Raw genomic sequence first — 72,089 nt, forward strand, 5'->3', positions numbered from 1 at the left:
TCACAGCAGTAATAGGAAATGAATATGTCTGATACTGGAGGTGGGAGAAGATATAGGAATACAAATAGTAAATTTTGGGGAAGGGTGGTCAGGGATTTCTGTCACGTATACCCAGTGGCCTCAATTCTTTGCTGGGTTAGGAAGCCAAGTTATATGCTAGGCTGGTGAGGACTGGATAGGGAAGTTGAAGAGAAAGGTCTTGGAAGTAAATGGCAGAGGCTGCTGAACTAGCCAAAGAGGAATTGCCTAGTGCCCTTGATTCTCAGAAAGTTTCAGGTGTTGATGGCAATACCTTTGAAGTCCAGTGGTGGAGTGGTGGTGTTGCTTCACAGCTCGGCGATTTTCTCTGACTGTGATCGGTCACCCCAGTAGAGGAGCCACTTAATTCAATCGAGAAAGCGACTGTGAGTTTGACTCGGGTTTGGGGTTTTGCCAGGTTGTGGGAATGTGTGGGAATGGGGCGGTGGGAAGACAGGGGTTCCTGGCGACCCTCCTGATTCTGAGTGGGGGGGAGGGGAGGCAGCTGCCGAAAGTACTTACGGGTCAGGTTTAAATTAAGGAGGCAGAGAAGGAAGAGTGAGCGTCCAGTGGAAAGGTTAAAGGGAAATACGGTGCCAGGGCAACAGTGGAAACGTGTGAGGGAGAACAGAGTAGTGGGTGGAGGGACAGAGACTCCCACGGCGCAAACCAGTGGGGCTGAGAAAACAGAAGATACCACTGATAGGGCTTGTGCCTGGCGAGGTGAACAGACCACCTCGGGGGAAAGAGGCGGCTCGGATTCGCAGCTTGTCCTGAGGCTCCAGGTGGTAATGCGTGGTCAGGCATCGGGACAGGCATGGTGGAAATCTCTCACAGCAAGTCTGTCGTGGTGAATCGGGGACCACGGAGGTGAAGTGATGATAAAGGCATGTCTAGTGGGAGGGTTCTGACTGTGGGATTTCCAGCCCCACTGTGCCTGCTTTTATAGGGTTCCAGGCTGGCTCAAAGCCCACTCTGCACTGGGTGAAGCTCAGAGCAGACCCTGGCCCCCTGTGTCCCATGGCCAAATGCTTCAGGGTGCCTAGGTCCCACTGTGCCCAATGTCCTTTCCTCCTGAACAATTACAGACCCTCACCCATCGCTCCAGGCAGTGTTATGTCTCTATGCCTTTGCCTGTGCTATTTGTTCCTGTCAGAGTTGCCTTTGCCTACCATGTCTGCCTGGTCAATTCAAAACCTAGCTCCACTGCCGTCTCCTCCAGGAAGGCTTCCCTGATGTTCTCCACCCCCGGCTTCCGCGCCCCTCCCGAGAGGAGCTCACTCCCTCCTCTGCCAACCTATGCTTTGCAATTACTCAACCTATTACATGGAACTGCGGTCTTCCCTCTGTCTGCATTTTTTCCCTCCTTCACTAGACCTTAAGTTCATTGCGTCTTGCAATGCATTCTGCGTTCCCACTACTCAGGAGAGAAGATTCACAAACAAACTGAAAGAGACATAAAGGGTTGCTTAAGTGAAGGAGGCCTTCTGGTCAGAGTGGTAATCGGGGATATGAGTTGATGGCCATGGAAGCCTCAAGCCTATTTTAGTCCTTTCGGTTGAGTTACCTCCTTTCTCCAAAACCAGTTGCTTAAAAAACTCATCGTCCAAAGTAAAAAGCAGATTTGCTCCACCAAAGACCAGCCCTAACTGATTGCGAGGAAATGCCAAGTTTTGAGTGGACTCACTTCCGTGTCCTCACCCTCCAGCAATGCCCAAGCCAATCGCTGATTGGCTTCTTTACTTGCACCTCTGTCATTGGACCGCCGGCCTCGCTCCTTCACATCCCTCGTCTCTCCGAGGTCCTGCCACCCGTCTTCCTAGGCGTGAAAAAACTACAGTCTGGAGAGAGGCCTAAACGCTCTGTGAACCTCACGTCAAATCACATAGTTTCAGAAAACCCAGATGCAGTTTGAAATTACAGTTAAGAGCCCATGGAAAATAAATGACACGAACAGCTGAAAACCCCGCCCCCGCCCCCTTCAACTCCCCTCCCCCTGTTTTTTATGTCCCTCTCCTCCTCCCCCCACCTTCAGCTCTTCAGAACAAAATTTGTTCACTGGGGACACGAAACCCGAGCCTTGCACAAGAGTGCACACCACAGAGCGGGGCGTTGATTTGGTCCACCCAGGGACGGCAGCTGCTGGAGGGGGCGGGTGGGAGGAGTGAGAGGCGCTTGAAGAGCCTTCGGGCGTCCTCAGGAGAGTTGTTGTTGGAGGGTCCTTGGGGGCCGCCCGCTCCTGTTTTGCGCAATCTATCTTTAGAGAACTGCAAGTTCATTTCTCAGAAGGGCCCCAGAGCTGGAGAGGACTTCTAAACGGACAAACCACTTCCTGCAATCTTTAACTGAATTGGGGCTGGGGGGCTGTGTGTGTGTGCGTGTGACCACCGGAGGGGGGGGTCCATTCAGACTCGTCCACCCTCATGTCTTTCCACAGCCCATCCCTGGCTCTGGGCCGAGAGAGATGGAGCAAAGAGGGGGCCCTAGGGCATGGATCAGATGTCATAGTCAAAAGTGCAGCCTTGCTTTCACTGGTCACGTAGGGGACTTTGAAAGGGGGACAGGTCCCCGTCTGGATACCCCATTTCAGGTTGAATCCTCCTGTGCTTTATCTCTGAGGCCTTACTTTCTGCTCCCATGCACTTTCCCTTGGACTGGGTTCAGAAGGCTGTTCCAGAAAGGAATGGCTTGAAGCCTGGTGGGTGTCAGCCCTGATCTGTAGGCAAAGACCCCAAAGGATGCTTCCCAGCATCTTGGTGCAGTGGAGAAAGAGCGGCTTTAAGCGTAAGCAGACCTGGCTTCAAATCTTGTCTCCACTGCTTAGCACCTGTGGGCCTTGGGCAGGTGTCAGCTTTTTGAACTTGGTACATTGCGATTAATACCAGTAACTACCCTGGGTTATTGTTGAGGTTTGCATGAGATAATATATGTGTATAATTCTCGTGTCAGAGCTGGACGTATGCAATATGTTCAATACATACCACTCCTAACTCCCTTAAAAATAGGAATAATAACTAAGGCGACTTTGGGGAGTTTGCTAAGTGCCAGGCCTTAGCGCTAAACATACATTGTCTCACTTGATTTCTGTGATGACTCTAGAAGGTTGTTCTATTATTATTGCAGCTTTACGAGTCTCTAGATGGGCAGGAGCGGTGTCTCCATGGGACTCTGGATCTAACGACAAAGCCCTGTTCTTTCCCTCTCTCTGTACTGGTGCTCATCACGCCTTTCCGGATTCCTCTTCTTCAGGTGCCTGGAGCAACTCTCCTGTGGTCGAAAGCTCCCCACTTCAGGTCACAGTGTTCTTCCTTCCCAGTCCCCAACGCTTTCATAAAAGGCACCACATCAGCCAGGTGACTGTGGACTGATGAGTTAGATCCGTGTTGGAGTCTGGGGAGTGAGGCTGCCAAATTCATTAAAAAAATACAGGACACCCAGTTAGATTCAAATTCCAGATAAATGAATACTGTTGTTAGTAGATGTATGTCCTAAATACTGCATGGGACATACTTATGCTAAAAAATTATTGTTGTTTATTTGAAATTCAAATTTCACTGGGGAACCCTCTCTGGGAGGAGATATTTGCTGGTGGAAGCAACACTGGTTTTGGGGCAGAAGACCCCTGTGTGGTCAGGCCATTCAAGGTGGCTGTTCTCTTGCTCTCTCTGCATCCCCAGCTCCACCAGGCCCTGCTTCACTCACATGACTATCCAATCCTCTTAATTATAGGGGTTAATCAGTAACTGCCTACGTGCTTGCCCCCTACCCCCAGCTGCTGGTTTCCCTGGTAACTGATGAGCCAACCTGACGTCAAGACCCCCCCCCCCATAAATGGTAGCTTCCTTCTCCCCTGAGTAGTGAAAGCTGCTGTCGTGTCCTGCCTGCCGTCTGCTGTGCATGGTGGGGTGTCGCTCCAGGATCTTTTGCTTCAGACTTGTAAGATCCTCCTGTCCAAAAAACTGTTGATGTCTCCGTCACTATCTCTGGGCTCTTTCTTCGGTCTCGTGGCCGGGCAACTACTAGGCTTGCAGACCTGCGGGGTGCAGCCCGACAACACCAGGTCCGGTCTGGGCTCTTCCACCAGCTCTCTGTTCTTAGGAGAGTCACCCTCTCTGCCTGAGCCTCAATGTTATCATTTTTAAAAAGGTGCATAAGTCTCTTTCCTTGCACTACGATTTAGTGCAGTGTTCAGCGACTGAACGGTCATCTAATGTTGATTATTAAAATGTCAAGTCAGTGATTTCAATAAGCATTTTTAATTGAATGATCTGTGCCAAGTGGCGGAGACAGAAGGATTCATGAGACATCATGACCCTGGCCTTTGGGTCATGATCTGGTCGGAGGTTGTAGACAGATGGTTGCAGATGAGTTTGCTCCGTGTGGTAATGAAGTGCTGGGAGGGGCTCAGGGCAGGCCTGCTCAGCTATGCCTGAAGGGACTCAGGGAAAGTATCCCAAGAAGAAGATGCTGAATCTGGGTCTTGAATGAGGAGTATAATTTCATGGCCACCTGTTTTCTGTGAAACTCACTGTCTCCTTTTACATAGTCAAAAACTATACTTTTATTTGTTAACGATTTTGCAGCTTAGTGAACCCTTCCAGTTGATTTGCATTCTGTGCTTCACATGTGCTACTCATTTAAGCCTCTAAGTATCACTGTTCCCATCTTACAGATGAGAAAGTGGAGGTTCACAGGGGTCAAGGAACTTGCCCAGATCACACAGGTGGTCAGCAGTGGAGTAAGAACCAGACCTGCAGTGGTTGAGAATCTGCCTGCCAATGCAGGGGACACAGGTTCGAGCCCTGGTCCAGGAAGATCCCACATGCCCCAGAGCAACTAAGTCTGTGTGCCACAACTACTGAGCCAGGGCTCTAGAGCCCGCGAGCCACAACTACTGAAGCCCGCGCGCCTACAGCCCGTGCTACCTAGGAGTTCACTAAACTTTCCAGGCCAGCCTCAAAACCAGAGCCAAGAAGAAATAGCAGAAAACATAAAACACACGTGGGAAAAGCAGCTGGGTGTTGTCTTGGAGGCCAAGCTGCATTTCAGAGCCAGCCTTAGAAATCCAGCATTCCCCAGACCCCCTTCCTCCAGTGTGGCAAGGTGGAGGCAGGCACCGGTGGCCTTTCTTGTGTAATGAAAGGTTATATGATGACACTGGTTACTTGATCACAAAGCTCCTCGATGGTTCCCACTGAGCCAGAGCTTTGGCAATGCAGAGAATGGATCCAGTTTCAAACCTGACCTTTTCTGAGTACCAAATGCTGATGGAGAAAGGAGCTAGAATTGCTCCTCAAAGACAATCCTCTCTGCAATTCAAAATAAGGGCTGTCAGCTGAGGTGTGGAGGGAGGCTAATACCCAGGGAGCTTCCAGGGTTTCCAAAGACAGGTACTTGGTATCCATCTTATACCAAGGGGGCTGCTACATAATGGTGATTGCTTTTGTCTTTGTCTTTTCTCACGTCATTCCCTCTCTTTTGGACACACACATATATGACAGAGGCACACACACACACACACACACACACACACACACACATACACATACATTAATATTTGAAACACCCACATCAAATCAGGAGAAATGTTTTTGACTTTATGGGCATGAAACAGTCATATCTCCCATGTTACGCATGTAACCGTTCAACAGTATTTGCAAACGAATCGACACTTTCTTAGCTCACTCATTCATTGAACTTGGGTTGGTTCATTCAACAAATATGTATCCTAAGCACGTATATGTGCTATAATATGGTGGGTGCTGGAAGATGGGACTAGTCGTGGATGGAATTCAGATAATCAGTATCCAACCCCAGGCAACAGTAGGGGCAGGTGGCACAGAAGATACTGACACATTGCAGCCACATATCCTGGGACTGAAACTGGACTCTGCCACTCCCCAGCCGTGTGTCCCTGGGTAATCCATTTAACCCTTTGACTCTCAGTTTCTTCATGTGTAACCTGGGGCTAATGAGAACTATTTTATTAGTTTTGTATGACAACATTTTGACTAATGACATGTTATCACTATACCCATTTTATAGATGACAAATATGGCTCAGAGAGGACTACTGTTAGGTTCACATTTGCACGCTCATGAGTAATAGAGCTGTGTTGAACCCTGGTCTTCAATTTCCAAGTGTAGTATTTTTTTTCCATTTCTCTTCATTTTTTTAGCCCAAGTAATTAATCACTCCCTCTAAGCTATTCAGCAAAACATTTCTTTATTCTGGTATCATTATCAGCTATGAACAGACCCTCCTGGGTCGGCTTATGCTAAACTTTTCAAGAGGACAAATGCCACCACAACAAACTTCACTGTTTTTCAAGGTGAACACAGCCATTGCAGAGCATTAACTCTGTGCCGACCTCCGCCTGTGACTGATAAGAGCAATTTGATACCAAACAGTCTCTGGACTTGAGGGAGGGTCGGCCGGCTCCCACCCTCTCCCTATCATAGAGTGCCAGCTCCTAGAGTGTCCCAGTTTGGTCCTGCAGGTTTTTCTGTTTATGCAATACACCTCGTGAAGCCATAAGCTCTTGGCTTTTTGCCGAAAGAACGATTCTAGCCGCCTTCAGCTCTGTGTAGGTAATCCCAGATAGCTGGACCACTGCACCTGAAGATGGGAGAAAGCAGCCAGCACTCACTGAGGTCCCACTCTGCTTGTCTAGTCAGGCATGAAAGACCATTTTCTAACCTGGCAACACAAACATTTGTTAATATGCTTTCACCTTAGGTTCTGACCCCTTCCTCTCCCCACCCCCAGGCTGGAAGCCTTGACCAGAGAATGTGAGAACGTGCCTCCATTTGGAGCCGATTTGTTTCACTGTACCTAGTTGGGAGCGGGAGAGAGCGTGTGTGTGTGTGCGCGTGTGCATTATGGGGGTGAGCATATGGGGTGGCAGTTAAGGGTGGACGTCTCTCCTGCCCAGTTTAAACCAGGCCTTCACATTGCACAGTGCACTGGTACATACTTAGCACACTTAGTTAAATCTTTGGAGTCCAAGAGACTTCAGAGTCGTTTTCTGGTCCAACACTGTGACTGATATTTGGGTCCCTCTTCCTAAAGTCCTACCAACTGATTGAGCTGCAAAGGGTCCCATTTGGGTAGGTTTTAACAGTGGCTGTGGTTAGTCTGGGAAAAACAAAAGCTGTCCCCATGACCCAGTTGACATTTAGGTGTCCAGTAGAAATGTCTTGAATTTTAAGAAAAATTAATGTTCACTTTCATATCTAACATAAATACATTCTTATATGGTAATATGGTAAAATATTACAGGTAAGACTGAAGTTCCCTTTGGGCTGTCTTCTCCCACTCCTGAACTTTTCTTAGAGGAAACCGTTATTAATATTTTGGTGCACATCCTTCTAGACCTTTATCTATGTCTTTGTAGACAAGTTTGAGCACCTTGGTATGTACCTGACCTGGACCGATGCTCTGCATAGCTCAGGTCTAGTGAATTTTCTCTTCAGACTTGATAGATATTTCCATTCTGGCAGCTATCATGGAGGGGGGGCGGAGAGGAAGAGTGGGCTCATGGGGAACCAAGAAGACAACCCTAGGCAGGTCACATCCCAATAGGAAAGTTTACAGAGTTTGTATTTTTGGTTTATAAGGACGTAAGTCATTGTGGATCATCCTAATGGCAGTTTCACCCTCTTCCCAAAGTCTTTGTTGCATCAAGGATGACCCAGAATCCCAGAATCTCATCTGTATTATTGGGGTTGCAGGAGAGTTTAGAAGCCATTCATCACAGCCACTGAAATTTCAGAGATGGAGACACAGAAGAGAGTCTTTCTGAGCTAGGATAAGTAACTTTATCGTCTGTTTCAAACCATTTGTTAGGGGCGGTAATGGTCGCGGCTCTGCTTGCCTCTTGAGGTCATGGAAGGGTAACATGAAATAATAAAGGTGAAATCTCAGAGTGGGTATGTGCTGATTTAAGCGACAACTGTAGCATAGTGTTTAAAGACGTGAGCTCTGGAATCATATTTTTATCTGGAAGGCATGATTTTAAGTCCTCTTGAGACGGAAATGTGTGAAGGGCCAATGACAGTGATTCCAGCTCTGGACAGAAGGGGGCACTCTTGTACTTTCTCTAGACTGTCTTAACTAAGCGTCGGGAGGGGTCAAAGTCTTATTGTCCTGTTTAATTTTTGTCACTGTGGGGGGGTGGTGGGTTACATTGTGCCCATTCTCAGGGACTGGTCACTTCATGACTCCCCAAAATGCAAAGGGTCCAGGCTTGGGTTGATTTTTACCAGTGGTTTTTCCAGGACGGATAGGAGCTGACCATCTGGCCCAAGTGGCATGTGAAGAATCCAGCACAGCAAACAGGTGGTGAGAATAGCACCAGGGGATCAAATTGCCACCTGATTTCTGCATGATCTATGTGTGCCGGCATGTTGCACTGCAGTAGCGATATACTTCTGCCTTCCATCAGGAATGGAAGAGGTGGTGTTGGACTATGTGTTCCAGGAGATAAATTTTTAAGACCCCAGCTGGCTTGGCAATGATAGCTAGTCCTAAGGATGCCACTCTGGTGTGTGGGTGGGTCGTTATAGGAAACCATCACTGAAGGAGTGGTCCCATTTAACATCATCTCCCATCTTGTCATGAATATCAGAAGCCCTGACAACAGGGATGAAAAATGGGTGAAACATTTGGCATCTGGGGTTTCCAGAAAGTGCAGCCAGAACTCTCTGTAGAATAGTACAAGGAATTCCCCAGTGTTAATAATTCTACCAACTTTGGTTAATTTCTCTCTCTCTCTCTCTCCCCCTTGTTCTCTCTCTCTCTCTACAACTGTTATATACATATATAATTATATATACAATTATATATAATTGTTTTCCTGAATTATTTGAGAGTAAGTTTTATACATGATGACCTTAACCCCTAAATACCTCTGTGTATATTTTCTAAAAACAAACACATTCTTTCATATAACCATAGCATAATCATCAAAACTAGGAAATTAACATTAACACAGAACTATTACCTAACCTATAGACCTTATCCAGATTCACCAATTATCCCAGTGACATGTTATATAGCAAAATACTGCATCGTGCTTTGAATTTGTGCCTGTTGAGCCTCCTCAGTCTTTGTCTTTTATGACAATGGCAATTTAGAAAAGTGCAGGTCAGATATTTTGTAGAATGTTCCTCGATTTGGGTTTCTCTAATGTCTTCTCATGATGAGATTCAGGTTATGCATTTTCAGCTGAGCTGTCATAGAAGTGATGCTTTTTTCCATGCATTATACAAGGAGGCATGCAGTGTCAATTTCTCCCATTACTGGTGGTGTTGACTTTGATTAAGGTTGTGTCTGCCAGGTTTCTCTACCATCTTTCTCATTAATTAGTAAGTATCTTGTCAGAAGATACCTGATTATGTAAACATTCTCTTACTCTTCATGCTTTAAGCCACTAGTTTTATCGTGCATTGATGATTCTTGCCTGACTTGATTATTATTATAATTGTTGCCAAATGGTGGTTTTCTAGTTCCATGATTCTTTCTACATTTGTTAGCTTTCGATGGTAAGGAAGAGACTTACCTTCTGTATTTATTTACTTCAAAGACTGGTCCACAGTGGTTCAAATCCTTGAACACAAGTACTATGAGATGGTAATCAGGTGCTGAAGTTGTGCTTGGTGGTTTGTAAAGAATGTTAACATCCATTTGTCCCATTTGTTCTTAAAAGCTCATCAGTGTAGGAGTTAATGGCGTCCTTCTATTACAAACGAGGAAACTGAGACTCCAGAGAGGCCCCTCAATCATCATATGTGTTGATGTGATGTCAGGATTGTGAGGTCAGGATTTGGTTTTGTGAGCTCCCTGAGGACAGGGCAGGTATGTTAGTGACATTGAGATCTTCTAAACACTCAGAACAGAAGGTACTCAATACTGGTTGCTTATATGAGTAAGTGAGTGAATGAATGAATAACAAAGCATTCTGCTTGCCCAAATCCCTCTGCTACCTTCTTGTGATTCGTAGAGGTCTTTTCCTCCCCTGTTACAGCAACGTCTAAGGCTGGAACTTCCCTGGGAAAGGCAGCCAGCTATTCTGCACAGTGCTAGATCTTTGCTGAAGACTGTGAGAATGGGCAAGAAATGGAACAGCCTGGGCCTTTACAAGCCCCAAAGGGGGGATGGAGACATGGACCAAACGGAAAGAGCTCAGAGAACAATGCTGCCAGGTCCCAAACACAGGTTTTTCTAATATCATTCGCCATTGGCTACAGGCCAGGCCAGGCCACAATCCCAGTGAGGGAGAGGGGCAGGCACGCTCATCATTTTGACTCCAGTCCAAAGTCTAAACACCACGAACCAAGCAGGACAAGAGGTTTCCACCAGCTTCCAATGAAACCTGGCGGTTTTACGGTTTCCATCAGCTTCCAGTGAAACCTGGTGGTTTTATGGTTTCCACCTGAACTCTGGCAAAGCCTGGCGTCCCAAACCCTGTATGCTTGTTCAAGCCTTTGACCACAAATGCAGCTCGGTGTGGGTATCAAGTGAAACCGAATCAAAGCCAAATTAAAAATAATTCTGAAATGTAACCAAGAACTTGACCCCAGAGTATCATGGAGGCTTTGCCACTAGGTTGCATTAGGAGGAAGGACGGGCCTTTGGAAAATTAATTCCCTGAGGTTTTTATTTTTAGCCTGTGCATTTATGGGGGTGGCTGGAAGGCACAGATTCTGATTTTATGACTGGAGACTCTACTGTCTCCCTCATTCTAGGCCTCAATTTTCTATATTGTATAGAAAAAGGATTAGATCAGATGAGGGCTTGACAATGAGTGAAATGAGCCAGAAATAAGTAACAGTAAGTGATGGGACCTGGGGTGAACTGGGGACCATCTACCTGATTCGTGCAGAGAGCCACTATTAAGCTTCAGCTGCCTTGGAATACATACTTGGTGTTGTCACATAGACTCAGTGTGGACAGATATTCATATTTTTAAAGAGAAGCAAGAAATATAAAATTTTTTTTGTGTGTGATATATCCTGCAACTACAGTAATTAAAAAAAGCCGTATAGTTCAAACGAAACACGTGTCAGTTGGATTTCAACCTGTGTGCTACAGGTTAACATCAGGATTGGCCATTCTCTAAATGATTTTCTTGATCCCAAATTCAACAGTCAACGATTCTTATCTGGCTCATCTCCACACATTACCTCTAACCTCACCTTCTTGCTATTATTTGTTGGGATTTTGTGGTCAGCGTGGCTCGGCCACGGTGCGTTTTTCCCTGAGTGAGTTCAGTATATATTTCTCCTTCTGGTTTCATACCTTCAGAGAAACAAACAGTAGTTCCTTCTGTCAGAGGCTGGTGGCCCTGCTCAGAATGAACAGACTGATAGCCTTGAAAGAGTCCCCCCGGTCTAGCACGTCACTGAAATAATAGTGTGCTATGTCATGATTAAAAAAAAAGGTTGCATTCCATAAAGCATGATGGGCGGCCAGCTCAGAGAGTTAGAGCATCTATTAATGGCACCTGGGGACACAGTAGCCATTTAGCTTTCTGTGTTCTGAGCGTATCGATTGCACCCAGCTAGCAGTCCTTGGAATCTGTCTCTGTGGTCACAAGGAATTTTGAAGAAAGGAAAGGGGACGGGCTCAAAATAAGGCCATTCCTTCTGCAGGAAAATAAACTAAAGATTGTCTTCTTAACTCTTGATGGGCCCCTTGAATGATTTAGACCATATTGTTAAGCACATAGGCTGTTGGGCTCCCTTCCCTCCCCCACCCCCTCCCAGGCCAAGATGGGGTGGGTCTGTAGGTCATCTGACTTGACCCAGAAGCTTGTAGGGGTCTCCAATGGAGGAGGACATAACAATATCCGGAGAACCTTCCTGTGCTGTTCTCACTCCAGAGTGAGCACAGTGGTGAATGGTCTGATTCTGCCACTGCTTTGCTCACAAGAGCAATGGCTACCGTTTCATTTATTCTAAAAGCCCCAATCCTTACAATCACCTGCAAAACCCTACCTGCGCTGGCCTGTATCTCTCGGACCTCACCTCCCCTTCTTCTCTCCCTTGCTCACTCTGCTTCTTCCACCCTGACCACTTTTGTGCTCCCTTGAAAACACTGGGAACACCCAGACCTTAGACCTTTACTTTTCCTCCAGAAGGTCATGTAACTGACACCCTTTATCTTCTTCAAGGCTCTGCTCAGATGTCATCTTTTCATGCCCCGAACCCTGTTTAAAATTGCAACTCCCACTTCTGCTCCCCCAGCACTCTGTACTTGCTCTGCTTTTGTTGATTTCACTTATCACCTTCCAACACACTTTTAATTTATTTACTATTGTTCATTCTGTTTCCCTTCACTGGAAGACGAGTCCACCGGGGCAGAGTTCTCTGTTTTGTTTTACTGACATATCCCAAGTACCTAGAATGGTGGGCACTCAATTAGTACTTGTTGAATGAATGAACGGACTTGGTTGTCCTGCCGGACTGGTCCACTGGGGTGTTGAGATGAGGCTGGCAACAATACTGAAACACAACCAAGAGATTCCCGCCCTGCTTCTCGGGGCCGGGGTGGGGTCATCGCAATTCTCAAGGGTGAGCAGCCCATTTAACTTTTGATGAGAACCACCCCCCTCCCCACCGAAGGAAGGAGGTTATGTAACCCTGAAGCTTTTCCTAATCAGTTGTACCCTAGAAGGGTGAGGAAACCCGGCTGGTCAGAAGAGTGTTTCCCACCTAAATTTCTCCAGCTTCCTGTTCTAGGAATGATTAGCCACAGAAGTCAGAGAGAAACCAACGGAAAAACAAGTTTCCTCCAATCTCCCTCTGCACCTTGAGCATTGAGGTTTATGAAGATTACGGTAAAGCTTATCCAAGAGAACGGTGACCGCTGCCCCGGCTCCTTCCCCTAGTTGGTGGTGATGCAAGGGCTAGGGCTGAAACGAGGGCACTGGGGTATCCGGAGTGGGGGACCTCAAAGAAAATGCATCTTGAAAAAATGTGAGCTGCTCTGAAAGATCCAGCCTAGCAGCTTCCTGAAAACGAACCACATTTTGTTGGTTTCCCATCCCCTAACTCCTTCTCCTTTCCAGCTCTCTTCCTTTACTCTCCGCAGCCCCTACTAGAAAAGATAACTGTCTTGTTTCCAGATGAGGTTCTGTTGCAGGGAGATAGTCTGGGGACTAGGATCCGAAGGCAGACATACATTTGGAATGATCTCCCTGCTGAGGTTCCTGTGTTCCACATCTGCTTGGGACATCAAACAGCTGTGCTGAGGGCTGCCCATTGGGGAAGAGGTTGTGGAAGGATTTCAGATGGAAGGAAAATTTAGTGCTCATGCCGTGGCTTAGGTGCAGACAGTAGCTAATGCTTTCACATGCTTGCTAGTTGGCTAATGTGTAGCACCTGTTCAGGAACTGAGCGGTTTGCAACTGAGGACTCACCAGTTTATGAGCAGAAGAGAGGATTTTGCCACTTGACTGGGTTATTTTCTTCCAAAATTTTTAGCTAGGTCTGGTGTTGAATCCGGAGTGTTGAATCTGAAGGTCCCTGGCATACAGTTCAGGGAAAAATTTCAAAAATTTCTGTGTGTTTTTCTTAATTTCCTAATTTTTTCTTATAGGTTGCAATTCTTTTATTGTCTCAATTTTTTAAAAGTCTGGCTCTCCATGTTATATATTTGAAGTGTATATGGTATTTGAGATACTCATTTTCATTTATTCTAGGTGGATACATTTCTATTCTTTGAAAAAAAAAAAAAAAGACAACTTTCTCTTGCCCAATAGCACAAGACCATTTTAGGAATTTAGTTAGGGGGAGTATCTTGGATAAGCAATGTTTAAAAATGGGGTGCAATATAATTGAATCACTTTGCTGTACACCTGAAACTAACACAACATTGTTAATCAACTATACTCCAATATAAAATTAAAATTAAAAAAAAGAAAGCAAATACATATATGTTTGGTCATTCAGATGGCCAAAATATATTTCTTATATATATTTGGGCTTCATCCACAGTTTCTGGCTCTCATAACCCTTGGAAGTTCCTGGGCGATAAGTGAAATGGGAATATCTCTTGTTATAGTATTTGGTGTCTGGTCTTTGGTTGCTTGAAAGCTTCAGAGCCGTAAGGGTTGAACAGGTGTCTTGATATCCGTAACAATCCCTTCTCCATCACAACTGGGTTTGTGTTTATAGGTGACTTTTGGAAAGCACTTAAGGATGGGAGCTGGTTGCCAGACGAACCAGCTATGAATGCGGGTGTGCGGTCAGGCCACTCAACATGGCTGTTCTTTTGCTCTCTGTGCATCTCCTGCTCGACCAATCTCTGCTTCACCTGCACGCTACTCACATGACTATCCAATCCTCTTCATCGTAGGGCTTAATCAGGAACTACCTACGTGCTTGCCCCCTACCCCAGCCACTGGTTTCCCTCGTAAATGATGAGCCAACTTGACGTCAATCCCCTTGTAAACGGTAGCCTCCTTCTCTCTGGAGTAGTGAAGTTTCCTACCATGTCCTGCCTGTTGTCTGCTATACACAGTGGAGTGTCACTCCAGGACTTTGCTTCAGACTTGTAAGATTCCCCTGTTCAATACACCACTGATGTCTCTGTCACTGTATCAGGGCTCTTTCTTTGGTCTCACGGTTGGGCAACTACAAGGCTTGCAGGCCTGTGGAGTGCAGCCCAACAAGGGGGCTGGAACTTTCTGTCCCATCCCCTGATTTTGGGGGAAGGGTAGTTTGAATCAATCACCAATGGCCAATGAGTTAATCAATTATGCCTGTGTAATGAAGCCTCCATAAAACCCCCAAAGGACTGGGTTCAGAGAGCTTCCAGTTTGGTGAATTTGTGGAGTGGTGTACCTGGAGAGGCATGGAAGCTCCATGCCCTGTCCCCACACCTTGCCCTATGCATCTCTTCCATCTGGCTGTTCCTGAATTATATCTTTTAATAATAAACCGGTAATCTAGTGAATAAAATGTTTCTCTGAGTTCTGTGGGCCACTCTAGCAAATTAACTGAGCCCAAGGAGGAGGTGTGGAAACCTCTGATTTATAGCCAGTTGGTCAGAAGCCCAGGTGATAACCTGGGCTTGCAACTGGTGTCTGAAGTGGGTGGGTAGCAGCTTTGTAGGATTGAACCCTTAACCTATGGAATCTGATGCTGTCTCTGGGTAGATAGTATCAGAATTGAGTTGAATTGTAGTACACCCAGCTGGTGTCCTGAGAATTGTTGGTGTGGGGAACCCCCTCCCACAAACACACGTATTGCAACACACATCTTTTGGTCCAGAAACCCAAAAGATGGGGTGAAGGGACTCTTCCAGGGACTGGAGAGTAGGTTTGGTAAGATTTTGGACTGCCACACAAATTTCTTATCAGTAAACCTCTTACTGAACAAACCTTTCATAAATAACATCAGAAAAGGGCACAAATCATAAAAGTACAGCTTGATGAATTGTCAAAAATAAACACTCCTGGGACTTCCCTGGTGGTGCAGTGGTTAAGAGTACACCTGCCAATGCAGGGGACACGGGTTCAATCCCTGGTCCGGGAAGATCCCACATGCTGCGGAGCAACTAAGCCCATGCACCACAACTACTGAGCCTGTGGTCTAGAGCCTTCGGGAGATAACCACCAAGTGGTTTTCTAAAGTGGTACCAACCTGTAGTCTTGCCAGCAGAGCAGGAATGTTCTGATGGCTTCACATCTTCATTAATGCTGTGTAATATTGGTGGTGTTTTTTATTTAAGGCGTGCTGGTGGGCATGTAATGGTATCACATTGTAGTTTTGATTTACATTGTCCTGATGACTAGTGATTTTGATCACCTTCTCATATATTTATTAGCCACTTGGGTATCCTTTTTAGTGACATGCCTGTTTAATATTTTACTCATTTTTCAAATTCTGTAACTTTGCTTTTACTTATTGCTCGGAGTCCTTTATAAAATCCAGCATGGAGTCTTTTGTCAGGCACATGAATTTCAAATATCTTCTCCTACACTGTGGCTTGCCTCCTCATACTCTGGTTTCTTTGGATGAAAAGATTTAAAATTTTAATTTGTCAAACTTTTCCGAAGCGGTTAGTTGTGTGTGTGTAAGTCCTGTATAAGAAATTTTTGTCTATTGAAAATATCATGATATTCCTCTAGGGTACTTTGTAGAAGCTCTATTTTTTTTTTAGCATTTTCATGTAGGTCTATAATCCATCTGGCCTTTCGTGTCTATTGTAAAAAGGGAGTCATGATTACTATAGCAACATTTATTAAAGAGACCATTCTTTCTCTGCTTAACTGCAGTATCTCCTTTGTTATGAATGACTACATGCATGATTTTTTGTTTCATTGGTCTGTTTGTCTATCTTTGCACTGCCCTAATTACCTATAACTCCATAATAAATCTTGATATCTGGTAATGTAAGTCCTCTAACTGTTCTTCTTCAAGATTGTCTTGACTTTTTCTGACCCTTTTCATTTCCTATAAATTTTAGAATCAGCTGGTTAATATTCATGTCAAAAACTTCTGGGGTCTTGATAGGGATTGCAAAGAATATATAAGTCAATTTGGAAGAAATCGATATCTTTACATATTGAGTGTTCTGATCCATAATCATGGTCTATCCCTCTGTTTGCTTAGGTCTTTTAAAATTTCTCTAAATAATATCTTGTAGTTTTCAGTTTAGAAGTCTTCCATATCTTTAGTCAGTTTTAATGCCAAATATATGATGTTGTTTGATTTTTTAATAAATGGTATTTTAAAGTTTTAAATCATTTAACAAAATCATTTATTTCAATAGGTTATAGAATCTTATGGATTCTCAAAGTACACAATCACATTGTCAATGAATGATCATATTTTTATTTCTACCTTATCAATCTTATGTCATCCATTTCATTTTCTTGCTTTATTACACTGGCTAGGGCTTCCAGTACAATGTTAAATAGGAGTATTGATAGTGGATATCTTTGTCTCATTTTCAATATCTGGGCGATATATTTCGATATCCCACCATTAATACGATGTTTGTTGTAGGTTTTTTTTTCAGACCATAAACACAGGCATATTTATAGATTTTTAAAATAAATACTCATCAGATTAAGAAAGATTTTTTGTATTCCTAGTTTACTAAGTTTTTTTTTATTACTTTATCATATCTATAAATATGCTTACATGATTTTTCTCATTTTTTCAAGATAGTAAATATTATTGGTTAACTACATCAGCTTCATTTCTGGAATAAGTAAATTTTGTTGTAACATATTATGATTTTCATTATCTCTGGATTTGAAATAATTATTTACTATTTTTTCTTCTGTATTTTTGAGAGGTAATTATCCATAATATTTTGTTTTAATATTCTTGTTAGGTTTGAAAATCAAGTCATGCTGGTCTTATAAAATAAGTTTGGAATTGTTTTCTCATTTTTTCTGGAAGAATCTGTGTAATATTGGTGTTATTTCTTCTTTAAGTATATAAAAAAGAATTCAGAAGTGCTCATCAGGGCCTATAGATTTCTTTGTGAAAATATTTTTAATTGCATGTTTAATTTATTTAATATAGTATTACATTTTCTGTTTCATTATGTGTCTGTTTTGGTAATTTGTATTCTTTAGAAATTGGTTGATTGTCTAAATTTTAAAATTATTAACACAAAATTATTGTATTATAATACCTAGATATAAAGTTATGTCTATATTCTCATTCTTTATTTTGGTTATTTTTTCTTTCTGTCTCTTGCTATAGATTCCTCAATTTATTAGTTTTTTCAAAGAATCAACTTTTGAATTTCTTGATTTCTCTATTCCATGTTTGTTTTTATTTCATTTTAATTCTTCCTTCATTTCAAATTAATTCTTCCTTCTGTTTTCTTTGGGTTTAATTTGTTGTTCTTTTCAAAATTTAAACTTCTTCAGGTGAAGAGACTGCTGATTTTCAGCTTTTCTTCTTTTCTAACATATGCCTTAGCTAAATGCCACAAGTTTTAAAATATCAAATTTTTAATATCACTCAGCATATTTTCTAATATCCAGTCTGATTTAACATTGAATGTGTTATTTAGCAGTCTTGTCTGATTTTCAAACATTTGAGAATTTTCTAGTTGTCTAATATGGAATTTTATATCCAGTGCCATCATAAAATATATTTTAAATGATTTAAATCCTTTGAATTGTATTGGCACTTGCTTTATAGCATAATATCAATATATGGTCAGTTTTGGTAAATGTTCCACATACACCTGAAAATTGCATAATTGTCAGCAATACTTTTTTCTTCCTTTTGTGGAATTTCAGTTACATTTATGCCCTTTTCACTTATTGTCATCTATATTTTCTTTTGGTGTTTTAAACAATTTTTTGTCCTTCTGTACTTCAATCTGGATAATTTCTATTGATACTTCTTCTAGTTCACTCATCCTTTTATGAGCTATATGTGACCCAATGTATCCATTTATTGAACTGCAATTTTAGTTGTATTTTTTACTTGTAGAATTTCCATTTGATTCTTTCTTAAAGATTCCAGTTATCTGATAGTGCTCTAAATCCTGTCATCTATGTTCTTCAAAACATTAACAGTTTTTTAAAAGTCCACGTCTATGTATTTCTTTCTATTTTCAGTTTCTTTTTTCCTCAGTCCTGTTTCTTATTCTTCTTAGTAATTATTGAGTGAATGCTGGACATTGTGTATAAAAAAAAGTAGAGGCTCTGACTGTATCACCATATTGAATGTGGCTTTTCCTTCTTGAGCTCTTGGCAAAATTAATAATGGGCTTAGGAATGTCACCTCATGGCAGGACGATGACATTTCAGTCACTACTGGAGATACATGGAGATACATTCATGTTATATTCACACGTTTCACTTTCTTTCCATCTCCATTGCTGCAACCCTGGACTGGACCTTAATTAATTGTATCTCATCTAGAGCTCTGACCAATTTTTTCCATTTTTATTCTCTCAGTTCATTGCAATTTGGCCATAGTCATTAGATTAAGATTTACAAAATTCCTCTGGTTACATCCCTACTTTTATACAAAGCCTTCAATAACTGATTTCAGAGAACTGAAATCCAGCAAGAAAAGACCACCATGTTTTCCCCTATAATGGATTCCCAGTGTGAGAGATGGCAAAGAAAAGGACAAAGTTGGAAGCTGGTCAAATGTCCTAACATCTCAGTCTTATGTTTCTAGTATGATTGTAAGTGGAATGCCACCCTTATTTAATAATGACTGTTCTTCCAATAAGAGAATATTCTTATCATGAATTCTCTTTCGAGGTAAAATTTCACTTCTTAAATTTGTTACGATGAGAATGATTTGTTAATTATAACAAAATAAAAGATTTCTATTACAATGTAGAAATCAGTCTTTCCTAATTGTACAAATTGTCTAGGGTTTAGCATTATTCATTGTTTGCATATAATATCTCAATTTAAGTACACTTCCCACCAAGTAAAAGGAAGAGTCATACCCCAGGAAGAAAATGTAATTCACGGTAGCTTTTTTCTTTCAATAAAAACGTGCTCCTCTCTTCATGTCTGTGAGTATAGATTTGATACTATATGTAAATGTGCCTTGTAAACTCTAAAGTGCTATAAAAATGAAAGCTATTTTACTTAATAATTAACATTAATGCTAATAAAATATTGTCCTCTATTAAAATGCAAAAGCTCTTGGGAGATGAAGGCATTAAACCAATTATGCATGACTTGGTGTGAAATATTTCATCAGCATCTTTCCCGAGCAATAAATGAAGTGGTGTAGAGTAGAGGAGAGAGAGAGATGGGATACATGAGAGAGAGAGAGGAAGAGGAAATGTGAAAGCAACAGGGAGAGAAAACATACAATTATGTATATCTGGAGCATACAATAGTAAAGGAAGGACTAGTAGAAAGTAAGAGGCAGGACAAGTAAGCAGGAATGAAATAATCATGTTGGACTCTTTGGCCATTGTGAGGAGTTTGGTTTATAGTATAAAAGCAATGGCTAATGATGGGCTTTAAGTAGAGGCATTTCAGGAGAAATGAAAGGGAATCAGAGTGACCCCAATGGGGATCTTTTGCATCTTCTTATTGGGATAAAATTGTCGCTGTTTTGATCAAAGTTAAAATTTCTTTCTTTCAAAATTAAGTCTTAGATGGGGGTCTAAGTTTCAAATGCAATAATGTATATAAAGCTTCCAGCCTGGAGCCTGTTTATATAAAAGGCTTTCAGCAAAAGGCAGCTATGAGGCTGGCCGCAATGAAGCAACTTGGGCTACTTTGACCTCCAAGGTCATTCTTGCCAACACGTGACATCTCACCTCTCACCCCTCAGGAATACAGGGCAAACTAGATTTTAGAGACTGCTCTCTTCTCTTTTGCTTTCCAATATTTTAAATCCACACACTTGTCTTCCTACCCCCTTTCTCTATTCCCTCCAGCTGAAGACTTAATATGAATTTCAGGTAAATCCTGAGTTTCACTTCCAAGTTTTCTGTGGAAGATCCTTCCATCGGTACATTATTTAGCTCTCCAGGAATACCTGGATGGGGGAATTGGAGAAGATAGCATACAGGTCTTCAGCATTATTTCCCTGGAGAGTCTGCGTGTTGGAGAACGGCTAAGTCTGGGAACTTCTAGGAAAGTTATTGGTTCATACATCTGTCTTAAGCACATGGGAACCTGCCAGTAGAATTCTGGAGAAAAGACTGTGTAAAGAGCCTAAAGAAGGTTGATAGATGATTTGAGAAATGTCAAAGGGAAGTGATATTTCTGATGCAAATTTATATGGGTTTTAACTGTTTTCAGCTTTACTTGCTGCTCTCTGTAGTGTTTATTTACCTTGTGGGTTTTAATTGACTGATCAATGAGAACTTTATTTGGACTTGCGGTCACAGATTATTTTGAGTGTTGGTGACTCATTGGGGAGGGTTGCATTTGAAAGATAGACACAACATTCAAATCCTTAGGTCTTGCGTGTAGTAGAGAGGAAGGTAGGAGGCAAGGAGAAGGGAAAGGAAATAACATATACCTACTGTGACACATGTTTAGGCACCTACATATATTAACTCATTTAATCATCACAGCAAATGGGAACACAGATATTTTAATCCATTCATTGCAGATGAAAAAATGGAGGCTCAGATAGGTTAAGAGACAGCCAACATTTACAGAGATAGAAAGAAATAGGGCTGGAATATGATCTGATGGAGTAGAAATCCATGTTCTTTCCATTATCAGTTTGGGAAGATCCATTTGGATACTAGAAAAGATTTCTGTACTAAATAATGGGATTTGACTATAGTTATTCACATTCTGGGGCAGGGTGGGGGGAGTTAATATCCTATCATTATTTTTTCATTCTTCCTTTTGAATTTGACTAAGTCACTGGGACTCTCTGTGCCTCAGTTTTCTGACCCCTGAAAAGACATGATGGGATGAAACTAGTATTAGAACACCAGGTCACCTTCCCAGGAGCTCAGAGGCTGATAGAGAAATAAGTGTGCATGCAGGGGAGGTCATGGGAGGAAGCTGAGTGGCTCCTACATCAGCAAGAGCTTATCTTCTTTTATCTCCTTTGCATATTAGACTTCTGGATGCTTTTGAAGAAAGGATTTCATGGCTATTGAAAAAAAAATAAAAGACAGGGGGACAACTAGTCTATACTGCCTGGTTTGCACTCTTCAACTTTGTTTTGCTCCATAGTCAGGTCATCAAATCTGAGTTGACAAGCTTGAGGTCTCAAAGGCTCAAAGTTCCTTAGAGGCTCAAGCAATGAAAACATGTGACTGTCAATGGACTCATTTATGTGAACAAAGAATGAAGCTGTGAGGAGGCATAGAATACAGGAGAATTGAGTCGTTCACTGGCTCTCAGTCAATTTGCTGAAAATCCATTTGCCAAAAGGTGATTCACCAAAACACCAATTCCCTGTAAACCTATTCGGTGAAAATAAATTCGCCGAAAGATCAACCTGCCTAATTCCCTGGAAACTGTCAAACAAATATTTTAGGCCAGATCTAAGACAGTTTGTTGCAACTATTTCCTAGCAAGAGCAGATGATTTTGCTTAAGGACTATAGCAGAGGCAGGACTTCAGGAGGGGAGGTAATGGGGAACGACATAAGGCTGCAAAAATAGCAAAGTTTGTAAAATTAAAGTCTCATCTTTAGAATACAAAATGTTGACTATTTGAAGTGTTTGGAGACAAATGTAAAATGCTAGAGAAGCTGACATTCAAATTAGCTGGATTAGCAAATCCATATAAAAAGTGTGCAGTGACATTTGGATTTTTTTCACTTCTTGCCTATTATGGATAATGCTGCTATAAACATTCATGTACAAGGTTTTTTGTTTTTTGGTTTTTTTCAGACATGTGCTTTCATTCGTCTAACACATTACCCAGGAGTAGAATTGCTGGTCATATATGTAAGTGTATTTCAACTTTTTAAGAAACCGTCAAACTGCTTTCCAATGTGTATGTGCCGTTTTATATTCACCAGCAATATATGAGGATTCCAGTTTTTCCACATCCTTGTCAGCACTTGTTATTATTTGACTTTTAGATTCTAACCATCCTCCTGGGTGTGAGATGGTATCTTGTTGTTTTGACTTGTATTTCCTAATGAGTAATGATGTTGAGCATTTTTTTCATGTGCTTATTGGCCATTCATTTATCTTCTTTGGAGGAATGTCTATTCAAATACTTGGTCCATTTTTAAATTGGGTTGTTTGTCTATGTATTACTGAGTTGTAAAAATTTTATACGTTCTAGATAGAAGAGCCTTATCAGATATATGATTTGCAAATATTTTCTCCCATTATGTGTATGTCTTCTCACTTTCTTGATGTTGTCTTTTGAACCACAAAAGTTTTAAATTTATGTCCATTTTATCACTTTTTTTTCCCATTGCTTGTGGTTTTGAGTTGTATCTAGAAATCGTTGCCTTGCCCAAGATCATGAGGATTTTTCTTTTCTAAAAGTTTTATAGTTTTAGATCTTATGCTTTGATCTTTGATCAATTCTGAGTTAGTATTTGTGTATGGTGTGAGGTAGGTGTCCAAATTAATCTTTCTGCTGGTGAATATTCAGTTGTACCAATATCATTTGTTGAGAAAATTTTCTTTCCTATTGAATTTTCTTAGCATTTTTTGTTGAAAATCAGTTGACTGCAAATGTATGAGTTTATTTTTGGGCCCTCAATTCCATTGATTTATTTATATGTCTATTCTTATGCCAGTGCCTCGCTGTCTTGATTAGTGTAGCTTTATAGTAAATTTTCAAGTTGGGAAGTCTAAGTCTTCCAACTTTATTCTTATTTTTCAATATTGTTTGGCCATTTCATTTTCTGCAAAAAGACAGCTAGGAATTTGATGGGGGTTGCATTGAACCTATAGATCAATTTGGGTAGAATTTCCATTGTAACAATATTGAGTCTTCCAATACAGGAACATGTATTGTCTTAATTTTAGATCTTTAATTTATTTAGACAATGTTTTCTAATTTTAAGTGTACAATCTTGAACATCTATGATTGACATTTTCCCTAAGTATTTATTTCTTTTGATACTGTTGTGAATTGAATTGTTTTCTTAATTTCACTTTCAGATTATTCAAAGCTTCTGTAAAATACAAATGATTTTTGTGTATCACTATAATTGATCTTTTGTCATGTGACCTAGCTAAACTTTTTTATTATTTCTAATATTTTTTATGGACTTCTTAGGATTTTCTACATATAGGATCATGTCAGATGTATATGAAGATTGTTTTACTTCTTCCTTTTCAATCTGGATGACTTTTATTTCATCTTCTTGTTTGATTGCACTGGCTAGAACTTCTAGTATAATGCTAAACAGAAGTGCCAAGAGCAGATATCTTTTCTTTATTCTGGATCTTACAGGGAAACCTAGTCTTTTACCATTAAATATGATGTTAGCTGTAATTTTTTTTGTAGATTCTCTTTATCACGGTGAAAAAGTTTCCTTCTATTTCAACTTTTGAGAGAGTTTTGTCATGAATGTGTGTTGGATTTTGTCAAATACATATGTTCTGTCTATTGAGATGATCATGTGGTTTTTTGATTTTCTATGCTAAAACAGCCTTGTATTCCTTTGACAAATCCCACTTGGTCAAGGTGTTTAATTCTTCTGTGAATCTGTATGATTTGCTAATATTTTACTGAGAATTTCTTCATTGTTTCTTGGCTTGTCTTTTTCACTGAACTATTTTCTCTCTGCTTTTAATACTATTCTCATGAAGAAGTAGCTGAAAAACAAATAGTTAAGATTCACTGGATATGACCATGTTGGAAGAAACTTTTCTATAATACCCATGAGCTTTGGAACAAGATGGAGGTGAGACTGAATTGTAATTTTTCATAATCCACCTCTCTCAACCACTGTGGAGTCCTGGGCTTCTAGCAATATCCTACAGTGTGTAAATGAAGAGTGGTTAAGGAAATATTTAGGTGGCCTTTGCCTAAAAATGAGTAAATGAAATTAAGTAGAGGATTTTTCTTTTTCACAAAACTTTGTTTCTCTTTCTTCCTCAGCATTACTTGCTATGGGCTAGTGCTGCTAAGTGCTTTACATGTGTTATCCAATAGAAAACTTACATTCATCTTTCTTTTTATAAATTTATTTATTTTATTTATTTATTTTTGGCTGCATTGAGTCTTCATTGCTGCGTGCGGGCTTTCTATAGTTGTGGTGAGTGGGGCTACGCTTCATTGCAGTGCGTGGGCTTCTCATTGCGGTGGCTTCTCTTGTTGTGGAGCACGGGCTCTAGGCACGCGGACTTCAGTAGTTGCGGCATGCAGGCTCAGTAGTTGTGGCTCACAGGCTCTAGAGGGCAGGCTCAGCAGTTGTGGCGCACGGGCTTAGTTGCTCCACAGCATGTGGGATCTTCCCAGACCAGGGATTGAACCCATGTCCCCTGTAATGGCAGGTGGATTCTCAACCACTGCACCACCAGGGAAACCCCTTATATTCATCTTGAAACACAGGGAGGCTAAATAATTCGTTGAAGATTACCCAACCTGCAAGTAGCAGGGCAAAGATTCCAGGCTGCCTGACTCTAAAACTTACACTCTTACCTATACTGTCAAGGGTCTCTTCCTTCTTCTTCCCTTCTTTCCTTCTATCCTTTCCTCTGTATTTCTCCCTCTTGCTTATTCAATTCACATTTGTTGAGCCTTTTATAATAATAAAATTGATATTATTAGGTAATATTTATTAAGTACTCATTATGGACCAGAACATATACTTTTTCCTTAACAATTATTAACTTATTTAATTCTTATAAATACCCACGAAATGTATGATTTCCTTGGTCTCATTTTACAGTTGGGAAAAATTGATGTACAAAGTTTACATAATCTGTCCAAGGTCACAGAGCCAGTAAATGATGGAATCCAAGTAGTCCCTTTAATGACACACGCTATGGTTATAAAGAAAACGTGACAAATACGCTAGACTGATACTGGGTAAGTGTGTTTAAATGATATTTCAAAGACTGATGACGATGATCTGAGTATGCACAAGCTGCCTGGAACAACTAACTCTGCTTAGAGAAGCAGTGGAAGGCTTTACTAAGAGGATGATATTTGTTCATGATATTAAGGAAGAGCAGGAGTTTGCCAGTACCTGGCAGGAGCAAGGAGAGGTCCAGCATCTCACGTGAGAGGAGTTGCTTGGACAAAGGGCAAAGCGATGTGGAAATAGCCATCACCTTCAAAGACCAGTGAGACATTCAGAGCAAGGCAATGCAGGGTTAAATGTGGGGAGCAGCGAGCAGCTTTGCTCTAGAGGCTGGGTGATTAAGCCAGGTTCTGAAGGGCCCAAACCAAGGTTTCAGAGTCAGAGCACCGTTTTTGAGCACAGGAATGACATGATCAGTTTTGGTTTACAGAATCATCCCAAGGCAGTGGCCAGGAGACTGAGGGAACAGAGTCTGGCAACAGCAGGGAAGGAGGAAGGAGACTGGTGCAGAGTGAATCTAATTTGTTACTTTGACTACAGGTGAATCTGGGGCAATAAAATGATTCTATTTTGGGGTGCATGATGAAGCAAATTGTGTACAGGACTTAGAGGTGGGCCCAATTGGCTCCCATTCATAATTTAGCTTAGCACTGGATGTGTGTCTCTGGGCTAATTGCATTCTCTCTCTGAAGATGGTTTTCTGGAACAGAGATAAAAGTACCTGGCTCTTAAGGAGACGCTCAGTATAAGGTAGCTACATGACATTACCTTCAAATACTTCCTGTTTACCTGGATTAAAAATATGTGAAGTGTGTGTGTGTGTTTGTTTTTTAACATCTTTATTGGAGTATAGTTGCTTTACAATGGTGTGTTAGTTTCTGCTGTATAACAAAGTGAATCAGTTATATGTATACATATATCCCCATATCCCCTCCCTCTTGCGTCTCCCTCCCACTCTCCCTATCCCACCCCTCTAGGGGGACACAAAGCAAAGAGCTGATCTCCCTGTGCTATGCAGCTATTTCCCACTAGGTATTTATTTTGCATTTGGTAGTGTATATATGTCCCTGCTACTCTCTCACTTTGTCCCAGCTTACCCTTCCCCCTCCCTGTGTCCTCAAGTCCATTCTCTATGTCTGCGTCTTTATTCCTGTCCTGCCCCTAGGTTCTTCAGAACCATTTTTTTTTTTTTTTTTTTTAGATTCCATATATATGTGTTGGCATACGGCATTTGTTTTTCTTTCTGACTTACTTCACTCTGTATGACAGTCTCTAGGTCCATCCACCTCACTACAAATAACTCAATTTCATTTCTTTTCATGGCTGAGTAATATTCCATTGTATATATGTGCCACATCTTCTTTTCCATTCATCTGTCGATGGACACTTAGGTTGCTTCCATGTCCTGGCTATTGTAAGTAGTGCTGCAATGAACATTGTGGTACATGTCTCTTTTTGAATTATGGTTTTCTCAGGGTATATGCCCAGTAGTGGGATTGCTGGGTTGTATGGTAGTTCTATTTTTAGTTTTCTGAGGAACCGCCATGCTGTTCTCCATACTGGCTGTATCAATTTACATTCCCACCAACAGTACAAGAGGGTTCCCTTTTCTCCACACCCTCTGCAGCATTTATTTGTGTGTTTGTTTTAATAGCTTTATTGGACTATAATTTCCACATCATAAAATTCACCCATTATAAGTGTTCAATTTAATTATTTTAGGACATTTATACAGTTGGGCCATCATCACCACAGTCCAGTTGTAGAACATTTCCATCACCCCGAGAAGTTCCCTTGTGTCTGTTTGCAGTTCATGGCTGCTTCCACTCCTAGCCATAAGCAACCATGATCTGTTTTCTGTCTGTACAAATTTGCCTTTCATAGACATTTGTTACTGATGCAATATGTAGTCATTCTAGACCTTTCATGTAAATGATATATACAGTCTTTTGCACCTGGCTTCTTAAACTTAGGTTAATATTTTTGAGGTTCATTCATGTTGTGGAATTATCATAGTTTGTTGCTTTTAATTAATTTTAATTCCATCACATGGATATACTACATTTTGTCAATGCATTCACCAGTTGATGGGCTTTTGCGTTAAAGTGTTTATTGCACAACATTGAGTGCTACTCAATCAAAACCCGTCAGAATTTTCAGATTAACTGAGATTTATTTTCCTTTGATTAAGTATTTTGAAGAAAGCAAATAACCATGCAGCAAAGACCATATCAGAGATGTAAAAAGGGAGTTTGTTGTATATTATATCTAGCAATCTCTTTATTCATCTATCAGTCATTGATGTATCTATCAATCATCACTGTTTATTTTAGCATTTAAGAGCAAAGGAGTTCGTATGGACACCAAGGGGGGGAAAGTGGGGAGGGGGGCGGCGGTGGTGGTGGGATGAATTGGGAGATTGGGATTGACATGTATACACTGATGTGTATAAAATGGATGACTAATAAGAACCTGCTGTATAAAAAAATAAATAAAATAAAATTCAGAAATTGAAAAAAAGAAAAACAAAAAACAAACAGAAAACAAACAAACAAATTAAAAAAAGAGCAAGGGAGTAAAGCATGCATTCCCACCTCTAGGTCTTAAATTCCTGAAACAAAATTCTTTTAGTTATATAACTATCAGTGAATAATTAATTTCATTCATTTTACTATAGCTACTAACCATCATAGTGGTCTTGTTCACCTTAGGCATATTTTTAACAATGAGGCTGGAAGCCAAAAACATATTTGGTGGATGCTGAGGCAAGCTGGAAATTAAATGCACCAGAATTCTTCCATTTTTCATGCTTTGGGCTGATGACATTCTGACTGTAATAAGAATCCTGTTCCCACCCAGTTACCTTCAGATGTGGCTTCCAAGGGTCACTGAAGTCAGTAGCCTTGGCTTGGTGAAAGATCTATCCCTCTGTACTCACCCCCATCAGAGCACCCATCACTTTGTTGAACTTCCTGTTCACATGTCTGTCTCATTTATCAAGGGGTCTAATTTCTAATTTTTGTAAATCTAACCTATGGTGCAGTCCCTTAGGTAGTAGATGCTCAATAAAATTTGCTGGATAAATGAATATGTGCTAAGTAAACTGTTTAGAATTTTGAGATTTTTTTTTTGCAAGTGACAGCTATTTTGAATGTATTCTAGGTGGGTTGAAGTGAAAAGGACCACTTCCTGGCCCCATTTATAATTTCCATCACTGGTCAGTTATTGTGAAGAAGCACCCTGTGGTTCCCTTCATTTGCCCAGGGGAGTTCAGTGGGAACCAGCCACTTCTCACCCGCTGGCTTTCTGTGGTTGAAAAATCTAGATCCCTAAATAGCCCCTCTTTTGTGCCCTGGGGTTCTAAAGCTGGCATCCACTTTTCCCTTCAGATCTAAAACGTTGTATTAATATCCAATTCATATGATGCTTGGCGTCTTGAGGAGGACCCGAAGGAGAAGCCAGATTTAAGCACAATGATGGCAACATCCTCCTTACGTGTCTGCATTCTTTTTTTAAAATTAATTTTTATTGGAGTAGAGTTGATTTACAATGTTGTGTTAGTTTTTGCTGTACAGCAAAGTGAATCAGTTATACATATATCCGCTCTTTTTTGGAGTCTTTTCCCATGTAGGTCATTACAGAGTATTGAGGAGAGTTCCTTGTGCTCTACACTAGGTTCTTATTTCTTACCCTCACCCAATTCCCCATGACCTCACGCCCTTCTTTACAGTGAAACCAGAGCAATCTTTTCAAAGCACAGATCTCGCGGTGCCACACCCCACCTGGAATTCTCTCCAGGAGCTTTCCCCCACTCCAAAGTCTCACACTGCCTGGTTCCAGCACAGCCCCTTCCTACTGTGACCCCTGCCTCCTTCTCTAGTGCCACCTCTGGTCCCTCACCCCTTCTTGTGTACCTTTGCACTATGAATACTTAGCATCAGGGGCTGGCTACGTGGATGTTTTCAATTACAAGTGAGAGGGGATGGGGATAACACTGAACAAGATGAACAGTGTGAATAGTGGGGAGATAGTCTACCGAATGTGCCATACATCCCCTAGAAAGCCAAAGATGGGAGACTGGACTCTTGTTTTCTCCCTCAGTTGGCTACAGTTCCCATGTATCTCTCAGAGCATGCTATCTTTGCTGTCGGTTGCTAACCACCTCATATTCCTCAAATAGTGCTGTGATCCCAGCTCTGGGGAAACAGGCTGCGATGGTCTCCCTGAAAGACGGCATATTGGGTCAACACAAAGCTTCTTCCGAAGGGATTTTCTAAAGAAAAATTTGGCTCTGCAATTTTCAGGTTTTGTGCTGACTCTGGATCTCTTGAATGGCCAAGAGTCCCCTTGGATCAGTACAGATCCACAGGCTTTTCCAGGCTCCCCTGCATATCCCTCCATCTGACAAGTCCTCCTCCTGCCTTCTTGTTCTTGGCTCACATTCAAGCCTCCGCCCACATTGACTCCCTGGAAGCTTCTCTGATCCTCTAAAGACTGCACTTAATTACCTACCCTTCTGTGCTAACAGAGCAGCCTTCCATGCCTGAGGATCTGTTAGGAGTGGTGAAGTGTTGACTTTTTAATTCTAACATTCCTTCTACAGTACATTTATTGCTTGACCTGCTTCCACGAAATAGATCTGGCATAAATGGGTCTATTTGCCCTGAAATACAGTTTTTACAGACAAGGTAGGATGAATACTTAATTACTTCTCTTTAATTACCAATTTGCAAAAGAATATGTTGCTTTAATAACCACTTCAAATGGTGACAAATACATTTTTGTTCCTAGTTTTTTCTTTTCTGAGTATCATTATGGACTCATGGCTTTCATAATTCCCATGTATTTCAATCTGCTATGACCACTGTTTCTTTTAGGGCTCCAATCATCACACTTTTGGGCAGCATGAACTCCTTCCAGCTGGTTCTTGTGTCCGTTTGACATACGCAATTACTATTTGAAAGCTTCTTTGCTTTTGAACATGACAACGTGTTCCAGGCTCAACTTGTACTTTCCCTAATCCAGTCCTAAAAGCAGCCAGTTCTCTAAGAAATCCTAACTTTACAGAGTGCTAGGTGTGATTATACCTACTTTAGTGACATTGTTGCTAGGCCATTTCAATGGACTAAGATAGATAATATACTATTAATAAAACCATTCATTAATTTAACTATTTCCACTTCAATTTCAATGTTAGTTTTATAGTTAATTTTTGATCTTATAATTGAATCTTTTATTCTCTTTGACCATCATTAATAATTCCTCATTTGTTTTACTGTGTGACATAAAGAAAATAGTTTCAAAGTAACAATATGAACTTTATCACTAACATACGATAGTCAGATTTAGTTTAAATTACTTTGTAGTCTTTTTTGTCCATGGAACATATCTCACAAAGGATGTTCAATCAAAGTACTGTGGTCAAAGCATCTTAGGGGAAAAAATGATCGTTTCTCTGTGTGGTTACGTTACTAAATTGATAGATGGTTAGGTTTATTTGTCTTGGTTTATTTTCAATTTTTAGAAAGGCTTTTAAAAATTAGCTTTACTTTTAATAGGTATGAACTTACATTAGTCAAAGGGCATAACGGCATAGAACGGCAAACACAGGAAGTTTTGTGTCCATCTCTTTCCCTTCCACACATTCCCCAATACATTTCCTAGGAAGTGACCATTTTTGTTAGTTTCTTGTTTATATTTCCTGTGTTCTTTTGTTGTTTTTGCAAATGTAGGAAACATATTTTTATTTTCTTCTCTTAGGCAAAAGGAAACATCATAATTGGTCTCTGTTTAGTCCTGTTTTCACTCAGCAGTACACCCTGGTGAACTCTCCATATTACAGCATCGAGATTGTCCTCATTCTTTAAGTCTGCATGGTCCTCCATCGTGTGGATGTACCATGGCTTATCTAACCACACCTGATGGCTGGACACTTTGGTTGTTTTTGATGTTTTGACTTATAAATAATACTACAATTAATGACCTTCCCCATATGTCGTTTCATGCTTTATCAGGTGTTTCTGTAGGATAGATGTCTAGAAGTAGAATTAATGCATCAAAGAGTAAATGAATTATAACTCTGGTAGGTACTGCCGAAGCCCATGGGGTTTTATCTCTTCGCAATGTTGGCCCCCTAAACTGATTCAAAGTGCAAAGAATAAATGAATTTACTTTATAAAAGATATTTTAAAAACAGGCATTTCAATATTTTTAAATACCAGGTTGCTTTAAAAGATTTAATCTACTGCTATTCCTCCTCCAAAAAATAAAACAAAAAAGTAAACTCTGATATACTAAAATACCTCACACTCCTTTGTAATTACTGAAGTAATGAAACACAATATTAATGAGTGGCAACTGTGTTCCAGTGCTGTATTAGGTGCTAGGGATACAGGTGTGAGTTTGTCCTCATGGAGCTTAGAGTTCAGTTGAGTTGCTGAGATAGACATTATACACCCAGTGGCCCAATTACTAGTTTAATTGTAGTTGTGATAAGGCTTGTAAGAAGCAATGACGGGTGAGATAAACACATATAACAGGAGGACACGTCCTTGCCTTGGGAGTGGGGAAAAGATTTTCTGGGTGATGTTTGCGCTGAGACCTGAAAGCTAAGTGGTGATAAGTGAGAGAAGTCGTGAGGGGTGGAGGGAAGAGGCAAGAGAGTCATTCAGAAAGAGGAAACCAAATGCGTAGATTCTGAGGTCAGGAAGGAGATTGTTGCAAGTAGCAAGAAGAAGGTCGATGTAGCTGGAGCACAGAGAACCCGGGTGAGGGGTATGTGTTACTGCCCCAGATACAGGCAAGATGTAGTTTTTAAAGCAGTACCAGGGAGGCACCACATTTTCTGAATCTTTTCTTTTCCCCACAGTGCCTAGAACACAGCTGGGTACCGAGTTGAAAAGTACTAAGGCATTTTTGAGTTAACTGGGGTGTGGATCATTTGAGCATCAATTTCTTGGGTTAAGATTTGGACTCTTAAATGAGAATGGGGTCATTAGGGGCCACTGCTGTCCAAGAACTTTTGTTCTGTAACACCATCCAAAGTCAGCATACAAACACATATACAAAGAGACAAGCTTCCATTTGAAGAGCATTGGAGCTGCAAGAGATTCGGATGATCACCGGCTGTGATATTCTATAACACTTGTTTAGTTTTGTGAAGGCTCAAGAAGTTACGGTGGATCTGAATCACCACCGTGATCTTTCCAGGAATTGTCCCATTTCATCCTCACAACAGCTCTAGGAGGTAAATACTAAGCAGGTGAACTTTGTCTTTCTGTATCTTTAGCAAGATGGACTCTCCCCATTATTGGGGGTAATAAGTAGAATTACCACCTTCTTCTCCTTCCCCCAGGAGTAAACAAGTACATTTCTTAGGAAAGAAACCAAATCAAACAAATAAATACCATTCAGGTTAAGGTGTGAAGGTTTGGTAACAATAAAGGGAGGATTATCTCTACCAGGAGATTTGTACTTTGATGATCTACTACCACCACTCCCATCACTAGTGCTATGAGGTGAAGAAAAGGAATATTTACTGAATGCTTCCGATATATATATGGGACACCACGCTAAGCATTTCTTTCTTTTTTTTTTTTTTTAATATTTTATTTATTTTTTTATTTTATTTATTTATGGCTGTGTTGGGTCTTCGTTTCTGTGCGAGGGCTTTCTCCAGTTGCGGCAAGTGGGGGCCATTCTTCATTGCGGTGCACGGGCCTCTCACTATCGCGGCCTCTCCTGTTGCGGAGCACAGGCTCCAGACGCGCAGGCTCAGCAATTGTGGCTCACGGGCCCAGTCGCTCCGCGGCATGTGGGATCCTCCCAGACCAGGGCGCGAACCCGTGTCCCCTGCATTGGCAGGCAGATTCTCAACCACTGCGCCACCAGGGAAGCCCTAAGCATTTCTAATGGGTTAAATCATTTAATATTCACAGCCATCACAGAAAGTAAGAACTGTTGTTATTCCCATGGAGGGATAATGGAACTTGCCCACAGCAAGGCAAAGTAATGCCAAGCACAGTCCTAATCATGTTCCCAACAATAACTTATTTAACACTTACAACAGCAACATGAGTTTAAGGACTATGGCTGTCTCTGTCTTACAGATGAGAGAATTGAATCTCACAGTTAATAAGCTGCAGGGCTGGCATTTGGACCCAGACCATCTTAACCATGGTCTTGGCCTTCACAGCACTAGTGCCACAGACACTGGGCAGTGGAGAAGGGTTAAGTTTGCTTCTTTGTTTCAACACGTGAGTGCCTGGAGTCTGGTCACCTTATTGCTATGAGCTGAGTCTCCTCACATAGGGCATCTGTGCTCCCTACCTGGCTGGTTTGTTCTGAGGATCAGTGTAGGTAAAGTGAAAGTCTGCAGCATTTGGTTGAGTTTTTAAGAGGTCCTGAGCTGACTTCAGTCCTATCTTGGGCACTTACTATCTGTGTGACCTCATTCAAACATGTGGAACTCTCTGAACTCTACTTGTTACCAAGTCCAAGCTCATACTGCTTGCCACATGACAGGCCAATAAATCGAGATACGAGTTTTGGGGCAAGGAATAGCAACTTTATCTGGAAAGCCAGAAGACAGAGAAGATGGTGGACTAGTGTCCCAAAGAACCATCTTACCTGAGATAGAATTCAGGGTTCTTTTATACTAAAAGGGGAGGGGATGTGGCTACTTGTTGCAGATTTCTTGGTGCCAGAATCCTTTGTTCTTGCTGCTGTCCACCTAGGTCAGGTCACAATGTTCCTATAAACCTCCAACAGGACAAATGTTATTCTCTGTTCTGCAACTTTTTATCTCTATATGAATGGAAAAGTGTTACTACACCTTTAAAGGTCAGAGCCTTGAGAATGGGCTATCCTGTATATTTCAGGCTATAAGCAACATTCTTTTACAAAAGGTGCAGAGCCAGCATGACTAACCACAGGCAACAGAACACAGGGTTTGAGCTAAAGGAATAGATCCAATATGGAGTCAGGTTTGTTCTTCTCTTTTACATTCTTATTTCTTCTGATACCTCGGAGATGTCAGAAACACTTCATGAGATAATAGTTAATGGCTAACAACTACGCTTTGCTCTTTATGTGGTGTCATGTGCTTTTCATGCCTATTTTATGAGATAGGTACTACTGTGATTTCCATTTGACAGATGAGACTACTGAGGATGGAGAAATTTAAGAAACTTACTAAGCCTCTCTCCTAATACATGCCAGAGCCAGGGTATGAATCCAGGCAGGGTTACCTCTCACCTGCCACACAAACCCCAATATCTTTGAAACCAGACGACTCCAGGGTTGAATCCAAGCTTTGCCACATACCAGACATGTGTCAGAATAAGTTACTTAACCTCGCTGAGCCTCAGTTTGTACATCTGAGGCCTGGTGGTCACTGGGAGGATTGACAGAGATCCTCTATGCAAATGCCTAAGCTGACCTCCTGGTGCGTAATCAGCTGGTAACAAATGTTAGTCCCCTTCCAGTCAGAATGTTGGTGAGATAAATTGCTCCCTGAAGGCTGACACAGGGAGAACTGCCTACCTCAGTCCACCAAATGAGGCTTAGAGGAATTAAACTGGGCAGCTTTAATCGATCATCTTGTAATTTCCCCAACTGGATGCAGAATTGCCACACTATATTATAGAGTCATTACTTTCGTCACTCCACAGGGCCTGAGCAATGCATTGTTGTAACTTTGCTATTAAGATGGGGTTTGGCTAATTAAAATCAAGGAGTTCTGCAAACAGCCTATGGTGTTGTAATTCCAGCAGGCCGTGTTTAATCGGAACAGTTGCCTATGCGCCTACTGATTGTGTTTCTTTTGGATCAGATTCTCCGCTTAATGTGCCATAGGATTGCACATTGACTGAAGCTGACGGCAGACTCGTCAGGGAGCGTACGACAGTTTGCTGGGAGCTGAGTGGTTATTGTTTTCACAGCTAGTTATCTCAGCTTTTATTCTTGCTATTTAAATAAACCCTTCATAGGTCGGGGGCAATTGTTCTATCTTTCCCCCATTGATTTGGACATGTGTGAATTTCTTCACTCATTTGACACTGATGTATTAGGGCTTGCTATGAGCCAGGTATCATACTAGGTACTGCATAATATGGTGACGATGCTTAAGAGCTGGTTCTTTGTGTCTAGGGGAAAAAGATCCCAGGATGTGGGAGGTTAAGGATAATGCAGTGAATCACAATGTTATTAGAAACTTGAAATTAAAAGTTGTTATGATTTATGGCCCAAAGGGAAGAGTCCTGGGAGGCTGAAGTTAGCCTGACCTGGGATGAAGTTCTTACCCCTCCATTTTCAAGCTGTGTGCCCTTGGGCAAGTCACAACTTTACTGAGCTTCAGATGCTAAGTGATTTTCCTAATATAACACTATTAGTACATGGCAAAGCCAGGATTTGAACCCTGGCAGCTGGCCCCATAGGGCTTCATCCTAACCACTATGCTGTACTCTCCCTGCTGTATAATGAGAATGGAGTACATAAGGCCCCTTACGTTGGCCTGGCGTTTCAGATAAAAAAATTATATCATTTGACTCTTTAGGAAAGCCGTGGCAAGTATTGTAATCTCCACTTGACAGATGTGGAAATAGAAGTTCAAAAATTTAACTGATCTGCCCAAAGTCACAAAGGTAATACACAATAGAGTTTGGCATGCATTTATTTTATTTTTGTTTTAGCAAATTGAAATATTTTACACATTATTTGGTATATTGCATTTTCACATAATTTTTACCATATCATGAAGTAATTAAAAACCAACAATTCATATACGCTACATAATGTTATATCTTATGGATATACCTTAAGTTTTAATCCGCTTACCTGTCGTTGGACTTTATGGTCCTCACTTAACTGGGGAAATTACTACTATTGCTCTCATTAATATCCTTTTACATAAACCTAGATCTTTGGATTAATGATTGCTTCCTTAGAATAGATTAATTCTTAGAAGTGGAGCAACTGGGTCAAATGTTGTGAACTCTTGACTGCTATCAAACTTCTCTCGAAGATATAATAACAACTTAATGAATTTTTGTTGAGTGCTGAATGAAAGAGAAAGACATTTATCCCAACAGTGTATGAATCCCTTCCTTATCAGTCTGGGTGTGGTCAAGAAAATAGAATCATTCATTACATGTTTGTTAGGAAAGAGAGTTTAATATAGGAATTAGGGCTTACGTGAATGTGGGATGAGTGAGTTGGTGAAGGTCTGGAAGCCTGCAGCCAGAGATGGGAAAAACTATCACTAAGGACTTCAGCTTCAGCCCCAACTTCTGGAGCTGGTGGAGAAGTTGGAGCTTACAGAGAAGTCCGAGAAGTCACAACTGGTCACCATGATTGCAAAGGAGAAACTCATGGAAAGGTCTAAAAATTCACCACCTCTGGCCACTGAGACCTCTGGCTTCTGCTTCACTTCTGCCTTCCAAATCTCCTGTGAGTTCTTCCCTTTGGCAAACTCTAACGCTGAAACACACAGTGGGGGAGATTCTAGAAAACACAGTTCATGCCTTAGAAGGGAGTAGTGAGGGTGCTGAGGTGAGAATTGACAATCCACAACACCTTCTCTTTATATACTCAGCAGAACTTGATGGAACCTTTTATGATTCTTTGCCAGTATTAAAAGAAAGAAGTGATTATCTTATTTTAATTTGCATTTTTAAATTATGACTTTTAAAATTGAAGTATGGTTGATTTACAATGTTACATTAGTTTCAGGTATACAACATAGTCCTTCAATACTTTTATAGATTATACTCTGTTTAAAGTTATTATAAGATATTGGCTATATTGCGCTGTACAACATATGCTTGTAGCTTATTTATTTTATACATAGTGGTTCGTACCTTTAATGTCCAACCCTATCTTGCCCCTCCCCCCAAACCTCTCCCCACTCATAACCACTAGTTTGTTCTCTATGTCTGTGAGTCTGTTTCTGTTTTGTTATATCCATATATTCATATATAAACATATTCATTTGTTTTATTTTTTAGATTCTAAAGATAACATACAGTATTTGTATTTCTTTGTCTGACTTAGTTTGCTAAAAACCAAACAAACAACCTGATTTAAAAAATGGGCAGAAAAATTACCTGAATAGACATACAGATGGCCAACAGACACATGATAAGATGCTTAACATTGGTAATCATCAGGGAAATGCAAATCAAAACCACAGTGAGATACCCCCTCACACCTGTCAGAATGGCTATCATCAAAAAGACTACCAATAGCAAATATTGGTGAGACTGTGGAGAAAAAGGAACCCTAGTACCCTGTTGGTGGGAATGTAAATTGGTGCAGCTACTATGGAAAACAGTATGGAGGTTCCTCAAAAAAACTGAAAATAAAACTGCCATATGATCCAGCAGTTCCACTCCTGGAGTATATATTTGAAGAAAAAACCACTAATTTGGAAAGATGTATGCACCCAATGTTCATAGCAGATTATTTACAGTAGCCAAGATATGGAAGCAACCTAAGTGTCCATCAATAGAAGAATGGATAAAGAAGATATGATGTGAGTGTGTGTGTGTGTGTGTGTGTGTGTGTGTGTGTGTGTGTGTGTGTGTGTGTATGTACTGGAATATTACTCAGCCACAAAAAAGAATGAAAATTTTGCCTTTTGCAACAATATGGATGGACCTGGAAGGCACTATGCTTAGGGAAGTTGTGATTTTTAAAAAATGTACTTCTTGGTCACCTATTTATTCAAATATTCCTGAGCACCTAAGTATAAATCAGTCATGATTAAGGGCTTTGGGGAAACCCTGGTGAATAAGGCAGGCAAAGGTTCTGCTTTCATGAAGCTTATGTTCCAGGGCAGGGAGATTAGAAAAAAGGAACAAATAAAGGAATAAAATACTTTCAGATAGTAATATTATAGGGAAAAACTGTGGATGATTTTGAAATGGGCAAAAGAGATTACTGAATATCCTGTGAATGGATTTGGAGTTTCTAAAGATTATTTGATACTATGGCGGGTTGGGGGGGGGGGCTTTGTCTTTGAGTAGGCTATACAACTCTGTAGAGATAGAAGTTAACTTGTAGAAAACTGTTAGTCATGCAATTAATTCCTGCCCATAGAATTTGCAAACTGTGTCAGGTGCAATGCAATTGATTTATCCCCTTGTCGATACTGAGCAGTTTTGCCAGTTTTACATCAGTTTGTAAATCCATTTCAGCATTCCTTAGCTGAATATCAGTGCGTGGCATTTGGACTTCTCTGTTGAACTGGTTGTAACATCTCACTGTGGTTATCTCATTAATTATTGAGTTAAAAAAACTTTGATATATGTTCATTTTTATATGTGTATGGGAGTCATGATTATATCTTCTATTAAAATGTATAATAGTTCGGAACATGCAAATGAACAAGATAACTTCAGATAGTAATGAGTATCATCAAGAAAACAAGACAGGTATTGTTCTAGAGGGTGACCGTGGGGAGGGTGGGAAGATGCTAATTTGGATTGGGTGTTGGGAAAGGCCTTGCTGAGGGGGTGGCATTGGAGCTGAGACTTGAGTGGATAAAGGAGGGCAGAGTGTTCCATGGCAGAAGGAATAGCTTGTGCAAATGTTCTGAGACACGGATTAGCTGTCATATTCAAGAAACCGATTGCAGTGACTAAGGAGGTGAATGGCAAGAAATGTGATTAAAAAGGCTAGTGGGGGCCAGATTATTTGGGGCCTTTTAGGCTATGATGAGGAATTAGAATTTTACTCTAAGTGCCATGAGAAGCTGTGTGGTTTTACACAGTGATTTGTCATCTGATTTGTATTAGAAATAGATTTGTATTTTTCTACGAGAGTTCCATTCTCATTTCTTCCTCAAATTATTATTAAACCTGACATTTTAATTAGCTTCTCAAGCCTTATCATGAGCAGAGAAATTTTTTGTTTTGATTGAAATTTGTGAACAGGTACAATCATGAAAGTAACACATAATTGTTGTGCAAAACAAGAACTGTAACAAGAGGAAATAAAAAGATATGTAGCTTTAGAAATACGGAATGTAGCTCATGTAGCGTTTTTAGTTCCTATTTTATCTTAGGGTCTTGGACACCTCAAGCCAGGCAAGATCATTTATAAGATGTCTTCTAAGCTGACCGATCTACTAACATTTAGTGATTTACTGTGTTTCTCTGTGGCATCTGGTCATCGGGCAATAGCAGCTAATAGGTACTGCCTACAAGAAGCAGGTGCCAGAGACACCTGAGGCTTTTGCCCCAAACCCAGTTCATTTCAGGTCACACATCTGCTCTTCCTTCCTCTGAGAGACCCCCACTGGGAAGGCTCTTCCGGCCTGGCAGTCCCAGGGGTAGGTGGTAATCTTCTCCCCCCACCTCCCAATAAGAAACACACCTGGGAAGAAATTAACCAGTGGAAAGAAAGCTTTTACAAAGAACGTAAGAGGAAATTCAGTGGAGATGCCCAGAGGCCTCTATGCTAGGAAGCAGGAAATGGGCATTCCCCTGCCCCCCTTAGACTTGCTATGAAATAAAGGTCTATTCTTGCTGTTTATGTCAGTGGAGTTAGATGCCCCTGAAACTGGGACATGAGGTCAGAGAAAGGTGTCCTTTTTGGATGGACACTGCCTTCATCTTATCATGGATGAGAACAGCCAATGGAAAAAGAACTGACTGTCTCTCAGTAGACTCTCTGGGGTCCAACTTTCTATTGATGAATACACTGTGGGAAATAGTTCCAGGGAACATCTCTCTGGATGATCTTTCTTTGTTTGTAGAGGCAAGACTCTCCATGTAAAGAGAGGACTTTAGCATTGAGGGAACTTGGGAGTCACTGAAACGTAATTGATAATGACAAGACCTTATGGTCAAGGACTGGACCATCATTATAAAAAGCTGTGACTTAACTATTCTAACCTGAGCTTTGCCATGTAGTAGCTGTGTGATCGTGGGCAAGTTAACTAACATTTCTGAACCTTGATTTCCCTATTTGTAAAATGGTGATGATAATAGTATCTGTGGCATAGAATTGATGTAATTTTAAGAAGAGAAAACACATCTTCTGTGCTTAGTGCAATAACAGAAGAACACAGTCTGCATGTACAGTAGGGAAAAGGAATGAAGTCCTCAGAAATTAGCAAGGTTTATGTAACCCCATCTAGGAGAGAGGAACCCAGAATAGAGTAGCAAGGACATTCCCTAGGCCATAGGGAGATGGGTTTTATTGTGGTGGAGGCAGAATGAATTCTTCAGTTAGGGACAAAATAGAATGACAAATACCTTTCATCATTGTGATTAGCTCTGCATTAAGCTCCTCTCTTGTTACTAATTCGGTATCCCAAGAATTTTCACACAGGTAAAAGTGAGCATCTGGAAAGCTGACTTTGGTACTCTGGTCACTGGACATATGTATTCCCCATCCTAAAGGGATTTATTGGCTGGAAGTAAACAAGGGGACATTATTCCCTTGAGCACATGGGTCATAGCCTCTCTTCAAGGTGTTCAAGGCCTAAAATTAAAATGGATCCCACCAAAGATATATGACTTTCTCATCACCCATGATCTTTACTTGAAAAATAATTAACTGGTTTCTCGGGACTTGGGACTTGAGTTGCTCAACTAGGGTGACCATATGTCCTGGTTTGTTGCAGGACAGTCCTGGTGTATGCATTTTATCCCAGAATAATTATTCACAGCACTACCTTTCATTCTGAAATCTGCCTTGGTTTAGATGATTAATTATGTGGTCACCCTACCCTTATCACATGGGATTTGGCCCCAGCTTGGGGGAACTCATTCACTGTGTTTCTGGTTGTCAGTGTGAGGGGACAGATGTTCCTTTTTGTGATATTTACCTTCTTTTTTTGTCAGTTGGGATTATACTGTATTTAAAACTTTGAAAATAATATCTGGTTGGGTAATGGCCTTTCAATAAAGAGTGGTAAGTATTATTATTGTTGTGGTGGTGGTTGTCATCATCTTCTGTGGAGATGAAGATTTCTGCTGGTGAAACGGCCTGCGGTGTGGTGGAACCATCAATTAACCAGAATGTTTTCCTTTTCTACAGGAGGAAAAAAAAAAAAAAAATTCTGGATGCCCACTGAAAGCCAGGCTCTGTGCTTGATATTCTCTATGCATTTCAGTTCAACGGTGTTTTTAAATCTATGTTTCTAGACAAGGTTTTTTTTCTCCTCTTAGTTGCAGGTCTGGCTCCGGCATTTATTAACTGGTGATTTCATGCAGATCACTGACCCCTGTGAACCTCAATTTTCTCTCTTTTGGAGGAGGTTGTTTCAAATGGGAGTTCACATCCAACTGAGGTGATCAGAGAGTGAGCTCAAAATAGGACTGTCATTAAGAAAAGCTGTAATTGTATTGTTTCTCTTGTTGTCTGAAGAAAGAGTGTTTACAGAGTAAGCTTGGAGATCTTGTCACTTAGCCACCACTGCCACTTCCAAGGTACTGCTTTATGACTGTGTGTAAGAGGGCTTCCCACACCAACTCTGCCCATGAATCATAACCGGGGGAAGGGGCTTGACCACAGAGCCTGATAACAGCACTGTACTCTAGCATTTTGGATTCAGAAGCTGGGCGAGAGTGAGAAGTGGTTTTTCTGCTGGCTGCTCTGTTTTTTGCTTTGTTTTCTCTCTCAAGCACATGACAGGATCTGGCAGAGGTAGTGGTCAGGGGAGTATGATGGAGGAAGTAACCTTTTCTCTCATTGGGGGAGATTTGCTCCATTGAAACATGAAGTGCAACTTCACACGGCTGGGCCTGTGCTGGCTGGAAAGGGCAGCGTGTGAGCAAACAAAAGTGTTCTTATTTTTTTGTCAATGAAAACTCAGTAAACCGCAAGAAGAGATGGCAGCACTTTTCCCACTTCACTCACGTGAAGGATAATGAACTCCATTGTAGAGCCAGTCGTTGGGCATTATCTGATGCTGCTATTTCTGCTGGTCAGAATTTGCACGTCCCACATGACTCGGGCTCGTGCAGCCTCTTTCCCAGTGGGCGACTCTGACTGCTTATCATTCTGCAGATTCTCAGCTCTGGCCTGGAGAGCCCACCACTCAAAATGAGCATGGCCATGTGTACCCCCAACCTCTGACGTGGGAAATAGTTCCAGTGGGCATTTAGATTACAATGGACTTTTCTTATGGTTTTTAAATATACACTGGCTTTTTGGCAAATGAAATTCACACACACACACACACACACACACAATCCTCAGTGACTAGAATTTCAAATGAATGAGAATTTATAAAAATAATTCTGGGGTGCAGTAGTTAAGAATCTGCCTGCCAGTGCAGGGGACATGGGTTCGAGCCCTGGCCTGGGAAGATCCCACATGCCGCGGAGCAACTAAGCCCGTGTGCCACAACTACTGAGCCTGCGCTCTAGAGCCCAAAAGCCACAACTACTGAGCCCAAGTGCTGCAACTACTGAAGCCCATGTGCCTAGCGCCCGTGCTCTGCAACAAGAGAAGCCACCGCAATGAGAAGCCCGTGCACCACAACGAAGAGAAGCCCCCGCTCATTGCAACTAGAGAAAAGACCACACACAGCAACAAAGACCCAAGCAGCCAAAAATAAAATAAATAAAATAAATAAATTTAAAAAATAATAATTCTGTAAGGTGAAGGGAAGGTAGCAATGTTTAAGTACAGACCATGCTACAGACCCCAGGTAGACAGTTCTCTAAAACTATCTTGTTAATTCCTCAGTGAACCCTTCAAGGTACGTATTATCATTCCTACTGTACTAGTGGGGAAACCAAGGTTCAGAGAGGTTAAGTTATTGGCCTAAGATGAACACAAAGGAAAAAAGGGGTGGGTCCAGAAGATGATGCCAGTTGAAAATCAATTACATGCCAAGTGCAGTGGTAGGCAAGCTGTAGACAGTTCTTCACTGATTCTTTCTTTCTTTCTTTCTTTTTGGCTGTGTTGGGTCTTCGTTTCTGTGCGAGGGCTTTCTCTAGTTGCGGCAAGCGGGGGCCACTCTTCAGAGCGGTGCGCGGGCCTCTCACTATCGCGGCCTCTCGTGTTGTGGAGCACAGGCTCCAGACGCGCAGGCTCAGTAGTTGTGGCACACGGGCTTAGTTGCTCCGCGGCATGTGGGATCTTCCCAGACCAGGGCTCGAACCCGTGTGCCCTGCATTGGCAGGCAGATTCTCAACCACTGCGCCACCAGGGAAGCCCTCACTGATTTCTTATAACAACTTTATGAGGTTAAGCCTCATCCTCACTTACAGATGAAAAATCAGAGTTCCGAGAGGGTAGATAGTGTCTAGTGTGGCAGCCAGGATTGGAAACATGTTTTTGTCCACATCATGCTGCCATGTGATTCCACTTTAAAGAGCCGGAGACTGTTCACAAGCCTGTAATAGACTTATCTCAAGGATGTGATCAGAAAGGGAAGCTGGTTGGAGCTGTCTTAGCACACGCTCCCCTACCTATGTCAGAAACTGTGTTCAGTCGTTTCTTTACCCCCTTAGCAACCTTTGAAGACATACTGTGTACAGAGTGTCACAGAGGGCTCTGGTGTTCAAAGCAATGATTTTTAATGTGTGTGTAACAAAACAACATGCATATATGTTCACTGTACTGAGACAGCAAAGTAATGCAGTTTTAAAAAAATTGGAATATGGTTGATTTGCAATATTACATGAGTTTTAGGTGTACAGCATAGTGATTCAGTATTTTTATAGATTATACTCCATTAAAAGTAATTGCAAAAAATGGCTCTAGTTTCCTGTGCTGTACAGTACATTCTTGTTGCTTACCTATTTTATTCATAGTAGTTTGTATCTCCTAATCCCATACCCCAATCTCGCCCCTTCCCATTTCTTGCTCCCCACTGGTAACCAGGAGTTTATTTTCTATATCTGTGAGTCTGCTTCTTCTTTGCTATGTACATTCGTTTGTTTTATTTTTTAGATTCCACCTATAAGTGATATCATACAGTATTTGTCTTCCTCTGTCTGACTTATTTCACTAAGCATAATATTCTCTAGGTCCATGAACATTGCTGCAAATGGCAGAATTTCACACTTTTTTATGGCTGAGTAATGAGTACTATTCCTTTGCGTCTATGTATACATGTATGTGCACACACATACGCCACATTTGTCTGTTGATGGACACTTTGGTTGCTTCCATATCTTGGCTACTGTAAATAGTGCTGCTATGAACACTGGGGTGTATCTTTCCAAATTAGTGTTTTTGTTTTTTTTTCTGGATATATACCCAAGGAGTGGAATTGCTGGATAGTGGAAATACACTTGATAAGATCCTCCATACTCATCAAGCATCTTAGTAATTGGTGTTTAAATCTTTGTACTTGGAAAATTTTCTTATCAGCAATAGGGTGTAACATTTTTTAAAAAAAGCTACCATCTATCCAATACCAACTTGGAGTCAGTACCATGCTCTATATATTATCTGTAATTTTTACAATAAGCCTGAAGGTAGATATTATCTCCCACATGTTCTAAGACAGGAACCTGAGACTGAGAGAGATTAAGCAACTTGAAATATCAAGTCTTCAGCTAGTAACGGTTGGAGCCAAGATTGTGAATTCATTTCTGTTTCAGAGCTTGTGAGCTTTCTGCTCCTGCAATCTGCTGACGTGTGCACGAATGCAGCTTACCCCTCAGATCACGTTTTGGCGCCTCCTCATTGGGCTTTGTTTAAAACCCATAAAACATTTTACAGTAGTCTCAAACATGAGCCCCAGGATCCGGGAGCCTAATTATTAGTCAGCTAGGACTAGTGATCCTTATTTTAGTTACAATTTTAAGATGGGACCCCCTTAAAGAATGCAACTATGTACCTTCTCCATTTATGATTTCCCTCCCTCTGTAAGAGCCTAGAGTGCCTCACATATGGTAGGCACTCAGGAAGTGTTTGTTGAGTGTAACGTGATTTTTGCTTAATTTTTTTTTTTTTTTTTGACTATAAGAAGACCAGCAGCAGCCACCAAGAAGGGAGGAACAGTCAAGACAGCAAGATGTGGCGATTTACTGGAAGGAAACAAAATGGGAAAACTATTAAAAGTAGACATACAATTTCAAAAGCATAAAATTTAGGTTATTCGAGGTTGGGCAAATAACCCCAGTCATGTCAGTAACCTTAGTGAAGTTCTTCCTAATCTTTTCCTCTGTCCAGCATTCACAGAAAAGATAATATTTGCTCAGCATACTGGATAAATAAAGGAGGTTGCTTACTGCAGAGCTGACCATCCTTGGGATCCGGCCAGTTTGCCCTGTCCGCCCCCCGAGGACTAAGGGGATTACCACCTTGGCACAGCTGTCCTGTGGGCCCCAGCACATCGATTAGAAAGCACCATCTCAGAAAGTACCACAAAACTGAACAATAAGGGGTGATGTCTTTGTCTTCTGCACCCCTAGCGTTTGGCACTCAGTCACCCCTAAAAAATGTTTGTTGAGTTGAATAGAATGATGACTTTGCATTTTCCAGAAAAGACACTGTTTAGCATCCTTTGTTCAAGAAGATGGGGCAATGCATAATTATGTTAGAAATGTTTTGAAATGGAAGCCAAGGAAACAGCAAGGGGAATTTGCAGAGGCTCCCAGCTAGCCAGTGGCAAAGCTGGGAGAAGGCACATCTTCTTCTTCTTCTGCCACTGCTGCTGCTGCTTTATTTATTTATTTTTTTTCAGTTAAATGGTATGCTATAGTTCTTCTGCTTGGGAGGGTCACACTGAGCGCCCAAAGCTGCCAGATGTTTCCAGCAGATAGACCACTGTGAACAGTGTACCATGCAGACACCCGGAGTTTATTTCTGTGTGCTAAGTAAGAGGTAGAAAGAAGGGGGACAAGGAGTATTACATGCTGCATGGTCTGGATTCTATTTTAGATTTGCAATGATACGGTGCTGTTTTGTGATCATTTGTGTTCTTTTTTAATCCAGAAACTTTCAAATAGATATTTAGATATTTCCAATGTCAAAATTAGAGGAGACGTGTGTGCTTGTTTGTGTGGTTTCTGTGCTGGGGAGTGGGAAACCATTTCAAGCTGATGATAGCAGCCGTTACGATTTGACTAGTCTGGCATGAATTTTTCCCAAAGATATGCAACACCGATCATCCGAAGACTACTTGCTTACCAGAAAATATAAAAGACAAAAAAAGGAAAGAAAAGAATGATCTTGAAGGGAAGGGAAAGGCTGAAGCAAGCCTGCAAGGGTTTTTTTTTTTATGGCTCAAATTTCCTTCTGCAAGAGGTACCTTGTTGAAAGTGATACAGAAGGGCTGAGGTTCTATTTTCTTTCTTTCTTTTTTTTAAAACCATGCTCTTGGGAAGTTGCAAAAGCTGAACAGAAAGTATGAAACCTGGAAGTTTAAAAAAGGCACAAACCTCTCCAAAATGGCCAAAAAATGACTGATACTAAGAAGCAGAGGATATTGGCTCACTTGTCACTGTCCCAAATCTCACTCATTTAGTTTACTATTTTTTTCCTATTAACTTAAGAATTAAGAAAGCTTACCAATTATTGTCCCAGGGACTTTCTCATAAATTCTCCTTCTGTATGATGAGAATCATTCCTGTAATTTATCATTAATAGCAAAGTTCCAGAAGTACCACCTTCTGGAAGGAGCAAGTCACAGGGTTGTATCATCTGATGCACAGGAGGTTCTGGCAGATGTAAGTAAGCAGCGTTGGAGGGAAGGTCACTCTGGGGATGCCCGTGAAAGCTGTTGTACTTCATCCAGGTCTGATTTGATGAGCAAAGTCACCTGAGGTTACCTCAGTGTCTTTTCTGGAATAGCCTTCTTTGGAGGATCTGAGTGGACACAACACTGATTTAGATCTGGAGTCAACTGCTGACTCTGCCATTTAATGAACTGTATGACCTCGGATATCACTTCAACGCTGTGAGCCTCAGAATTTCTCAGCTGTAAAATGGGGATGCATAACCTCCAGCTACCTCATTGGGTTGTTGTGAAAATTAAATGAGGAAATATAGGCAAAGTATTTGGCATGTAGTAGATGCTGTTATTGCCCTTTTTCTGCCATCTATTAGTAGACCCAATGGCTATGTGGAGGTTGATAGGTGTTTAAACCAAGAATACACAAACACCTATTGTGAGCAAGATACGCACATTGGACTCAGTCCAGGACTCAAGGGGATGGGGGAATGTAGGGGACTCACATTTGTTCATCATCTGTTGGTGTCAGGCTCTGTGCTACATCGTCTCACACAGACAGGTCGTATTTAATTCTTGCAGTAACCTCTGAGCGGTAGTTATCACACACATACTCATGCCCTGTTATGGATTAGGAAACAGGCTCAGGGAGTTTCTTACTTTCTTACAGTCATGCAGCTAAGCAAGTGGCAGGCTTGGGAAAGGAATTCAGCTTTCCCTGTAGTTTATTGTGCAACTGACCAAGTTCATAATCTCAGACATGTATTTTAGGAAGTTCCCTACAGACGGACCATATCGAATTGCTTTCATTCTTAACAATGGCTGGATCATAGGTTTTCTGATATGCTGATTAATTGTGACCCCACTTGTAGCTCTCTTCTGCCTGAAGACCGTGTCTGTCCCCCAGCCTTTCTGATGTCAAGAGTAGAAAGCTGCATTTTGAGGCCTTTGCCCTGAGTGCAGGGGGGAGAGACAGAGATCTTGAACAGGCTTTCAGCTGAAAGTGTCCAGATTTGGCCAAGTTCTTTTTCAAGTTTTCCAAGCCTTACCTCACTTCCACACCTCTGTGCCTTTGTGTGAGCTGTTTCCTCGATTTCACAAAATCTTACTCATCACCCTTCTGCATCCTGCTTGACTATCTCCTCCTATGTCAAGGCCTTTGTTACTCACAGGTAGAATGAAGCATTCCCTTCTTTTTCATATGTCTTAGCAGTTATTACAATGCAGTGCATACAGTTGGTTTCCCACCTTGCTCCACTAAGCTGGGAGCTTCTTGAGGGTATGGATTTCTTATTTCTCTTTGTACCTACTAGCCACTGCCTGGCATGTGTGAAATTGGTGTATTAATACTAGTAATCAGTGAATCAAAAGAGACTAGCACTGGCCTCTGAATTACTGTGATGTGTCTGAGAGCAGCATTATCCTCTTAGGAGACGAATCATTTATGCCCACTTTCCAGGCCTTTGCTTGGCCTCAGCATCCTCATTTTTACTCTTCTGTGGTCAGAGCAATCTCAGAATACCTCTAATCAATGACGATTTTGGTCCAAACTCTACCTTAACTGTTTATTTCTATCCTCTGCCTGGGACCCCTGGGAATTCTGATTTAATTGATTCGGGTACTTGCCTCCCAGAGCTAATTGTTTAAATATAACCAGCACAGTACAAGTCGCTCAGACTGCAGCTCTGAGATCCCAGCATTTGAGGAAGAGATACACATGCGTGCAAAAGAGAGAAACCATTCATGAATGTTGGGGCCAGGGGTGAGGATAGCAGTTGAAAAGGATACGAAAGCCACTTCCCTTTCTCCTGTGAGTAGAAACTCCAGCAGAAGTTATCAGAACCATTCATCTCTGTGATCATTCATTTATCTGTTTGTTCATTCATTCGTCCTGTAGAGCCCCTCACTGGTCTCTCTCCTGCTCTTCTGGCCCAGTCTGGAATTCAGTGGTCCCCAACCTTTTTGGCACCAGGGACCGGTTTTGTGGAAGATAATTTTTCCACGGACTGGGTGTGTGGGGAGATGGTTCAGGCGGTAATGGGAGTGATGGGGAGCGATGGGGGGGATGGGGAGCAGTGGGGAGCGATGGGGAGTGGTGGGGAGTGATGGGGGACGGTGGGGAGCAGTGGGGAGCGATGGGGGGCAATGGGGAGTGGTGGGGAGTGGTGGGGAGTGATGGGGGGATGGGGAGTGGTGGGGAGCGATGGGGAGCGGTGGGGAGTGATGGGGGCATGGGGAGCGGTGGGGAGCGATGGGGAGCAGTGGGGAGCGATGGGGGCGATGGGGAGTGGTGGGGAGCGATGGGGGGTATGGGGAGCGGTGGGGAGTGATGGGGAGCAGTGGGGAGCGATGGGGGGTGATGGGGAGCGGTGGGGAGTGGTGGGGAGCGATGGGGGGGATGGGGAGTGGTGGGGAGTGATGGGGAGCGGTGGGGAGCGGTGGGGAGCGATGGGGAGCGGTGGGGAGCGATGGGGAGCGATGGGGAGTGGTGGGGAGTGGTGGGGAGTGATGGGAAGCAGTGGGGAGTGATGGGGGGTGATGGGGAGCGGTGGGGAGCGGTGGGGAGTGATGGGGAGTGATGGGGAGCGGTGGGGAGCGGTGGGGAGTGATGGGGAGCAGTGGGGAGCGATGGGGGGTGATGGGGAGCGGTGGGGAGCGATGGGGGGGATGGGGAGTGGTGGGGAGTGATGGGGAGCAGTGGGGAGCGGTGGGGAGCGGTGGGGAGCGGTGGGGAGCGATGGGGAGTGGCAGATGAAGCTTTGTCGCTCACCTGCCGCTCACCTCCTGCTGTGTGGGCCGGGGTTGGGGGGTGCTGGGGACCCCTGGTCTAGATTATCATCTTCTGCAGCACTGACCATGAGCTTTCTATGGTTCCCTGTTATTCATAAGATAAAGTGCAAGCTCCTTAGCATGGCATCCAAGATCACGGATCTAGTCTCTGCCTACTGGATCCCTCTCATCTCCTGCGGCCCCAAACTTGCTCTGCTCTAAGCTTTAGCCATATTGGACTCTTAAGGACACTGTTGAAATGCCAGATTTTTTAAATTGTTGAAAAGTTTATTTATAAACTTATATCTATTTACTTGTTCATAACAATTCTGTTTAGATCATTCATGAAAACTTCTGAGACATGAAATAGCTAATCATCATCTTAAGTTACCTTTTTTGCTGACAAGTTCTGTAACAAAGATAACATGAGCTTATTTGACCTAGGCAGAATAAAAGTGTTATATTTAATGCTAATAACTCTAAGACAGGCTTGTTTTAATTAAAACAACAAACTTAAACTAGCTTTTATTTACAGAATGGAGCTCTTTACAAATACCATCTGAAGGTAAAAAAAAAAATCACACATTTATAACATACATACATACATAGACATACATAAACATACAGACAGAAACAAAAAGAGATCGTATAGCTTTTATCCTAAAATGTTAGCCATGAGACAGGTATGATAATGCAAAGCTCATTAGTTTGTTAAAAAACAGTTGAATACAAATTGTGTTTCTGGAAGTTTGTTTTGCCTCCATGCTTTCCTGTGAGCTGTTTTGCCTTCTAGATTTCTTCCTCTTCTTCTCTTACTTAGTTTTCAAAACTCAGCTCCACCTTATCTCCACTGTAAGGTTTTCCCTGATACTGCCAATCTAAGAGAGCTATGAGTCCTTTTCTCTACTGCAGTGTTGTAGACACAGACCTGTCATAGCTCTGATTATATTGTGCTGAACCTGTTTGATATTCATCTTTCTTCCTACTTGTCTGTGAACTTCTCAGAGTCAAGGTCCATGTGCTAGTCCTCACAAGAGCAGTTCGTGACTTATAGTAGGCACTAAATAAATGCACATTGAATGAGCACATTAATTGTATGCTGCGTGCTAAGGAGTTTGAACGGTACCCCGAATTCAGATAGAATCATTCATAGATTTTAAGCGAGGTAATGGAAGGATTGGGGTTGTGCTTAAGGATGGAATGGAGAATGAAAGCAGTTGGGCATTTCTGGAGGCCAAGAATCAAGTCCACCTTCTCACCCTCACCTCTAGCTCCTTCCACCATTATTATACTCCACCCACTCTGGAGAGTGTTCACCTAGTGAGCTTCTATACTCCTTCAAGACACAGCTAAAACATGATCTCCTCCCAGGAGCTGTCTCTGACCCATTTTCATAGCACTTTGTAATGTTCTCATTTGTAATATCTTTAATATTTACTGAGCATTTTGTTATGTGCTGAGCACCTTGCACTTAAAAAAATGAATCATCACAGTGACCCAGTGAGACACTATTATGAAACTTCTTTGACAGTTGAGGCAACTGGAGCTCAGAGAGGTTAAGTCACTTCCTCAAATTACCCAGCTAGGAATAGTACATGAGATGTGAATGCAAGTCTGACTCAAGAGTCACTGTGCTTCCCCATGACAATATCTGTATCATGGTTTCTTTCTCTGCCCACATCTCATAGTAGAACACCTGACACAAATGGTTGGATTTAACTTAGCTCTGTAGCTCCAGTCAGTATGTTGGTTGGTATGGGGACATCGGGAAACCTCAGGATTGTTTGTAGTGTTTTCCTTCTTGTTTCCTCTGGGCAGTGCTGGTGATCCTCATTCTTTGTTTCTTTTTCTTGTGTCCCCCACGATTCTTTCATGAAGCTCAGTTTTCAGTTGTATCGGATCACTTTTCTCTCTTCTGTTGACATTTTGATTTGAAGTCTTCATCCGTCTTCCATGTTGCCCATGAAGCCCTTGTCCCTGTGGTTAATGAGATCGTGGCCTCCCCTTCCAGGGACCCGTTGTTCTGACATGGTGAGCTGTGATCCACACTTCGAAGCCCGGTTGCCAGTATCATTTTGATAGCAGGTCCACACATCCCAAGAGCTCCTTTTCCTGCAAGGTCATGACCTTCAAGTAGAAGAAGAGAGGAAATTATCAACCAGGTCTGTAAGTCTGTCAATTCTTTCACCCTGGGCTTCTGTTATGATAGAACCTAGACATGTCTACGTTTAAACTCTGTTTCTACTGTTTCTTAGCCGTGGAACTCCTACAAAATGGGAGTACCAGTGATTGCTTTCCTGCGTTGTGGAGAGGATTCAATGTGGTAATGGGTATGAAGGCTCTTTGTTTAGCCCTGGTTCATAGCCCTGCTGAATGCTAACAATCTCCTTTCTCTTTGACATAAAGTCACCATTGAGGGTCCTCATGACTGGCTACTTTGTGTGAATCAGCCCAGTTCGGCAGAGGCTGCTAGACTTAATAGTGATTCAGGTAAAATGAATTTTCTACCTATTTACCATATACCAGACACTGGCTAGGTGTTTCCATATATGTCTTGTCACATAACCTTATCACAGAAGTTGACATAGGTCTTCTTCTTTTCTTTAAAATTAATTAATTAATTAATTTTTGGCTGCGTTGGGTCTTCATTGATGCACACGGGCTTTCTCTAGTTGCAGCGAGCGGGGGCTACTCTTCGTAGCCGTGCGTGGGCTTCTCATTATGGTGGCTTCTCTTGTTGCGGATCATGGGCTCTAGGGGCACAGGCTTCAGTAGTTGTGGTGCACAACTTCAGTAGTTGTGGCACACAGGCTCAGTAGTTGTGGCTTGTGGGCTCTAGAGCACAGGCTCAGTAGTTGTGGCATGCGGGCTTAGTTGCTCTGTGGCATGTGGGATCTTCCCGGACCAGGGATCAAACCCCTGTCCCCTGCACTGCAAGGTGGATTCTTAACCACTGTGCCACCAGGGAAGTCCCGACATAGGTCTTCTGTAAAGGGTCAGATAATATGAACATTTTAGGTTTTTCAGGCCATAGAGTTTCTAACACCTCTCCTTAACTTTGCCTTTGTAGTATGAAAACAGCAGAGACAGTATATAAATGAGTGAATCTAGTTGTGTTTTGATAAAACTTTATTTGCAAAAAGAGGTCATGAGTCAGATTTGGCCCCCCGGTCATAGTTTACTGACCCCTGTGTTACTAGGATGTTCTTGGCCAACTCTTACTCCTCCATATTGTAGCTACCTCCCCCCAGAGACAGCACATTCATCCAGTGGCTTCATTAGACTTCATATGGTTACCTCTGCTCTCTTGGTAGGCAGACATCAAACATCATGGCATTTGGTAACTGAGGCTCTCTGACCCAACTTGCTAATGCCTGTACATCATTCTTTGTTTACTTCAAGGAGCACCTATTTCTTCCTGAGCAGGTCCCACTTCACACTGGCCAGAGTCTCCTCTTCTGTTTCACTCCAAAAGGGAAGGTTCATATTCTTCCACTTGACATCCTCTTGATTTTCCTCCATCCCATCAGACTGTTTTCCTTCTAGTATTACTTTATCCCTATCACTGTAAGAACAGTTTATTCTAAGGTAGAGATCTGAGATTCTGTTTTTGGAATTGGACAGGTTGGGTTTGAGTTCTGGCTTTTTCCCACTCACTAGCTGTGTGACCCTGTGCAAGTTATGTAAACTTTCTAAATCCCAGTTTTTAAAATTTATAAAATAAGGGCAGTAGTAGTACCTACCTCAAAGGAATGCATATACCCTCAGCACTTTGTGTGGTCCATAGGAAGCACTCGTTCATTTATTTATTCATTCATCAGGTGTCTACTGACTGTCTACAATGTGCCAGTCACTGAATGTCAGCCTTTATAATAACATCCATGGTCACTCATTGTGTAAATAGCAGAGCCAAGACTGAAGTCAGATCTACTAGACTTCTCATGCTCCTTACCCAATAATGGCCTTGAAAATAAATATTTTTAGGAAATTTATGACTTTTCACTAGTACCACAGTTTTTGTTACATTCTCTCCACCCCATCTCCTTTTTACATCAAAGTCCTTTATAGCCCCCATAGTACTTCCAAACACACACCAAGTTCAGGCTTGGTAAATATTCATTGAATGAATGAATTTGGTGAGCAAACCAGTATCAAGTGGATTTTTCAAAAATAATGTAAAATTCTACAAAGGACTTGTATAGTCTTTACTCATTCCTACCCTCTATATGACCATTGATATTTCTCCCATTTTTCCTCTTTGCCTCGAGATTGAGCTTTTCAATCATTTCTCACAAGTACCCAAATTCTATCCAGAATTCTCATTGCTTGCCAGTCTATGATGGTCAAACCACACTTCACACGCCATGCATTTGAATATTCAGTGGCTTAGGTGGCTGCCAAGCCTAATTTTCCCAATGTCCCTTGCTGTCTCTCTCATTGCTTTTGACAGGAGCCAGGCTCACCACAACACACTCGGCCTGTCAGGAAGGCTAAAGAAGCTGCCCCAGATCCAAATTTTTGGTGGCTGAGCTGGTATCCTTTGCCTTACAAAGCCTTTAATTGAAAACAACGCATGGATTCTAACTTGTTTAAAATGTGTCCAAGTTCTGGCATTCATTGAATTGAACCCAAGACCCAAGACCTATCATCCCTAGAGAAATACAACATTAGAGGGGACAGAGCTCAGGGTGGGAAGACCCATAGGAATGCAGAGGTCTGTAAAATGGCTCCAACATATTGTATGAGGTTTGGCAAAAGCCAGAACTCTTGTAGCCAGACACATTCTGCATGAAGTTTAAGCTGATTTGACATTGTGGCAGGGGATGTCCTTGCTCTCAGGGTTTATTAATTCATGATTCACTCATTGGGATTGTGTTTTGGGTAAGGTGCCCAAGATATCTAATGATTCCTGCTGAAATACTGCTAAAGCTTTACTTTCCCACTCTCTCTCTCTTCTTCCTATTCTTGGTCAAGATCAAACAGCATTTGAATTTGGTATGTCTTGATTTGTATTTAGGTCTTGGAAGTCAAATCATGTGACAAGATAGAAACTTGCAAGATCTATTCCCCTCACTCTCTAAAATAACTAGTGTAACCATCTATTTTAGCTATTCAGTTGAGTCCTTCACTTAGGCTCACATATCATGAGCAGTGGAATTGTCAAAAATATTATTTTCCGTTTAGAAATTATTCAAATAGTGCCAACAAAGACACTATTCTGAACTTTAGGTCCTTACGTTCTCAGGGACATATACTGCACACTGAGAAGTTCTTGTTTTGGTGTACATCCCATTATGCCACCAATGGCCATAGTTGGAAAGTTGAGAGTTATTCTTGCCTGTTCCCTCTCAATAGCTAACCAATTTCCAAGACATGCAGATTCCACTTTATTCATATTGCTTGACTGCATTCACTTCTTCCAGAGTCATAGTTCATGTGCTTGTCTTTCCTTCTCTACAATATTGCCATAGTTAGCTGACTAGTCTCCCTGCTTTCAGTCTTGTCCTCTTCCATTCCGTCTACCAATCAGCAGTCATCTTGATCCATCGAAAGCATACATTTTTTCGTGTCATTCAGTTGCTTTAAACATTCTCAATGGTCCCCTTTTCTCTTAGGATAATGCCCCAAATAACAATCACAACCTACAGTGTCCAGCACAATTTGGTCTATGTCTTCTACTCCAGCATCACTTTTCATTCTTTAGAAATCTACCCTGTTGAACTCTTGGCTGTACTCAAGACAAACCATGTTCTCTTTAACTGCTGTGCCTTCAACTTGATTCTTCTTCTGTCTTAATGGTTCTATTGACTTGTCTTCCAATAGCCTTATTCATCCTTAAGGACCCTGCTTAGGTACCACTTCTTCCAAGAAACCTTCCTAAGTCTGGATTATGAGCCCCTCCTCTATGCTTTCTGTAGTACCTTGTTCTTACCCCTATCATAGCACTCATCATACGGTATTGTAATTAACTGTTTTCTTTTTCATTTCAGCAACTAGACTATAAGTTCCTTGAAGATAGGACCATATCTTGGTCACCATTGTATTTCCAATGCCCCAGAAGGAGTCTGAGGGAAGGATGATGTATTCAATCTTTTTACCTCCCCTGCCATGTATGTTCAAGGTATACCAGATGGATTCCCTTTTTTGAACACACTAAGCTTATTTATTTCATGACTCTGACTTTGTTCTAGATGTTTCCTTAGCCAGAAATGTCTTTTCCCCTCCTCTTCTTTCTCTATAATGATGAAAATAGATTGTCACATGGTAAAGGTAAGAGGATTAAAAGAGGAGATACCTCGGATAGTTACTTCCATATGGTGAGCATTAAAAAAATATTGCTGATTGAAATGGTACACTGGACCTAGCAGGAACTAAATAAGTATTTGCTCAATATGTAAGATGGAGAATTTCCTTTTTATGTGGATAATGAGAAAACAGTCCTGAGGTTTAACTCTGGCTATTTGAAAGATTTGGAAGCGATGTTTCTCTGTTAGTGATATTTTGAGTTCTCAGTGAAAAAGGGTCCAACAGGCCACTTTATTTGGTTCTTTGAGGCAGATTTTCAAGCCAAGATTACACTCCACAAGCCAGCTCTTTCTCAGGCTTTGTTTTTCAAACACATACAAAACCAAGTCAATGTTCATCATTTATATCCTTTCCAACTAATGTAAAACCATGACAGAATTTTTGTCTAAAGCTACATATTCACTCAGTGAAGTGACATGCATTTCTAAGCCTTGGAGAATCTTCTCATTGAGTCAGTTTGTCTTTGGGGAAGGCACCGAAGCTAATGGGACACTTCAAGGTGGAAAAAAATGCTGCGTTCTCTTGTAAAGGGGGAAACATATATCTCTGATAGTTATAATAATCTTGTATAGCCTTATAGATCTTCTCATTCCTTCCTTCCTTCAATCATGGAAAAGTTTATGTATCCATCTCTATGGATTACCTACCATGTGCCAGGCACCCTTGGGAAGTTTTCCATTTAATATCTCTAATCTTATGCTCCTATGAGGTAAATATGATTATTTCATTTTAATATGAGGGAGCAAGTGCTCATGGAGGGGAAGTGATTTGTCTGAGGAGATGGAGAGGTAATTTAATTTCAGGTCTGTCTGTTCCTAAAATCCATCATTTTTCCTAAAATCCATCATTTTTTTCACTCCACCAGACTGATTTTTAGGTGGGATCTTGACATTATCAGCTTTGCTGAAAGTGATGAATAGGAAGCTCTGAGGGGTTTAAGGACACAAGGTACATGAAGAAGTAGTGGCTCTATTGGGACCACCTCTAGGTCCTGGGCTTTCTCCTCTGTAACATGGCTGCCTTCTGCTGATGGATGGGTTAAGTTGCCTCAGATCCTTCAGCAAATAGAAAAGCAAAGTCAACACACTGACATGCATGAGGAATTGAAGATTATTTAATGTCGGCTTGGTTGTAATAGAGTCTCAGTCCATTACAGACTGTTCATACAGAGGCCTTTTGTTCAGGCTCACATTATATGCTCAGTGAACATACTAGAAGATATGATCTGAAGTACAACCCCAGTGACCCCTGTCAGGGCCCTAGGCTTGGTGTGGAGTCCGGACAATGTAAGTCCTTCAATGAACAATCATTATTGATCTCTTACTATGTGCCAGGCTGTGTGTTGTACTCTTGGTGTACCCAAAGCAGTTCTTAGCTCTGACTGCCTCTAGAATTATCTGAGAAACTTTGAAAAAGCATCAATGTTTAGGCTTCACTTCCAGAAATTCTCATTTAATTGTGTTAGAATGGGGCCTGGACATCAATACTTTTAGATGATTCCAGTGTGCACCCAGCATTGAGAGAATCTGGTCTAAAGATAAAGAGACCAAAAAGTAAAGACAGAAATGGAGGACATAGGGAAGCCCTTAAAAGGGCAAAGAAGTGTTTTCCAGACAATAGTCAGCTGTGCATCACATTCTTGGTGTGTTATATATCCACAAGCAACTGTACTATGACTTATATAACAGATTTCTTTAAATCTCTCATTAAAAAATAAATCTCTTTAATAGAAAGTGTATATACTGACCATAATTTGAAAAGCATTATCACTTGCCATTAATGGAAGATAAAATTTTAAAATAAAATGAATATAAAGTGAACAATATCTATAGTTAATACACAACATTTTGAGAAGTACTGGTTTAAGGGAGAGAAAATGGAATTTGGAGGATGGACCTAGATTAAGGTTCTAGTTTGATGGCTCATTATCTGGGTACCTCCAGTTGAGTGAACTAGCCTCTCTCAATATCATTTTCCTTATGTACAAAATGGAGTTAATAATAATTACCATGTCATGTTTTTATGCTAAATAAAATGAGATCACTCTATGAGAAAGTGCCTAGTTCAGTTCTGGGCACATAGCAAATAGATGCTCATGAAATTCAAGCTTCTAGATGCTAACTGATCAGTCTTGTAAAAAACTTATGACTAGGGCTTCCCTGGTGGCACAGTGGTTGAGAATCTGCCTGCCAATGCAGGGGACACGGGTTCGAGCCCTGGTCTGGGAAGATCCCACATGCTGCGGAGTAACTGGGCCCGTGAGCCACAAGTACTGAGCCTGCACGTCTGGAGCCTGTGCTCCGCAACAAGAGAGGCTGTGACAGTGAGAGGCCCGCGCACCGCGATGAAGAGTGGCCCCCGCTCACTGCAGCTGGAGAAGGCCCTCGCGCAGAAACGGAGACCCAACGCAGCCATAAATAAATAAATAAATACATACATAAATAAAATAGATAGATTAAAAAAAAAAAAAAAAAAACTTATGACTAGAGGATGTACAGTGCATTCGGGGGCTGACTTTTCAAGGACTGGGGAGTGCTGTCAGGTCAAAGTGTAATTTAGCCCAAGTTTTAAAGAGTGAGTAAAGATGCTCCAGGTGGATAAGGTTGGAAGGTCATGATGCACCTAGGAGATATCATGGCTATTTATCTAAAACTAACTTCATTGAAAACCAAGTTGGGAGTTCCAAAAATTATTTCTCAGTGTTCCATCTTTATGCATATAGAAACTGAATATACTCTGGCAAGTGTCTGTTCATTTGTGGCCATCTGTCTACCTACCCCTCACCTGCCCCCATTCCTGGGACAGAGGGTTCCACCGAGGCAGCTATTTTCAATAATTATAGTTGGATTTCAGGTTAGTTTGCCTTCAGCAAAGATAAACCCTGTTATTCCTACTTTCGTTACTCATTATTCCTACTAGTATTAGGCATGGTCCTCTCTGAAAACCCTCAAACATGTTTTGATTCTTTATGTAAACGCTCATCTCCTGCTCTAGATGGCATCCAGCCCCATGTCTGACAGATTGCTTGTATAGTAAGTGATGAATGACTTACAATGATATGCTTGGATGGAAATATGTAACTACAATTTTTGCTAATCATCAATAACTGTGTCTAGAGTCTCATGCATTTCAAATTAAAAACTTTATGAATGTGGCTTTATCAGTAATATTTCAGATCGATTGACCAACGGATTGATTCAAATTCTTTTATCCACTACAAAAAGTCAGCCAGCATCTATTTTAGTAGACATGGGGGGGATCCTGAGAAAAGAATTTTTCCCTGACCTCAAGAAGCTGAGAGTCTTATGGGTGATCCAGGCAAGTGTAAACTGTAACAAAAATCAAACCCAAAACTGAAAAATGAAGATAAGAAAAATGCTGAACAGAGTTCTAAGAAAAGTGTGTATAAGATACTGTGGGTACATAGGGAGTGAGCAGAAAAGCTAATCAAAAATCCAGTTTTATTCTGCAGTTAATGAATCCTTGGCCTGTACTCAGAGAAGCCATCATTTTCCTTTCAATGCATTCATCAAAACTTGACATAATTATCTGGATAATGACTTGCAAGCTCCATGAGGGCAGTGATGGAAGCTACTGTGGTCATCACTGAATCCTCAGTGCTTTGCTTAGCACAGTACTTGGCACATAGTAGGAACAGGATGCATGTTTGTTTAATGACCGTGGATGTACTAAAACTGGTCACAAATTCCATAAAGAACTATGATATAGGTCTGAAAAGAATGTAATGTTGGTGCAATGTTTAGTATGCTGGAGCACATTCTTGCTTCTGGAAAAGAGATTTCCTTTCTAGTTTAAATGTCCTGAATTATATATAGCCACATTGCCACCTTTCATAAGCTAAGGGATTCCTGGAATAAGCACAATTCCAAATGTAGAGACATTCCCAGCGCCTGAATGAATGCCCAAGAAAGTCAGAGAGGCTTTCTCCAAATGGACCAGATTTATAGGGTGAGAAGAGATATGTGAATCTAGGCCAGAGGCCAAGGTTCCCCATTTATTCTATCGTTGGCAAGTGAGGACCTTAACAAAATATAAAAACAACTGGCTTCTGCATACCTGCCCTTGAAGGACACTTAGCCCAGAAAACTCCATACCCAACCCTTCTGCTACACTGCCCTGGTATCTGGTTGCTTCAGGCATAGATCAACGAACGCCTTGGTGTCCTAGAAGGAGCACAGGTATTGCAAGAGTGGCTTCACTGCCCAGCTCTGCTACCTTCTAGTTGTGCGGCCCAGGTCTGCTCACTGCCCCTCCCCTTGGCTGTAAAATGAGGGGGTGGGGCCCTCTGATGTCCAACACAACTGTGGCTAAGTGTCCAGAAGCTTGAAACCCCAGTCCTAAGTGCAAGACTCAGCTCAGCCACTCTACTTACTGGCTGTGATTTATCAGTGGGCAAATCCATTCCTCCTGCCGGAAACCAGGTCTCACTTTGGACACTGAAATCAATCCAGAATGTGAACTCCCCACTAGATTGTGAGCTTGCTGAGGGCAGGGGCTGTGTTGTGTGCCCTCTTTCTGCAGTGCATGTTTTACAGCAGACGTTCAATGCATGTTAGGGACGGAATGAAACGTCATCTCTGTTCCAAGTGTTCAGGCGGTATCGGTGAGTGTCTGTCCACAGATGTCCTCTAGATGGCAAACTCAGCTCAATTTTGGACAGGAGTCAGGGACTCTGGCTGGGCGATGCCCTGGCGTGGAATATTTTATTGGAAATCCAGTTTTATCCAGTGCACAAGGAATCCTCAGAAAGCTGCAAGACTTCTGGAAATGCCAGCCAGGCAGGATGAAGCTCTCTTCTTTTCCAGGGAGATAATGGGTGTGATTTGTCCTCACCCCTCTCCCATCAGCATTTTCTGAACAGGGGAAATGGCCCCTCAGAGGTGGGGAAAGTGGGGAAGGAGCTAACCTTTCGTCACAGGCAGTGTTGGGTGGCTTCACGTGTATTTTCTCATCTAATTCTCACAGTGACCCTACGATCTAAGTAGTGAGTGTTATTATTTCCCCTTTATAAATGATGAAACAGAGCCTTGGAGACATTAAATCATCGCATCAAAGTTAAATAGCTATTTTTAGAAGGACTAGTTAGTTGCTAAGTTCTGTCCCAATGTCTCAGCCACTTACTTTTACCTGTCCTTGTTTAATTCAGGCAAGAAAAGATTGAAAATCAAGGGTGAGGGAAATTGAAATGTGATAGCTTTAATTAAGTATTTAGTTGTAAGAGAAGACAGTAACAGTTACCAGCTCTAGGCAGTGATGTCTACTTTAGCCTAAGAAGATGACTAGTGCCTCAGGTCTTGGCAAGACAGGTTTTTATGTGTCCATGGAATTCTGTCACAGCTTCCAGAGAGCCCTTTGTAAAGGGCAGTCAACTTCAGAAGTTCTAGGTGCGTCTGGCTTCAGGAACTCTTGCCTGAAATGAGGCTCATTTTCTCCAAAAAACAGATTTCTAATTCTCTCTCTTTCACTTTGTCTCGTGCTTTGGAGTTGGATGAGGCTTTTGGGAGAAAGGTGAATCAGAAAATTCATCACTCATTATATAACAGTTATCAACTGAGCTCCCATTATGGTTCGAACATGTTTTGTCAGGCATAATCCATACAGAGTTGAAGCATATGGAAGCCCTACCTTAATAAAAGGAGACATTAAGACATGAGAAAAAATAATTAGAATTTAAGGTAGAGAATATCAAAGGCCTTGATCGTATTTCTGAGTTTGGGAGGAATTCCATATTCTCAGGGGAAGGCTTCACGGAGGAGGTGATATTTGAGCTGGGTCTTGAAGACTATGTAGGCTAAGGGTATTCAGTGATTATTTGAAGGACACGAGGAGAAGAAGTAGCGGCACATAAAAGCCAAGAAAGGTTAAAAATCAGTATGTATAGAAGGGAAACAGTGAGTCCTGTAATACCCCATGTGTAGAGAAACGGGGAGTTACAGTCAGAGAAGACAGACTAACCTCAGATTGGAGAGGTCTTATATACCACGTTCATCTCCCATTATGATTATATTTCTGTTTGTCCTTTTTCTATAAAGTTTTGCTTTATACAGTTGGTGTTATAAGGGGTATGCAAATTTAGAATTATTACATCTGGCCAATTGACCTTATATCACAAAATATGTCTCTTTATCTCTAATAATGCTTCTAACCATAGAGTTTCTATTGAATGATGTTAGTATAGCTATACCAGAGTTCTTTGGTGAGTTTTTGCAGAGTACATCTTTTAAAACCGTTTGAATTTTAACATTTGTGTCCTTATATTTAAGATGTATCACATGTAAGCAACATATAGGGTTTTCCTAGTCTGACAGAGTGGGTCATTGAATTAAAGAATTTAGTCCATTAGTATTAAATGTAATTACTTATATATTTGTGCTTTTAAATATTATTATTTATTTTCTATTTGATTCACTTGTTTTATGTTTAATTTTTCTTTCTTGCTTTACTTAGGAATATGCAAATATTTCTAAATTCTGTTTTCCCTCTCTAGTTATACTTCAAGTAGTTGTTCTAGAGATTAAAAGATTGATTGCAGATTTATTAAATGTAACATAAATTTTTTACTACCTCCCCAACAATGCTAGGGCTTTGAACACTTTAAGTTAATTTGTTCTCTATTGCTTTTTTAGTGGTTTACATTTATTATAAACTTACATATATTTTAAGCCCATAAACTTTTAATTTTTTGTGTAGTCTATATTCATTTAGTCTTGCCAACATATTTGCCATTTCTATGACTCTTCATTTTTGCCTCCATTTCTACGTTTCCAACTGGGATCATTTTCCTTCTGCCTAAAAATTTCTCTTTTTCTGAAGATCTGCTGGATACAAATTATTTGTTTCTGCTTGTCTGGAAATGCCTTTATGTTACCTTCACTTTGAGGTTATTTTCTCTGAGTATAGAGTTCTAAATTTGTGTTAATTATTTGTCTTCCAACCTTTCACAGATATTCTTCCATTGTCTTCTGGCTTCTATAGTTTTTGTTGAGAAGTCAGTCTTATTGTTTCTCATTGGAAGTTAATGTTTTTTTCCTTTGTTTTTACTTGTGTGTGTGTGTGTGTGTGTGTGTGTGTATGCATGTGTGTGTGGTTTTCAGTTGTTTGACTATGATATGCTTAGGTGTGATTTCTTTTGTATTTATCCTCCTTGGGTTGTTTTACTATCTTTTTCTTTTTGGAAAATTTTCAGCCATTTTTCTCTTTAAATAAATATTCTTTCTGTCTCACTCTTTAATCTTCTTTGGGACTTCAACTACATATATATTAGAACCTTATACCCTATCATTCATATATATATATAATTTATATATATGAATATAATATGTATAGATCTATCATTTTATCTTACCCTCTTTTTGTATTTTCCATATTTTTTACTCTCTTTGTTTCAGCCTATATATTTTCTACTGATCTATTTACCATTTGACTAATCCTTTCTTCTGTTGCACCTAATTTGCTGCTAAGGCTACCTATTGAGTTCGTAATTTCAGTTATTGTATTTTTCAGTTTTAATATTTCTATTTGATTTTTTTATTGATTTAATTTCTTTGGTGAAATTGTAAATTTTGTCATCCATTTTTCTAATGTATCAATCATAGTTAAAAACAATATTTGGGTCATGCAGCAGGCAGAATTGTAAGTTGGACACCAAGTGCCACCCCTCCCTCCACCCATGTACATTGTCCCCTCCCTCCTGAGTGTAGGTGGTACTTGTGAATATGGTGTGATGTCACTCCCTGATTATGTTATGTTATATAATAAACATGATGACATAGTAATTTCTGTGATAATATTTCTTCATAACAAACGGAAGAGAGACTCTCCTTCTGTCTTTGAGGAAGTAAGCTACCAGTTTGTGAGATGGTCACATGACAAGGACCACAGGGTGGCTTCTTAGAGCTGAGCAACCAATAAGAAAATAGGACCCTCAATTCTTTCAACAATTCAAGTGAGCTTGGGTAAGGATCCTAAGCTCCAGATAAGAATACAGCTTCACTGATTTTGCCTTGTGAGGCCCTGAGCAGAGAACCCAGCTATACCATGCATGGACTTGTGACCTTTAGAAACTGTGAGATAATAAATGCTACTTTAACTCTCTGAATGTGGGTGGCTTGTTATACAGCATTAGAAAATGGATACAGGTCACTGATGGATTTATTTCTCTATCTTTTTTATGTTCATCTTGTTTTTTGGTTATGTTTGTTATTTTTATATTGAAGGCCTGGCATTGTATGTGAAAAGTTGTAGAGGCTCTTGATCATGTTTTCTTCCTTTGTGGGAGTAGTCATTCTAGTCTCTAATCAGCATCTAAGGTAACAGAAAATCATCATAATTCAGTCATGAGTGGGGCTCATTCAAAGCTTGGTTGCAATGTTTGTGCAGCTATATCTGAATTTGTATTTGCCCCTGTTTTTTGGTGTAGCCCTCCAGAGTTTACAGACTGAAAGCTGGGGTGTTCACTAGGGCTTTCCTTCAAAGTAGCTACTAAGTTCCAATATTGGACCCCTCAATATCTTGGTGCTATGGACTGAATGTTTATGACCCCCCACCAATTCATATGTTGAAGCCTAATCCCCAAATGTGATGGTATTTGGAAGTGAGGCCTTTAGGAGGTAATTAGTTCATGAGAGTAGAGCCCTAACAAATAAAATTAGTGCCCTTCTAAAAAGAGACAAAAGAGAGATGATCTCTTTCTTTATGTGAGGGCACAGCAAGAAGGTATCCATCTGCAAACCAGGAAGAGGGTCATTGCCATGAACCAGATTGGCTGGCAACTTGATCTTGGATTTCAGTCTTCAGAATTGCGAGGAATAAATTTCTCATTGTTTAAGCCACTCAGTCTATGATATTTTTAAAATAGCCCAAACTGACTAAGATACTTGGTGTTGGTAAAAATTCTGCTCTGTTTTGCAATGGCTTCTTTACTTGTATATTTAACTTCCTGCCCACTGTAGCAATTTATGTTTTTCTACCATGTTCTTCATTTCCTTCTGAGTCCTCACTAGCAGAGTCTTTGACATTCATATTTCTACTAACAGTCTGTTCAAGTCAATGTAGGCTTTTTCTGTGATGCTCCTCAAAATTATTCCTACTTCTTCCCATTGCCAAATTCCAAAGCCACTTCCATATTTTAATGTATTTATTACAGGAGCACTCCACTTCCAGGTACCAAAATTTGTATCAGTCAGAGTTCAACCAGAGAAGCAGAACTAGTAGGAAATAAATATTAAGAGATTTATTGCAGTGAATTGGCTGATGTGATTGTAGGTGCTGGCTAGGCAAGTCCAAACCAGGCCATCAGAGAGAGGGCAGACTGGAACTTTACAGGGACTGAAGCTTCTGTCCATACGTGGAATTTTTTCTTCTCTCAAGGAAGCTGCAGCACCGCTTTTCATTCAACCAATTGAATCTAGGAAAATTTCCCTTACTTAAAATCAACTGACAACGAACTTTAGTCACATCTACAAAATACTTTCATAGCAACACCTAGATTGGTGTTTTACTGAATAACTGAGGGCTGTAAGCTAGCCAAGTTATACATCCAAAAGACCATCAAAATTGGACATGAACTTGTCCTGCCTTTGTAAATATTTGTCCTATTTTCTCTTCTTGATCAAATATCTTCAACTCTTTTTTAAGTGTTGCCTCTTCACTGTCTACTGCCCCTGCCCTCCATTAATTTCTTAAAAATTGATTTCTTTCTCTATGTTGTGCCTAGGGCATCGCATATGCTATTCTCTTATTGCATTTACTATGTTTTCTTATAATGAGGTCTACTGTTATTTACTCACTTGCTGATCTCTGAGCTCTGGAAGACAGAGACCAGTACATCGTATTTAATGTCTGATACTTAGCAAATGCTCCATAAATATCATTTAAATGTTTATTGATCTGTTCTAAAGTAGAAGGTGTGTTTTTATTTGTTTGCTTTAAAATCTTAATCAAAGGAAGCTGACTTACTTGTGAAGGCTTATTTGAGTGGGGCCACTTAATTATGCAAACATATAGTGAGAGAGACACAGCCATTGTGTCGAGATAATGTATAGCAGAAACTTTTATAACTTTATCAAGAGTGCCACTCTCTAGACTGATGGTATGCAAAGTTGATCTTGGCAGAGGAGGAGGTGAATACATTTGCATGAGGATTCCATGGCTTTTTAAAAGAGAAGGGACAACAAACTTGTCCTTTCTCCCTGAGATTCTAATTAAGAGAGAATCATTAGAGTGAAGCTGGGTAGACCTGCTGAAGTTGCAGGAAAAGGCAATAAAATTCTCCAAATAAAATTCTCCTTAAGGATGGGAAGACCTAGGCTGATGGCCTGGATCTACATCACCTTGGAGGGGAGCTGGTTGCCTCCCACTGTGAGTGATGTCAGAATCTCTTCCGGATTCAGCCACCTCAACCCAGAGCCATGCTCTGGGTAACAGGTGCTGAACATGGTGATAAAACTGAACACTGGTCTCAGCCTGGAATCCCTTTGGCTAATATTGCCCCTGAAGGAGTGAGGTAATTTTCCTTTGAAAAATAGTAGTGCTGTGAGCAAGGAGCTTGACTAGTGAGAGAGTACTGCTGTGATGACCAATGTTCCATTACAACCTAGAACGATAAGGTCTTGCCAGAGACAGCATGTTGGAATTTGTTACCCCACTTGCTCTGATGTGATTTAGTTTTAACAGCTTTACTGAGATATAATTGCTCTACAAAAAAGTGCAAATATTTAATGTATACAATTTGATGAGTTTGGACATATGTATACACCTGTGAAACCATTATCATATCCATCACCTCCGAAGGTTTCCTGTGCCTCTTTTTATTTATGGTAAGAACACTCACCATTAGATCTACCCTCTTAACAAATTTTTAAGTGCATGGTACAGTGTTGTTGACTTATAGCCATGGCACTGTACATCAGATCTCTGGAACTAATGTTGAAAGAACTGCCTTTTTGGACAATGAATGCTTTGAGTTTTGGTGCAGTTTAGTGGAAGAAGAGAGTCCCAAGGAAGATGAATTCTTACTAATTTGGCAGGTAAGGGATCAAGCATGTATAATTGTAACCGAGGTTGGTAGAACTTATGTCAGGTTTTAGATGGATTCAGTGAAGAGAGGAGTGAATGATCATGTATGCTATTCCCCTACTGCAAGATTTAACAGGGAGAACATGGCATCAGAAAGACCAGCATTAGGAATCTGATTTCAACACTTATTACCTGTGTAAATGTGAGCAGTGATTTAACCTCTCTGAACATTAGTTTCCGTTTCTGTCACATGTGGATATTCATACCTATTACAGAAGATGACTTTTGTGAGACAATGCAGGCCCCCTGATACCCAGCTAGACCTGTCCTCACTTTTCGCTGCATGTCATAGACGTACAGAAACCATACACAGATCACTATTTTTCAAGTCCTGCCCTACATGTAACAGTAGATACAGTAAAAGACTGTTTGCTCCCAATATGCACAGGAATCTGTTCTCCATTCAGAACTGAACGTGAGAACATCACTATTACACATTTTGTACAAAGTCCTATTTCCCCTCTACAGCTAAGATTGTCCCCCTCTGTCAAATGGAGACAGTACTTGAAATCAAAATAGGATGAAAATTCAGAAGGAAACAAAACAGAAGGTGAAGAGAAAGTACTCTCAAAAGGAAGTGAAAATACAGGAGGCTCTAGATTGCTCAGGATTGTGGTTTTAGGTCCTAGAAGATCTATTCTTACACCTTGTCTTTTAATTTATTTTAGCAGGGGAAGAGTTGGTGGGAATGCTGCATAGAAATGTTTTTGAATGGTACCGAATTTACTATGTAGCTGGCTATTAAATTTATATCCTATGGTCTTGATGGTTCATTTTGGCTGTCTCTCTAATGTAAGCTCCATGAAGGCAGGGACTGGGGTTTATCTTGTTGATTGTTGATCCCCAATCAATTTATTGTCTCACTCACTCATTCATTCATTTGAAAATAGTTTTGTGCTCCTGCTATTTTATAGGACTGTCCTATATATAAGGAAAAGACATAAAAATGTTCTGCCTTGATAAAACTTTTATTCTAACATGGGAGGCAGATAAACATTAATATTTTCTGATATTATTTCCTAAAAAATAGGGTGTTGTTATAGATGATTTGGCAGATGCTCTCCTTCAGACAGAGTGGTCAGGGAAAGAATCAGCAATTCAAAGAGCCATGAAAAAACATGCAAGACAGAGAGAATATGAAACACAAAATTTTGAGACTGGAGAAAGCTTGTCAAGTTCTAATAATTTATAGAAACCAGTGTAGCAGGAGGATGGGGAGTGTTGACCTAGACTATGGCACTTAGTAGACACTCAATAGATATTTACCCTATTATTAGTCTGTGTGTCCTTCTGAGGTCTTTAGCCCTGTAAGTGTCATTCCTTCTCCTTGACCTCGTCTTGAAACTCTTCAACTCTGCCTTCTTCCTCAAACACCCCATCTACTCAGGTACCAAATCCTGTTGTGTTTCTGTAAACTTTCCAACTCTCACTCTTACCCATGTTGATTTTTTTTTTCCCCGTTGCTACTGACTGCCCTGGTGCAAGTCCTCTGAGCTCATACTTGCACTGCTGTTATAGCCCCGTGAAGTCTACATTATCATTGCCTCCCTTGTGTCCTGTTCTATATTGTTTCCATCAGCAGCAATGGTGTCGTATAAGGAGACTGGCCACGCTTAAGTCTCCAACAATGATCCCTCATGTGCTAATGCCATGCCACTGACATCTTCCCATTGTGATTGGTTGAAGGAAGGACATGTAATTCAGGCAGCCTGACTTTCCTATGGTCAAACTGATAGGTCCATGCGTCGTTATATAACTTAAGTTGGTCCACTCAGTGTGAAACCCTGGATTCACTGATTGGGTAAAGAGAAGCTCTCTCTTCTTTTGGATTTGTTATGACTGCATGAGGCCTAAGATTGCTGTGACTGTTGGGCTATTATGTTGGAAGGCAGCCTAAGGAATAAGCTGAGAGGTGAGCAAGGGCAGAGCCTGGGAATTTGTAGAGAAGGGGATTTAGAGACCTTAATAACTTTCCTCAACCCCTGTCTCTGGACCTCAGTTCTGTTAGCCAGCCAATTTCCTTTATCACTTGAGGTATTTTGAGTTAGGTTCCTTTTTATGTGTGCAACAGTTTAACTCCTGAGTAAGTTACCATCTCAGTTGTGACCTTATATACCACATGCTAATGTCCATGGTATTATAATGAATTATAATAAAAACAATAGCTAATGTTTATTGAGGATTTACTTTGTTCTCAGCACTGCTCTAGAGGTTTAAATGTATTATCTCACAACAATCTCATAAGTTAGATATTATTATTAAGGCCATTTTAATAGATAAGGAAGTTGAGGTCAAGAAAGGTTAAGTAATCTGACCAAGGCTGCCTGGCTAATATGAAACAGCAGCTATATTACTTATATATGGCTGCATGATAATTTACCCCCAAATTTAGCAGCTTAAAACAGAAAATTAATTATCTCAGCATTTCTGTGGGTAAGGAGTCTGGGTACAGCTTAGCTGGTGCCTCTGGTTCAAGATCCCCGATGGGTTGTAGCCAAGCCGTTGATTGGGCTGAAGTCTCATCTGAAGGCTTGACTGTGGGGTTGGGGGATTCACCTCTAAACTCATTCACATGGTTGTTAGAGGGCCTCGGTCTCTCTCTATGTGGGCCTCTCTACAGGGTGGCCTCGTGACACAGGAGGTGGTTCCCCCAGGGCTGAGAGCTCTGAGAGAGAGTGAGAGAGAGCAATGTCAGGAATTCATGCGTGCATGCAGAAGAGAGAGAGAGAGAGAGAGAGAGACTAAGATGGAAGTCACAGTCTTTTTGTAACCTAATCTCAGAAATGACATCCCATCACCTTTGCTGCATCCTCTTTGCTGGATGTGAGTCACTAAATTCAGTGTACCTCCAAGGGAGGACAAAGCATGAATTCCAGCAGGCGAGGCTCCTTGAAGGCCATCTTGGAGGCTGCCTACTACAGCCACTGATCAAACTCATGTAGTCAGAGTGTACACTAAGCAAGCTAATTCTTATATTTTACAGACCTTCTAATGTCCTGACATTATAGGGTCACTCCTCTCCTGGAATTCCTTCATGCATCCATGATGCACTCTAAAGACATCCCAGTCTATCTCCCATGAACCTGCCCAAAACGTGTCTTAACTATTACAAAACCTGACTAGTCTGTCAATAAAACTTCTCTAACATGTCCCAATCTCTGATAAAAGTGTTATAATAATAGCTGAGACCCAGATAATCTTTGATTCTGGAATAGTCCCTGCATTTTCTCACTACCATGTTTTTGCCCTTGCTATCACCTTCTCCCTGAATTCCTTTGAAATTTCTTTCTCCACCATCTGTGAAAGTTCTTTTTATGCTAAAGCTTCTGCCCACATCTAGTTCCTTTCAGGCGATGTCTCAGATCTTCCACCACTGTCTGCTGGGATTAATCTCCTTTTCCTTACTGTACTATGGTCCTTCTTGTCCTGTTTTTAGTTCTTTCTTAGTCTTTCTCCTGTTTGGATTACAAACATAACCATTTGTCTGCTCCTGATAAATTCCTAGGATGCGGGGACTGTCTCTATCAGGAGCGAGGTGGGGAGATTTGTTCCTGTAAGAAGGTACTTGCTTCGTGGAGCTGTTGTGAGGATTAAGTGAGCCTAGCTCACTGTTCTCAATACTCTGTAATGACTTCTATGGGAAAAGAATCTAAAAAAGAGTGGATATATGTATACATAAAATTGATGCACTTTGCTGTACAGCAGAAACTAACACAATATTTTAAATCAACTATACTCCAATAAAAAATTTTTAAAAGTGCTCTTTTCATTAATAGCAAAACAAAACCAAAGTCTCATGCTGATCTCTACTTGTTCTGCTCAGGTCTTTAACCTGAAATTTCTCCAGGGACTCTGCTGCTTACAATTCCCTTCTTCAAATTTTAGTGCCTTTTAAGATTAACCTGGATGCCTCTGAGATTCTTTGGGCAGGTTTTGTCTCATTTTGGGGCAGGTTTTGTTCATTTTCTCCTGGAGCCAAGTCTCCTACACTAGAGGTTTATCAGTCAGGGTAGGCGAAGTTATGCTGTAGTAACAAAAACCCTCTAAGTTGCAATAGCTGAAGACAATAAAAATATGTAGTTTTTACTCACACTGTATGTCTATTAGGAATCAGCTCCATGTTGTTCTCACTCCAGGACCCAGGCTAACAAAATAGGCACCCCCTAGAATATTGGAAGGAAACATACAGAGAGTGAAAGACCTATATCAGGTCTTGTACCTGTATTAGACTGGTACAAGACCTGATATAGGCTGGAAAAGACAAATGTTCTGCTCACATGTCTTGGCAAAAACTAAACATGTGGCCTGCTATGGGTTAAACTGCATCCTCCCAAAAGATATGCTGAAATCCTAACCCCTGAAACCTATGAATGTGATCTTATTTGGAAATAGGTTCTTTGTGGATCAAGCTAAGATGAGGTTATACTCAATTAGAGTGTTCCCTAACCCGATATGAGTGGTGTCCTTATTTATAACAAGAGGAGAAAACACAGGCACAGACACATGAGGGAAGAATGCCATATGATGAGGAAGGCACAGATTGCAGTGCTGCAGCTGCAAGCCAAGGAATGCCAAGGATTCCTTGCATTTCAATACTGATCAAAGGCACTCCAATGCCATTCAAACTACCAGAAGCTAGGAAGAGGCAAGAAAGGATTCTCCCCGAAAGGTTTCAGAGGGAGCAAGGCCCTGCTGACACCTTGAACTTGTAGCTTCCAGAACTGTGAGATAGTAAATTTCTGCTGTTTTAATCCACCCAGTGTGTGGTACTTTGTTACAGCAAACTAGGAAGTGACCCTAGCCAGACACAT

This window comes from Balaenoptera ricei, chromosome 17, assembly GCF_028023285.1.
Source record: "Balaenoptera ricei isolate mBalRic1 chromosome 17, mBalRic1.hap2, whole genome shotgun sequence".
Lineage (NCBI taxonomy): Eukaryota > Metazoa > Chordata > Mammalia > Artiodactyla > Balaenopteridae > Balaenoptera > Balaenoptera ricei.